General features: G+C 39.4%; 1 protein-coding gene and 1 long non-coding RNA gene across 3 annotated transcripts; both read left to right on the forward strand.

Moving 5' to 3' along the window:
- The first annotated feature begins 17252 nt into the window (after positions 1 to 17252).
- On the forward strand, positions 17253 to 28514 carry LOC133818971 (mitochondrial import receptor subunit TOM40-1-like). Of its 2 annotated transcripts, XM_062252107.1 has the most exons (12): positions 17253 to 17345; positions 17510 to 17686; positions 18108 to 18189; positions 18312 to 18411; positions 18506 to 18601; positions 18683 to 18733; positions 25617 to 25682; positions 26108 to 26209; positions 26505 to 26573; positions 26655 to 26738; positions 27899 to 27994; positions 28162 to 28514. In XM_062252107.1, exons 2-12 carry the CDS (start codon positions 17542 to 17544, stop codon positions 28216 to 28218), a joined length of 948 nt encoding a protein of 315 aa, XP_062108091.1. In that variant the 5' UTR covers positions 17253 to 17345; positions 17510 to 17541; the 3' UTR covers positions 28219 to 28514. The 2 variants fall into 2 exon arrangements, with proteins under 2 accessions (XP_062108091.1, XP_062108090.1); XM_062252106.1 differs by lacking the exon at positions 17253 to 17345 and having other exon boundaries at positions 17352 to 17686.
- A 3122-nt stretch (positions 28515 to 31636) lies between these two features.
- LOC133818972 (uncharacterized) lies at positions 31637 to 34092 on the forward strand. Its single transcript, XR_009886175.1, has 2 exons — positions 31637 to 32515; positions 33684 to 34092. It is a non-coding gene; the product is annotated as an uncharacterized LOC133818972 (long non-coding RNA).
- Positions 34093 to 72089: the final 37997 nt, after the last annotated feature.

The raw sequence follows: 72089 nt of genomic DNA on the forward strand, positions 1-72089 counted from the left end.
ATAATTCTTTCTTTCTTTTTTTTTTGTCAAAATACACTTATTTCCTGAAAATTGAACACAAATTAAATTAGAATTAATATTTTCAGATATATGATATATTACAATAAATCAATGAAAATATTAATTGAAACTTAATTAATTTTAAACTTTAAAACTAATAAAATGATATTTTTGAGCACTAATTACAACCTCCAACCAACTTATTGTTAGTCTCTAGCAATTCAAGCGAAATGATGAATGTCAACATAATATATTTCATGTCAAAAATTATAAAAGAACCTAAGTATTAACACAAAATGTTAATAACAAGTCAATAAGAGGTATCAAAATTACTTCGAATAAATCTAGAGTTGTGAGTGTGTGCACCAAACTTGAACCTTCTAACCGCAAACCATAACACATAAAGACTTTGAAAATTATGCCAAGTAAAAGTCTCAACTCCATTAACCTCTCATCTAATAGAAAATATTTAAAGTTAAGGATTTCACTCATAGAGTTGGAAATAAAGAAATGAGCACTCATCAAATGGATATATTTTTAGGACAAATTTTTTTAAATAACCATTGACACAAAGATAGAAAATAAATTATTTGGACAACCACTATAAAGAGTACCACAAAACAAATTTTTGGGGATTTCTAAGTTAAATAGACAATATTTACATTTATTATAAGAGCCATAAACAAATAAAACATGTAATTAATAAACACCTTTTTTTTTCTTGAACACAAGAAACATAATTGAAAATGATAGAACTATTGCTCATGTGCTCTTCCTTTTCTTTTTCTTTTTTTTCTTCATTTTTTTCATGAAGAACATAATAAAAATGCTCTCTAATAAGACTTATAGAAAATATCATCCCTAAAACATCATTCATTCATACCACAATACCTTGTCCAAATAATTATAACCATTTCTAAGAATCAATGAGAATTAAAAAGTTGTTTTCTCAGGTCTCACCTCTCACAACAAAGAATGAAATACTTAAAACATGGCAAATTTCTAAGAAAATATGTGCTAACAACCATCTTACCACAACGTTTGGCATGTGCATTATATAACTCTAGAGAAACTCTTAGTAATAAAGATAACAAAAATTGACTCAAAAGTAACATTTTGCAATAATGAATTGTCAAGTGGTGGAGTGTGAGGTGTTACCGGTCCTATCATTGAGGAGTACTTGGTTCAATCTCTTAGACACCAATGACTTTGATAAGGCTTTATATAATACTTTCACAAGGTAAAGTTAAAATCAAAAGACTTTATTTTATGCACCAAAATCGTTAAGCTAAGAAGAGAGGAATATATTTAACCAAGTGGGGGAATGTTGATATTGGTTAAATATAATGGTTAAGATGTTTACACATTGAGGGTGAAAAACACTTAACGATTTTCACTTAAGGAGAAGTAAAAACATAATATTGTGTAGAAGACATCTAAAAGTGACTTTTATGAGTCTAAAGTCATACATAGAGGTATTTCAACATTCCCAAAAAGTTTGGTAGCATTTTGAGCAATTTTAGGACTATTGGAGGGGTCCAAAGTCAAAGGAGGTGGCGATGCGTCGCCCTTTAAGTGGCGTAGCATCGCCAAATGCTAAGGGCTTCAAAAGCCCCAACAGGCAATGCATTGCCTGCTAGTAGGTGACATATCATCTGGCAGGTGATACATCGCTTGGGCGGTCTTTTAGGGTCGTACAGTAACATAAAATGCTCAAAATGATGTCTTTTAAATACTCTAATCCTATTGGTCAGACTAATGACTATGTCTACATTATAATATGGGTTATTAGAGTTGTAAAGTCTTGATCACACTTTCCAACTCTCTCTCTCTCTAGCTCTCAAAGACCAAAGTTTTCTCCAAGAAACTCATCAAGCTTTGCTTGACTTGCATGAGTTTTAAGGCTTGTTAAATCCCAAAACTCATTCTACTTAGTTGAAGCTTCAAGAAATAAGTATAGACTTGGAATAGAGATTTTGGACAACAATATTCTTATTGTGTATAAGCCTTAGAAGTTCCCCAAGTTTGAAGATTAAAGTTGCTCTAAATCAAAGGCTGTATCTATCTAACCCTAACTTTATTTTGTGTTACTCTATTGTGTTTTCATTGTTAGTATTGATGATTAAATGTTTTTAAGTTCATCGTATCATCATTTAATCACTTAGTTTCTTATATTCAAGATTGACATTCATATTATGAATATGTTTATTTGATTATCAAGGTTTGCATTCATACTTTGAATAAGGTTCTTGATTAGCATTTAGGGTTTCAAATATTAAACTATTTCCATTATTAATTGTTGATTTGCAAAGTGTAAAGCCATATATTCCCAACAATAACTCTTAAGTTCCCAACTAGATTTTTATTTCTATTGGGCGTACGATGATTGTTGTGACTAGGGTTTTGAAAGGCTTAAAAGGGGTTCGCACTCGAGGTCATCTCGTTTTGTCACCGGACTTGAGGTAAGAAAAGTTGACATATACACATAGAGCGGGCATTGGCCTTGTGTGGTTTGTGAATGGTTATGACCGTATAATTGAGCATTGGATTAGGGTTGTGTACCCTTATTGCTTATCTTAGTTTGTTATGCTTGTTTGTATTAAGCTTATTTGTAATTGATCGACATGGACTATATTCGGTTATGTTCATGTGGAATGTAGGTCGTGATGGCAGGGCCATTATGGGAGTGTAGTATGCACTCACTCGACATAGGTCATAATCATGGTGCTTAGAGATGCACATTATGTTGGTATTAAATAAAAAAAAATATCAAAATACGCAGCAGAATGTATAGGGAAGGATTTTCAAAAATCATTAATACCAACCAGGTTCATACATATATAGATATATTAAATAACACAAATAAGGAATAGAGATTACCTCTCGTAGCCTATCAAGTGTGCTTAAGTCTTTTAGTAAAAATCAAAGATCTTCCTATCCTTATGAAAGCTCACGCCTTAGCCTTCCAAGGCGTTCCTCTAACACACAAGGACGTGTGTGGGCTAGTAAGATTCACAAGTTGATTTAGGCTCTCTAGATGTACTCAGCACATGATATCTAGAGAGGTTTGAGAAGAGATAGGCTATAGAAACTTCTAGAATTTCAGGTTTAGAGAATTCTATCGTTTCATTTCTTTTGAGAGAATCTAATTGTGACAATCAAAATCCCGTGATCCGTATGGGGAAAGACTAGGTAAAAAGTTGTGCAATCCCACATCGCCTGGGAAAGGTCAAGTGTGATGATTCTAAGACTGTGTAGGTATGGGACTACACAGTTGAAGATGGCTTAAATGGATTGATGGGTACTACCTATGCCAACAAGATGCATCTTGTTTTTGGTAGCCCATCACTTGAGAACTCCAAAGTTAAGCGTGCTTGACCTAGAGTAGTCTCATGATGGGTGACCTCCTGGGAAGTTTTCCCATGAAGTGTGCGAGTGAGGACAAAGCACACTAGAAAGACTCGTGTTGGTTTGCAGGGCCAGTCGTCATTTTAGGAAGCAGCCATAGTGACATGGGGCGTTACAAATGGTATCAGAGCCTTGACCCACCTGGAAGTGTGGCTAACGGGGACGTTGGACCCCTAAGAGGGGGGTGATTGTGACAGTCATAATCTCGTGATCCGTAGGGGGAAAGACCGGGTAAAAAGTTATGCAATCCCACATCGCTTGGGGAAGGTCAAGTGTGATGATTCTAAGACTATGTAGGTATGTGTAATGCCCCAAAATCCCTAATGCAGTTTAATGGTTGGATTAGTAGGCCGGGAGGGCCATAATTGTTTTATTATGCCATTAAATTATTATATGCATGTGTTATGTGAATTATATTATAATATAATGTTAAATGCATGCATGTGGGTCCGCATTTCATCGCAGGGGTATTTTGGTAATTTGTCCAGTTGAGGGCGTAATTGTATGTTTGTATGCATGTTAGTGATCTATTATTGAGGCCACATTATAATGTGGATTTTTTCGAGTCATTCGGCATGAGACGATCGTTGAGTGCAGGTTAGCGGTTTAGTCATAACAAGATTAAGTTGAGTCTCAGGGTATTTTGGTGATTAGAGTATTGCCGAGAATAAAAGGGTAATGGGATATGAATTATTGGTATTTGAGAATTTTGAGAATAACGGGAATTGGAGGGTGTTAATTATGATTAACGAAATAGGCAGGAAATGACGATTTTACCCTTGGGAGTCTTTAGAAAACCTTAAATGACCTAGGGGCAAAAAGGTCTTTTCACCATATGATATATTTAAGCCATTGAAGGCTGTAAAAGGTTGGCAAAACAGATCATAAACACATTCCTCCCGTACCTCTTTTCTTCTCCTTTTTCTTTTGAATTTTTGAGTTGTTCTTAAGGATTCAAGCTAGGGAAGTGGATCTTGAGGGATTAGGATTGTATTCCACTATTGAAGAGGGTCCTAATCTAAGCTTGAGGTAAGTTTCTAGCCATTAAAACTCTAGCTTTGCTCTGTTTTTGCTATAGTTTTCAACTTGGTTTTCTTGATTGGTTTAGGGGAATTGATGGGAGTTTTTGGCTAGGGTTCTTGGGGTTGTGATGCCTAGGACATGTGGGGATGGTTGTTGGGTTCAGTTGGGACTTAAAATGAAGTTGGGAAGCTTTTGGTTCAGGTTAGAAATGGTGGAGTCAAAGGGAGAAGGTTCAGGGCATTTTTTGGTTAGGTGTAGCGCTACAGTGCCCACTAAGGGGCGCTACAGCACTACTCAGGGGTGTCTTTTTTGTCTTGAGCGTTGGGGCGTTACCCTATTCCATCAAATTCCAGTTTTGGCTGTTTTTAAGGGTTTTTGGCTCGGGGTTTCAATCCTTAAGACTCGGGATCGAATCTACTCACCGTTTGGGTACAATTCGGGGTCCCGAGAGTGAGGTTTAGGTGAAGACCCTATTATTATTGATTTTCATTCATGGAGGTTATAATTGGTTATGATTAGGTACCCGCTATGGAATCAAAAGGTCGATCGTTCTCAAGGGTCGTTCTTTTACTATTTTTCGCTCGAACAAGAGGTAAGAAAACCGCACCCTATATATATGACATGCATGGTTATTATTGAGGCATCGTGAGTGTTTAAATGTGGACATCGATTGCATATTTAATGCTTAGCAGATCTTGCTTACTTGTGAATGGCACTGACTTACTAGTCAGAATCGACAATGGTGTCAGATCCGTTTGTGAAGCTGTGACTTACTAGTCAAGTTCATCAATGTTACTGAGCACTGGTCGTGTGTTACTGACCTAAGAGTCAGGAGCAGCATAAGCATCATGAACGCAGAGCCGATGAAAGATTAGATCTAATCGACATCTGCATTGAATGACTCACTTTGAACATTAATGCCGGACTGACCCTAAGTTCGATGAAAACTAAATGCACTTGCCTAGTTCTATGACTAGTTACTCAGAGCTAGGGCCAGAAGGCCCAGGTGACCCTATCGTCACATGGCTAAGGGTACGGAACCCACAGTAATGACTCCATGGTCACTCCCTTGGTTTACATTGGTGACTCGCTCATCAGTCACATATCTTGTTAAAGCTAGTGATTCGATCACTCATTTGTAAGGGTGTGGAACCCACGTTAGTGACTTATACATCTGTCACTCATCATTTTAGGACTATAAGTCCTAGATGATTATCATGATCATTGTTTAATATTATATACATGCAGTATTGAGTTTTCTTATTGGGCTTTGGCTCATGGGTGCTATGTGGTGCAGGTAAAGGGAAAGAAAAGCTCACACAGCCTTGAGTGGAGAGCTTAGGCAGCGATGTGTACATATGCGGCCGCTTGACCACCACGGCCAAGGATTTTCTCAGAGGGACTAGGGGTTAACCCTATTTTTGTCGCTTAGGTCGGCGGGTTGTAAATTTACAATGTAATGACCATTTTGGGTTGTAAATAACTTGTAAACGCTTTTATGGGCCCATGAACAATTTTATGTTTTAAATAAAATATATCATTTCCTTTTGATTGGTTTTTCACCTTAACCTATTAATAACACTTAGATGCACGTTTATGACCATAGAACTCGATTAGCGAGTTAAGCACTGTTCAAAGTTCACTGTAACGGTCTTGGAGTAACCAGGGCATTACAACTTGGTATCAGAGCGTGCCAAGGTTTAGGATTCCTGTAGACTGGCTAGACATGTACACTCGTCACTGAAGTCAAGTTCGACTCATGGTTTGGTAATTATTTATGTAGTTATATATTTAACTACTTAAATATATTATAAATGCTTTACCTGTATACATGAGAAACCTTGATAAGGCTGTGCCTTGAATATTACATCATCAGTAAGAACGTGCTTATTAGTACTGATATTGCCAGACCATGCTTATTAGTATTGTTCATTGTGAACTATTATTTGATACATGTTAAATACTAAATTCTATGATCATATATCCATCTGTATACTTGTATAATTGTGGAATATGGTGGTTATCTGCTTGTTCTTGGACCGTGAGGCGGCAAGAGGTTTAGTTATTACTACTTGACTGGTCGCATTGACTGTTGCAGCACAGTATAAGCTGATAAGAATGATTCCAAGACAGACAAATTCCTCAGTTGGCCAGGGTGATTAAGGCTAAGAAAATAATCAAGGTCAAGAAAATGACCAGGGTCAGATTCCACAGCCAGCTCCTGAGAATTGGCAGCAATTATTTAATGAGCTGGAGGCTACAATATTGAGGCAGGGAGAAGAACTCCGTCTCCTGAGACAACAGCAGGTTCCTGCAGTAGCCAGTGTATCTGAGGCACCTCCTGTATCGGGCTAGCAGCGGATCAGTTGCCAGTGGTAACAAATGGGAGCCTTTTTATGAAAGGTTCAGAAAGCAACAACCTCCAGCTTTTGAAGACAGTGCAGATCCTGCCAAAGTTGAGCAGTGGATGAGCATGAATACTAGGGCTGAGCATAAAATCCGAAAAACCAAAAAAACCGTGTACACCGACCTACCGAACACCGAAAAAACCAAAACTGTTTAAACCGAAAACCGAAAAAACCGCCGATGGTGCAAACCGCCACTGTTCGGTCGGTTTGGAAATTTTGTGTGAACCGACCAATAAAACCGAAACCGACCGAACACAATAAAATAATAATATAATATTATATAATTATTAATTATTAAAAATTTTAATAAAAAAAAAAAAAACTTAGGGCACTTGTAAATGTAATTATGTTCTATATATTTATGTTTTAAAAACACACAAAAATGGATTCTAACAATCCAAAATTTTTAATTTTTTAACTAAAACTTTCAAAAAATAAATAAAAAATAAAAAAAATAATAATCAATTCGGTTTAGTCGGTTTAACCGACCAAACCGCGGTCCAAAAAGGTCGGTTTTTTTTTTAAACTGGTTTGGTTCGGTCAGTTTTTGGATTGCACCAATCCGAACCGAAAACCGAATTTTGGATTTTTTTTTTGTGAAAAAACCGCCCAAACCGACCGATGCTCACCCCTAATGAATACCACCATCCTGGACTTCATGAGGGTGACTGGTAATGAGAGGGTGGCTTATGCCACGTATATGTTTCAAGAGGATGCCCGAATTTGGTGGGAAGTTATATCCCAGACCAGAAACATTAATGCCTTGAGTTGGGAAGAGTTTCAGACTCTATTCAACGAGAAGTATTACAATGATGCCATCAGGGCAGCAAAAGCTGAAGAATTCATCAGGCCACTTCAGGGGAGTTTGTCAGTGACCGAGTATGCCCTGAAGTTTGATCGATTGGCAAAGTTTGCCATGGAGCTGGTACCCACTGATGGGACCAGGAGGGAGAGATTTCTCCAGGGGCTACAACCTAGATTAGCCCGAGATGTTCGCATCACCACTGTGGCTGGGGTTACTACCTATGCATGGGTGGTTGAGAAGGCACTCACAGCTGAGAGTGTAGAGAACAAGATCTGGCGAGATAATGCAGCCAGCAAGGAGTTTAGGAGAACAGGTTCTCCATTTTTGGGTTTTGGTAGGGGTGGAGGCCCTAGTGATCAGAAGAGGAAGGTTCCTGACACCTGTCCATTTTGGATTGTAAATTTACAATGTAATGACCATTTTGGATTGTAAATAACTTGTAAACGTTTTTATGGGCCCATGACCAGTTTTATGTTTTAAATAAAATATATCATTTCCTTTTGATTGGGTTTTCACCTTAACCTATTAATAACACTTAAATGCACGTTTATGACCAAAGAACTCGATTAGCGAGTTAAGCACTGTTCAAAGTTCACTGTAACAGACTTGGAGTAACCAAGGCGTTACAGTATGGGACTACACAGTTGAAGATAGCTTAAATGGGTTGATGGGTACTACCTATGCCAACAAGATGCATCTTGTTTTCTGTAGCCCATCACTTGAGAACTCCAAAGCTAAGCGTGCTTGACCTGGAATAGTCTCATGATGGGTGAGGGTAAAAAGTTGTGCAATCCCACATCACCTGGGGAAGGTCAAGTGTGATGATTCTAAGACTGTGTAGGTATGGGACTACACAGTTGAAGATGGCTTAAATGGATTGATGGGTACTAGCTATGCCAACAAGATGCATCTTCTTTTCGGTAGCCCATCACTTGAGAACTCCAAAGTTAAGCGTGCTTGACCTGGAGTAGTCTCATGATGGGTGACCTCCTGGGAAGTTTTCCCAGGAAGTGTGCGAGTGAGGATAGAGCATGCTGGAAAGACTTGTGTTGGTTTGCAGGGCCAGTCGTCGTTCCAAGAAGGTCACCCATCATGAGACTACTCCAGGTCAAGCACGCTTAACTTTGGAGTTCTTAAGTGATGGGCTACCGAAAAAAATGATGCATCTTCTTTTTGGCAGCCCATCACTTGAGAACTCCAAAGTTAAGCGTGCTTGACCTGGAGTAGTCTCATGATGGGTGACCTCCTGGGAAGTTTTCCCAGGAAGTGTGCGAGTGAGGATAGAGCATGCTGGAAAGACTTGTGTTGGTTTGCAGGGCCAGTCGTCGTTCCAAGAAGGTCACCCATCATGAGACTACTCCAGGTCAAGCACGCTTAACTTTGGAGTTCTTAAGTGATGGGCTACCGAAAAAAATGATGCATCTTCTTTTTGGCAGCCCATCACTTGAGAACTCCAAAGTTAAGCGTGCTTGACCTGGAGTAGTCTCATGATGGGTGACCTCCTGGGAAGTTTTCCCAGGAAGTGTGCGAGTGAGGATAGAGCATGCTGAAAAGACTTGTGTTGGTTTGCAGGGCCAGTCGTCGTTCCAAGAAGGTCACCCATCATGAGACTACTCCAGGTCAAGCACGCTTAACTTTGGAGTTCTTAAGTGATGGGCTACCGAAAAAAATGATGCATCTTCTTTTTGGCAGCCCATCACTTGAGAACTCCAAAGTTAAGCGTGCTTGACCTGGAGTAGTCTCATGATGGGTGACCTCCTGGGAAGTTTTCCCAAGAAGTGTGCGAGTGAGGACAGAACATGCTGGAAAGACCTGTATTGGTTTGCAGGACCAGTCGTCATTCCCGGAAGCAGCCATAGTGACGTGGGGCGTTACACTGATAACCTAGAAAAATTGACTTAGAAAAGATTCGCTTCTTTTCATGTTTATAAAGATAATTAAACTATTTTAATTAATCTTTATTTAATTAAAATGAAATTGATCAGTTACAACCTATTTTGAGTATTTAATTTAAATTATATTTAAAAAGAATAATTAAATAAATAAATTAATTTGAAATTCAAAATTCAAATCCCAAAGATACGATATACACACATGTGGCGCCACTCCTGACATAGTGAGTGGTGTGAGCCACATAGTGTGTATCCCTGATTTTCTCATTTGTTTGTTTAGTTAATTTTAAGACAATATATTTATCCAAAAATAAATATCAGTTAATTCAAAACTAACTTTATCTTAAAAAACTATCAGTTTTAAATAATTATCTTATAATAAGATAATAATTAAACTCTCCCAAATATTAATCCAAACACGTATGCTTATTAAATCGCACTAGTAACCATTCATTAAAGATTCCATACTTTAATATGTTACTGACTATTTTATTCATTGTATTGTTGGAAAAACTCATTACAGGATCTTTATTTATTTTCATGCAATTTATATATTATCAAAAAAACATGCAAATTCCTAGAACATGCTCCTATGAAATTGATATAAATACAGAGTAAAGTAAAAACTTACATTACGCAGCAGAACTAGAACAACTCCATCCTTCAATCTCTCTAACCCTTGATTCATTTCTGTAGCAGAGTATTATCAAGAGATTGAACAAGATCAGCAACACAGTCTTCCTCACCAAGCCTTTGATCAACCTAGAACTAGTGTGGGCTGGTTCTCAACACATGAGATAGAGATCTTGCAGAGAAGAAGAAGAGAGAGTGGCCAAGAAAGGTTAGACTGTCTAGTTTTTCACACTTACCCAAATCAACTGAGACTGACTTGCTTCTGAAAACCCTAGATATCATATTCCTTATATAGGCAACTTAATGGGATTTATTTAAATTTAAATTAATTAAAAATAATAAACAAAAATAAAAGCATTGGGCTGCCATAAATGGACTTGGGCCCAATCTCTTTGTTTTGAATTTAAATCCCAACTGGGCCTAAATTCAAAACCTTTTATTTATTTTATTTTTAATTAATTAATTAAATCCTTATTCAAATTAACTAATTATAATTTGAAACTTGATTTAATATTATTTATTTATATTGATACCAATTTATCAATATTAATAAATTTACCCAAAGATTCTCTTTTATTCTCTAAATCTCATATCTTTGTAAATTTTCCAAAATTGACCTAGTCAACTTTAAAAATCCTAATTGATAATTAAATCAATTAATTGAGACATTCTAGATGATTTACTCAAAGGTGATGCGGGGACCATGGATCCATGAAATCAAGCTCCAACAAGTTACCGTGAATTTATTTACGAATAATTTCACTACCTTATTAATTCCTCGTGACTCCACTATAGACTCGGAATTGAGTTCTTGAATTCATAGAACGTATTTTCAAAACCATAAATACGTTATCCATTGTTATAACCATTACAATCAGTCAATCCTCTATCGATGACTTACTAACGAGCTGGGTACAAATTACCGTTTTACCCCTCATTAGTATTTTATCCTTAACTCCCACTAAGTTCCTTATAAATAATATTTCCGTGAACTTAATCACAGAAATGAGATCTCAATCATTTAACCTTTTGAACAAAGCAATTAAGGAAATCATCTTTTCACTTCTCATACAGAAGTTATAGATTTCGTATCTATGAATAATACTCCCACTCAATTACACTAATAAATCTCCAAGATATAAGTATGGGTTAGACCGTAGGGTAAGCTGGTAACGAACAAGTCAAAAGATTTAAATAATATAATTAGCAGAATATTATCACTCAGAATTAAGATCGACTTAATATATGGTCAACGTTGTGACATTGATTAGATTTGATAACAACGATACTTATTTATCAATCAATAATCAATATCGGTCCTAGTCTGATGTAACTAAATACATCCGATCTTATCTACTTGGTCGATACCTTGGACAAGATATCACACCCTGAATGTGTAAGTAGATCATATCGTAGATTGCTTAATCAGTGAAAATCCAATGCACTGATCTAATCTTAGGACTCGTTCTTTTGAACATATAATTACAACTATAATCCACTGTGACCTAGTCACTATAATTGTAACTATCCATATGTTCGGGATTTTATAAATGTTTGTATTATTTCAATAATCATGTAATAAAACAAGCAAGCAACACAGTTGTCAAACTAAATGATTTCTACTACTTTTATTGATAATATGAAATCGTGCTACATGTCCGACATGGTTTTATAAGGGCATAAAACCCAACATGTATATGATCTTAATTCTCTCGTACTAATACAAGATCATATCCTCATAAATGAATATGGAATTTTCTGATATTTATACAAATTATTCAAATAATAATTATAACATTCAACTATAATAAAATTAGACTTTTATTTAAATCAATAAAATGTCTTTTTACATGCTTTTAGGGCATAAACCCTAACACCTTACGGGGCATCGGTCGTGCTAAATGTTATATACTTGAAATGAATGTGTTTATGATGTGTGAACCATGTGAGTTGATATATATGTTTATTGTGATTATTATTTACGCCATGTGGGACTATTCTTGTTGGGCCTTGGCTCATAGGTGTTCTATGGTGCAAGTAAGGATAAGGGAAAAGTAGATCAACCATGAGTTGGAGAGCTCGACGTTGAAGAGTACATATTCAACCTTCTCAACCTGCAGGGTTGAGACATCTGATGGACTTGAGTCAAAAATCTGAATTTTGTCGTTTAGGTCGACCTCTTTTGAGAACAATGATTGTAAATAAGTTTTGTTTAAACAATATTGGATCCCATGTAAACTTTTATAAACTTAATGAAGTTGTTTATACCTTTTTATCAATTTTGGCATTTTTACTTCCTATTTAGTTTTAAATCACACTTTTGAGTCCAAACCTATTGCTTAACAATTTAAGCACTATTTAAACACATGTGGTGGCGGCCCTGGAATAGTAGGGAGTCACACCTCCCGTCATGCCCCATTCAATAATGTTCGAATAGCTCTCGTCACGATCCAAGGACTCCCATACATGCATGGTCCAATCCTCAAGGCATCATGCCTTCACGCATGTTGGTAGGCCCTTAAGACTAGCTGCCAGACTGGTAGTACACACTTGACCTCCATCCTTCTCAAGCATAGTGCATCCTCCAATGCATGTATGCTATCAAGTCTCATGAATGACTACCCGTGCCATCTCGAGTCAAGGCTCGTGGACATGGCGCACTGTTAGGAGTGTGTCCTAAAAGCATGTAAAGACATTTGTTTTTTCTGTTAATAAATAAATACAATGGTTTATTATTATTGTCATATTTAGATTGTTAAATTATTGTTTGAATAATTTTGTAAATATCAGAAAAATTCCATATTCATTATTGAGGATGTGATCTTGTATTAGTACGAGAGAATTAAGGTCACATGAATGAATAAAAATAGTCAACAACAACAAATTAAAGTTATGGAATTCTTTAATTGGAGTTGTAAGTACGGTTTACTGAGTATCATAATGATACAAATAATCTAGATTCAGATTATTGATGTGGTAAGACATCTCGGTAAAGGTGCTTTATATAATATGATTATATATGACATGGACCGATATGAATTAGAGTCTTTATCCAAAAACCATTTAATAATAAAGACTTGTAATTTATATCATAACTGATGATCATTTATAGATCAACCTAAATCATGAGCGTTCATGAACTCCTGTTCATGTTTATTAAATCTTTTGATTCATTTGTTAAGGTCTCTTCAAAGAATGAGGCTAATGACTTTTGTTTTGGAGATTTAATATCATGGATGGCTGGGAACATGTATCAACAATACATAATCTAATCTTTCCTAACGGATCGTATATTAGTTCCCTTAAGGGTTAATTTTGGAACTGAATGATTTTGAGCTCAAATCTATAATTAGATTATAGATTAATTATTCACTAGTGAATTAATGGTACTTAAGGAATAAGAAGTAAATTAGAAAGGTAAAATGGTAATTCTTCCATTCTAATTTATGAACTAATTAATTAGAGGGTTGAACTATTGTAAGATGGTTATATCAATGGACAACTTAAGAAAAGATTTCTGTAAAAGTATATCTATAACATAAAGAGTGCAATTCTGAATTTATAGTGGAGTAATATCAGAATTAATAAATTAACTATTATAATTAAAGAGTTTAATTATTTAGTTTCAATTTATTGGAGCTTAATGTTATAGGTCCATGGTCCCCGAAATGGCTCAAACAATCACTGTCAAAGGCAAATGCAAAAATGGGCAAAAAGGACTTATGTGATAAGTAAAATATTTTTCTATGTATCAAACATAATTATTGTTTAATTATGTGTAATTAATTAATTATTTGATTTAAGAAAAATATAATTAATTTTGAATTAATTTATTTTTGAGATTTTTGGTATTTAAATAATAATAAAAATTGGGAAAAATCACATGCCTGCACAGGCATGTGGTACACGTGTGGCACAGTGCACAGGCACTGTGCTACACGCATAAGAGATGGACTTAGTCTCTTGATTCCACAATTTTAGTTATTTAAATATTAAATAAATAATGAGATATTTTAATATGATTAAAATATTATTATTTAAAAAAAATCTGATAACTGATCAGTTATTTTGAATTTGTTTAAAATAACAAATATTTTAATATATTGGATATTATTAAATATTGGATATCAGTTTTCACAGAACGTAACTTTTCAGGGATAGAAAAATATCTAGGATTCTCTCAGAGAAAAGAGAACAGTGACAAAAACAAAGGTCATTGTTCTTCACAAAACCTAGGTCCAAACTTTATCAGATCTCATGTGTTGAGAACATCTGATAAATAGTTATTGCCTATTATTTGTATAGCGAGCCCACACTCGTTCTTTGTGTGCCTGAGAACATTTTGGAAGATCTTGGTGTGAGATCTCGAGGATTCAGCCATACGAAAGGATAGCAGCAAGGAAGGACCTGAGGTAATTTTTCTATTCTTGTCCTTGATTCAATATATATATGAGTGTGAAGAATTAGATCTAGAAATCTTATGGGATTAATCTGACAATTTGATTGTTGTTCTACTGCGCATAATCTCTGATTTGATCAATAAAAACCAACACGCACCACAACATCTCTCGGAGGTTAGAGCCACGTTCCATGCAAGCGGCATGCCAGCAAGCCAAGGGAACAATGCCCATAAACCTCTGGCAGCACACTTCAACGCTCTACCATGGCGGCCCGACAATGTCCATGAGTACTTCTACTCATGGAGACATATGAGTCCCCTCGTGGGCCCAGCCTAATAGTTCTTCTAACTAGTAGTAGCTCACTTAGGCAGGGGGTGGTGGAGAGCTGACACTAGGTGCTCCCTCTTCAAAGAACCTTCTGGCTTTTAGCCTTCTACCAGGAACATATATGCTTTTTCATTGGGAGACATATTTGGCTCTCATCTCATCAATTCTCTGAATCTCCCAAATCCGATTGCACCATAGTGTCCATTGACCCTCCGATATGGGAATTACCAAGTCTCGTCCATTTTTAGGTAATATTGAAGATATTTACAAAAATACCACTACCGTACAAACTAGGCAATAACATCCCACCAACTTGAACCCTCACATACACATCTGGCCGAGCACCAACCTAGCTTGTAACATGCCTTCAAGGTCGACATGTTACACTAAGTATCAAAGGAATAAGTCTTTTATGGAGACTGAGTAAAAAATGTATGACTCTTAGTTCACGAAGGCAATCATCTAAACCAAACCCATTGTTTTGTCATATGCTTGTTGAGTTCTAGGAAATTGTCAAAGCATTATCTTAGCCAAGAACCCATGGGTTCCTTTCTTACTTGGTTTTAGACCATCCTCTTATGTAATGTTGATGGAATGAAAGTTTGTGATCTTTTCATTAATGCAATTACTCAGGATTATGCAAACTAAGACTCTTCTTTGATGAGGAAGAGGTTGGAGCCATATTGAAAATTGATATTTCATCCTTGTCCACTGCTAATTGATGGGTTTGGACCTTTTTGTTTTGTTTTGTAAAATTAGCTTATTGGAATCATACTCAACATCATGTACCCACCATCTCCATTAATGTTCAGAAGATGTGGAAGCACTTTTGAAAGGCCAATATATGAGTGACACAAAATACTTTGGTAGTGCATCTTCTTGCAAGTCTTGCCTAGTCGAACTAGACTCAATCAATTCTTCCTTAACCATAACAAATTCTGCCTATTATGTAGTTTTAGCAAAGAGTCTTATGACTATTTATTCCTCCATTGTGATTTTGCTCAATGCATTTGGCTAGCCTCCCCTTGAGCTGCAGTCCGAATCAACCTTTCTTCTATGTAGATTAAATCTCGACCATTTTGTCTATTAATTCACGTGACATTGATCCTGATAAAGTCCTTCTCAATGCCTCAATTGCTATGGATGCTGTTTGGAAGGCGCGCAACAAAGCTCTGCACAAAAGTTCCATTCCTAATCCTCAAGCTTGCCTCCTCCTAAGATTGGATCGAGATCAATTTTAAATATTTCCATTGGAAACTATTCTACCCTATGGTGGGATGGGATAGTTGTGGGACCATTCTTTTTGCCTTATTCAAGCCTCTCACTTATGTTCTTTCCAATTTTTGGATAAGGCAAATGAGCTCTTTTGTCTGTTTGTGAAGCGAAGCAAATAGGCTAGTCCAATTGCATTATTGAAGGAGAAAATCTTAATGTCATAGATTGCCTTAACAAGCACAAGCATCATTAGCAAAACCTTTTTATGTTGTAATTTTGTCCATGTTAATCGTTCATGTAATACTTTGGCGCATAATGTAGCCAAGTGGGCTTGTATTTGTAACTTTTTGGGAGACATGTCGGTTGATACAATCCCACCAGGGATGCAGGGTGTGGTTGGCATAACTTTTAAAAAATACTTTTATGTTTATTAAGCTTTAAAAGCTCTTTTGAGAGCTTGATTAGATATTTTAGTCAAATTGACTTTTAACTTTAATAAGCTATTTCTAGAGAAGATACAAAATGTAACTTCTTATAAAAGTATTTTTTTTAATAGAGATTTTTTCTTAAATACACATTTTTTTTTACTTTTTTACGATTGTTTTTTTCTTAAAAAATACGCACTCAAGTTTTCAAAAATATAATTTTCAAAGTTTCATAATTACAAAAATACAGTTTTTAGGAAATACAAGTTGAAAACAACTCATTAGACTAACTAAACATCAACAAAAAAAAAAACCATAAAAACAACGTGAAAATACAAAACAACATGAAAATACAAAAAAAAAAAAACCTAAAAACAACGTTAAAATAATACAAAAAAAGACAAAAGACAAAATTGTAAAATATAAAAATTTATTTAAAACTGTAAAATTGAAAAAGAAAAAAAATAACTATAATTTTTTTAGCAAAATTTAATATTTTATGTAATTTTTCTTTTTTAATAAGCCAAAGCTAACAACACAAATTTGGCCAAAGAAGCCCATAATCTCCCTTTCAATGAAGTATCATTTTCTAAAAAAAAAAAGAAAAAAGTAGAAATAGAATATGATGTAAATTCTTTGTGAATATTTTGTAAAAGAAAATTCTTTGTGCATATATTGGGCTGGACTTTGAATCTTGGACTGTAGTAAGGAGGAGTGGGCCTCACGGCAAAGAATCCCCAATAAGAGACCAACTGAGCTCGACACCAGTTTTCCTTCCACAACCCAAAACTGTCTCTAGGGTTTTAGAGGTTAGCTCTCTGTCTTTGATTGTTTTGGGGTTTAGAGAGAGAGATAACCTAACATTCTTTCTCTTTCCCTTTCTCTCTCTCTCTCTCCATTTTCATATTCACAGAACAACTGTGAGTTTTGTTTTTTCTCCTTTTCAATTTTTATTATTGTTGTTATTCAATAGAAGAAGCAACTCAGTGAGCAATTACCAAAACAATGGCGGCTCTTGCTCCCCCAACTACCGCTACTGCAATTCTTCCCGAGCCTGCCGTTCCCGAGAAGACCAAAGCAGATGAGAAGGCCGATTACTTCAATCTTCCATGCCCCATTCCCTATGAAGAGATCCATCGTGAAGCTCTCAGTAAGTTTTTTTTTGGTAAAAATAAAACGAACGATTTCAGTGTTTTCTACTTTGATTTAATTTGCACTATTCTGGGTATCTGTTGTTTTTCCGAGTATTGGATATTTTAAGCGCTTGTTATCATATGGTCAAAAGATTTAGGTTACAAGCATTAGAAATATGTGATCTTTTTTTCCCTTCTTCCGGAGAGCTTGTATTGTAGGTGGAACTAGGAGAATATATAATCAAAGGGAATTACTAGTTTTCTAATGTTACCAATTGTTATTGTTCTTTCCTATGGTGGAACTAGGAGAACATAGAATTAGAGGGAATTACTAATTCTCTTATGTTGTCAATTGTTTTTTTTTCATCTGATAGTGGCAGACAACTAAAGAGAGTGGTGAGTATGTGGTACTAATTTTGTGCGTTTGGGTGTCAATAGTGTCTTTAAAGCCAGAACTTTTTGAGGGGATGCGCTTTGATTTTACTAAAGGGCTCAATCAGAAGTTCTCACTCAGTCACAGGTCGTACCAGGCTCTCCTCTGCACCTATATATATATATATATATATTTTTTTTTTAAAAAAAAGAAATCTATTTTAAAGTGTTAATACCATTATTAACTGTATTTTGTCAACCCAAAACTAGTGTGTTCATGGGGCCCACTGAGGTTCCTTCCCAGTCGGCGGAAACTATCAAAATCCCTACTGCTCACTATGAGTTTGGAGCCAATTTTATAGACCCAAAGGTGAGTTACCCTTTTACTTAAATATCTTCTTAGATTTTGTTATTTTCATAAAAGAGTTCATCCTAAATTTTTAATTTGGATTGGTGTAATGCAGTTGATGCTTTTTGGAAGAATACTAACTGATGGGAGGTTAAATGCAAGAGTGAAGTGTGATTTGACCGAAAATCTCATTTTGAAGGCTAATGCACAGGTACTATTATAAAGAATAAAGCATTTCTGCGAGTAACATTTTTCATGCCTTGGCTAATTGGCCTTTTTTCTTTTTACTCAGCTCACAAATGAACCACATATGTCACACGGCATGCTCAATTTTGATTACAAGGTTAGATGCTGGTATTTTGGAACTATCTTTGTACTTCTAGTTTTTCTTTTACGAGAGGGTTGCCCTTTTCTGTTTTCAATTTCATTACAAAGAGGTTATTGTCTACTTATAAAAGAAATTGGGCTGATGATTGCTCAAATGCACATGCTCTATATCTTTAACCGTAGTAAAAACAAGGACAATCAGGTTAAGCAACATAACTTTACAAATTGATGGCATCGTTGATTCTAAATATACCTATAGTTTAATTTTCATGAATGATTGTGAAGAACTTTCTAGTATTACCAAATAATTGTTTATTGCATTTATTATGGTATTTGGAAATATTAGGAATTGCATAGGGGAAATCTTGGTTCAGCTTCATTTAATTGCATCATTTTACTTGTATAATTAGCTTAAATTACAGTAATAATTCTGGGAAAACAAACTATTGCATCAACCTTTTAATACAAACTAATGTGGTTGGTGAGTTGTCATTTTTCTCATGGGTAATTATCTATCGAAAATAGCATCTTACCGATTGCATCTAGCATTAGTTGTATTGAACATTTGTATAATTGTTGGTATACCTAGCATCATCCAAAATTAGGATAGAAATAAAAGAGTTTGTGTTGCTTTATTCTCTCCCCCGTATACTTTGAGAGTGGTGGTGCCATTTTAATCTCTTTGAACTTCTAATTTTATGCAATTATCAACCCCATGAGTATTTTATAGGTCTCCTAGAATTCTATTATGTTGGAATCATTTGTGTAAATTTGAATCATTTGAGGGACTCCTTTCTTGATCTTAGCAGGGATTGGGAAAGTTTTCTGTCATAATAGTTCTTAGCTGGTGTTTAATGATTTGCTGTTTTATTTAAATTCGAAAGTAGCTGTGTCTGTGGCTATTTCGAAGATCGATTCTGATCTTCTGTCTTTGTATTCATTATTATATTTGTTGTGATTTCTTACAACACAGACTCAGTTTTGCTATAGCAATATCACAGCAATTCAAACAATCAATATGATTAAACGAGAAATGAAATCAATTATAAAACAGAGAAAAAATTAAAGAGACAAGACAAAGAAATTTATCCTGGTTCGGATCTCAATGTGAGTCCTAATCCAGCTCTCCCTCAAGGAGTTTCTCCACTATCAAAAGATTGATTACAAACACCAATTCAAGCTATGTAATGTTACAACTGAACACCACTAATCTGACTTTCTTCTTGCTTGTCAATCCACCATGAATGCCATGGTTAAGTAGCACCTTTCTTCTTGAATCTTGGTCAGCTTCTCTCTCTATCTTTCTATCAATCTCTAGTCTCAGATATTTCTCTATCTCACATACAGTTTATAATGACTTAATAGCACAGCTTATATAGCTTTACAAAACTTAGCCAACCGACTTATGACTTCAACTAACAACTAACATATAACAACCTTTTTAACTAACTATTAAAACATAGTAACAGTAGTTCTATTTCAGATTTTCATATGGATTACACTTTACAAATTCCACCTTAATCCATGAAAATTAGAAGTATCTTCGTCCTTGAGGGAGTGAACCTGATTGCTCAAACAGGTCCAAGGTTGAGCAAGTCCAAACAGTGATTGAACTTGCTCACAGGCAGCACTTTGGTTCCTGCATCAGCAGGGTTCTCTTCAGTAGGCACCTTTTCCAAATTGATTTCACCAGCTTCTATCTTGTCTCTAATCCAAAACATCCTTATGTCAATGTGTTTGGATCTTTCATGGTAGACAGGATTTTTACTCAAATGAATTGCTGACTGACTATCTGAGAAAACACAAACACTTCCTTTCAGCATGCATATTTCTTGTAAGATTCCCTTGATCCATGTTGCTTCTTTGAAAGCTTCAGTAATAGCCATGAATTCTGCTTCAGTAGTGGATAAAGCAACAACATGTTGCTGCTGGGATTTCCAGTTTATGCAACATGAATTTAACATAAAACAGTAACTGGTCATTGACTTTCTGGTGTCTCTGTTGGAGGCATAGTCAGCATCTACATATCCTTCTAAGTTTAGATCATTTCCTCCCTTTTCGAATTTCAAACCATAATCTGAAGTTGTCTTCAGATATCTCAATAGCCATTTTAAACCTGTCCAGTGGTCTTCACCAGGGTTTGACATAAACCTGCTCAGAATGCTTACTGAATATGCAATGTCTGGCCTGGTGCTTATCATAGCATACATAACACTGCCAATTGCTTTGGCATAAGGGATTTCTTCCATTTTCTTCTTTGACTGATCATCCTTTGGTGATTGTTCTGTAGACAGAATAAAATGGCCAGCTAAGGGAATCTGAGTTTCCTTTCCACCTTGCATGTTGAATTTCTTTATTACCTTTTCAATGTATGATCTCTGAGTTAGCATCAGGCTTCTTTCTTTTCTGTTTCTTAAAATTTTGATGCCAAGTATTTTCCTTGCTGCCCCCATGTCTTTTATTTCAAATTCACTGTTCAGAACATGCTTGAGCTTGTTTATCTGATTTTGATCCTTTCCCATGATTAACAAATCATCGACATAGATTAGTAAGAAAGTAGCAGCTTGTGACTTCAAATTTGTGAAGTATAGACAAGTGTCAAAGTTGGATCTGACATAACCAAACTTAGTGATTACTGAATCGATTTTCTTATACCATTGCCTTGGGGACTGTTTAAGTCCATATAGAGATCTCTTCAATAGGCATACCAGCTCTCCTTCCTTTGATTTCACCTTGAATCCATCAGGCTGATCCATGTAGACTGTTTCTTCAAGTTTACCATTCAAAAATGCTGTTTTCACATCCATTTGCTGTATGTCCCAATCCAATTGAACAGCTATTGCAATCATCATTCTGATGGTCTTCATTTTAACAACTGGTGAGAATATTTCTTGGTAGTCCACCCCTTCAACTTGGTTGAATCCCTTTGCAACTAGTCTGGCCTTGTAAATTTTTGGTTCAGCTTCTGTTATACCATCTTTAACTCTGAAAAGCCATCTGCATCCAATAATCTTTTGCCTTTCTGGTTTCAAGACTAATGACCATGTTTCATTCTTCTTTAATGAGGCAATTTCTTCATTCATAGCTGATTTCCACTTCACTGAGTGCCTGCATTTTAAAGCTTCCTGATAGTTGTTTGGCACAGCTTCTTTTGATTCCTTTGCTATAGCAAAAGCATAAGCAATAATGTCAGCTTCACCATATCTGGCAGGAGGTCTTATTTCCCTTCTTGTTCTGTCTCTTGCTAACTGGTAGCCTTCTAAGTCCTCAGATTGACCTTCTTCTTCAATTTCTTGATCTACATCAGTGTGATCATTTGAATCTAAATTTGCATGCTGCAGTGGTTCCACCTCAATCTGAACTCCACTTTGAGAATTTGTACCTGAAACATCAGACAAGATACCTTTCTCATTTCTTTTAAAAGGGAAATCATTTTCATTAAACACAACATCTCTACTGACTATTACTTTGTAATTTTCAGTTGATAACAGTCTATATCCCTTGACACCAATTTGGTATCCTAGTAAGACACACTTAACAGATCTTTTGTCTAATTTATCTCCTACAACATGAGCATATGCAGCACAACCAAATGTCCTTAGATGCATTAATGAAGGAGGTTTATTATTCCATAATTCTTCTGGTGTTTTAAGATCAATTACTCTACTTGGGCTTCTGTTTATTAGATAACAGGAAGTATACAAAGCTTCACCCCAATATCTTTTTGGCAAACCAGAATTTAGTAAAATGCATCTAACCTTGTTAAGCAGTGTTCGATTCATTCTTTCTGCAACTCCATTCTGTTGTGGATTCTTTGCAACAGTTCTATGTCTCCTGATACCTGTTTCTATACACAGCTTATCGAATTCTTCATTAACAAACTCAAGCCCATTATCAGTTCTTAAAGTTTTAACTTTTCTGTCAGTTTGGTTTTCAACAAATATTTTCCAGTTTCTAAACTTTTCAAGGCATTCATTTTTGTGTCTCAATAAGAAAACCCATACCTTTCTGCTATAGTCATCTATAACAGATAAAAAATATTGATTTCCACCTGGAGTTTTGACCCTGCTAGCTCCCCAAAGGTCAGCATGTAGGTATTCCAGAATTTGCTTAGCTCTATAGTTGCTCCTGGAAAATTTAATCTTGTGTTGCTTGCCCTGCACACAGATCTCACAGAAAGGTAAGTTAGCATGTGTATAGTTTAGAAGCAAACCTTGTTTTGATAGCTCTACCAGTCCTTGCTCACTTATGTGGCCTAATCTTGCATGCCACATTTTCGAGTCTGTTTTGCATTTAGTAACAGCTGCAGCTTGTGCTGGAGTTATGGTTTTTCCATCTAGAAAATATAACCCATTTCTTTTGATGCCCCTCATTACCAGTAGTGATCCCTTAGTGATTCTCATTGTGCCTTTTCCTGTTCTGTATTCTAAGCCTTCATCATCTAATGTACCAAGTGATATTAAGTTTCTTTTCAACTCTGGAATGTGTCTAACATTGCTAAGAGTTTTAATGGTGCCATCATAGCTTCTGATGGATATCGAACCAATACCAATGACCTGACATTTATGGTCATTTCCCATCATGACCTTTCCACCATTAATCTTGGTATAATCACTAAACCAGTCTTTGTTTGGACTCATGTGGTAAGTACAACCACTATCCAGAATCCATTCCTCATTGTCTTTGTAATCTGAACTGGTACAAGCCTCTCCAAGATCTGAAGATTCTTTCTGATCTTTTATGGCTACAAAGACATCACCATCTGAGCTGTAGTTGTCATCAACTGCAGCATTAGAATCACTTCCTTTTTCTTCCTCATCTTTATTCTGCTTTCTTTTGTCTCTAAGTTCCCAGCAGTATCGAATTAGGTGACCTGTTTTGCCACAGTGATGGCATTTTCGAGTTTCTCTTGGTCTAGACTTTGATCTGCTATTCCCTCTTGTTCTTGAATTGTATCTTGGTTTAGAGTTGTCTCTGAATCTTGAATTTCCTCTTCTTGTTTGTCTTCCTCGAATTGTTAGTGCCTCCTCAGTTCTGGCTTCTTGTCTTGCTGCCTTTTGCCAATTCAATTCTGCATCCCTTGATCTCAGTGTGCTCATGATATCTTCGAGGGTGAGGGTGTCTCTGCTGTACATTATCACAGTTCTCATTTCTTTGAACTGATCTGGTAGAGCATTCAGTATGATCACAGCTTGGTCTTCTTCTTTGATTGTTTCTCCCATGTTGGTTAGAGATAAAACAATCTTGTTGAGGTCATCCAAATTCTGCTCTAATGAGATGGTGGCATTCATCTTGAAGCCATAGAATTTTCCTTTTAAGAATATTTTGGTGGCTGTCGACTTAGCCATGTACAATTGCTGCAACTTGTTCCATATCCCCAAAGCTGTTTTCTCTCCAATGACTTGCCTCAATACATTATCTGCAAGATTCATTATTATGGCTGATCTTGCTTGCTTCATGATTGTTTCTGTTTCACTTTTCTTTGTTGCATCAAGTTCCTTTTCTGTCTTTTCAATCTTTTCCTCTAATGCACAATCTAACTTTTGGTAGATTAGGATTGCCATCATCTTTTCTCTCCAAAGACTGAAATCCCCCGATCCATCAAACCTCTCTAAATCGAATCTGGTTGATGATGAGGCCATTGATCAACTCTTTCTTGATTCTTGGTTGTGTTGCAACTTGAGTCTCGGATTCTTCAAACCTGGCTCTGGTACCACTGTTGTGATTTCTTACAACACAGACTCAGTTTTGCTATAGCAATATCACAGCAATTCAAACAATCAATATGATTAAACGAGAAATGAAATCAATTATAAAACAGAGAAAAAATTAAAGAGACAAGACAAAGAAATTTATCCTGGTTCGGATCTCAATGTGAGTCCTAATCCAGCTCTCCCTCAAGGAGTTTCTCCACTATCAAAAGATTGATTACAAACACCAATTCAAGCTATGTAATGTTACAACTGAACACCACTAATCTGACTTTCTTCTTGCTTGTCAATCCACCATGAATGCCATGGTTAAGTAGCACCTTTCTTCTTGAATCTTGGTCAGCTTCTCTCTCTATCTTTCTATCAATCTCTAGTCTCAGATATTTCTCTATCTCACATACAGTTTATAATGACTTAATAGCACAGCTTATATAGCTTTACAAAACTTAGCCAACCGACTTATGACCTCAACTAACAACTAACATATAACAACCTTTTTAACTAACTATTAAAACATAGTAACAGTAGTTCTATTTCAGATTTTCATATGGATTACACTTCACAATATTAATACAAAGAAGTTTCTTTTTTAAAAAAAAAATGTATTATAGGGGGAGAGAATAATCTTTTTTAGGTGTTCACTAGTATTCTGTTTCTTCAGATTTCGAAAAATGCCTGGCTGACCACAAGTACTTTTGGTTAGGGAATTGGGAAGTTGGAATTTGACGAGTCAATCCGCTTCATGCACCTTTTGATAGTGTCTCCTTTTTATTAATTGGATAACGGATTGTTATGTCACAAAGACCAATACAATTGTTTCTCCACCAAATGTTCGTTTCATTTGAATCTATTACTATTTTTTTCCCTTGTTTATCTAGAATAAAATATTCTTAAGGTTGGTTGCTGCAGTTGAAAGTTATAGGGTTTATCAGTAGTACTTAGAGTGCATGGAATTACTGTCTAACAAAATTCAAATTCAAACTGTGGAGTCAAATGTTTGAGTGAGTGTTATAGTAGTCATTCTTGAGGTTTTTCTTTGGTTCTTTGAGTTTTAAAAAATACTAGTTAAAATTTAGTTTTGGAGCATTTCAGTGTGTTTCTCTCTTAATTCAAGTTCTTTTGTCTATTTTATTGTTTGGATGTGAATTATGGTTCTCTTCTTGATTTTGATTCCATTTTCTCGTGCAGGGTAGTGACTTCAGGACACAGTTTCAGCTAGGGAATGGGGCATTATTTGGGGCAAGTTACATTCAGGTACATTGTCTTTAAACCTATACCTAAGTTAACTTTAAACCTGTCTGTTCCCAACAACCTGAAATTTTCTAAAATCAGTTTCTTCTGCCTGGAGTGTTATTTCACAAGATTTTTTGAAACCACCGCCTGTTTTCTCATACCCTGACATTTCCAATGGTAATTGGGCCAACAACACCTGTACTTGATCTTTCCCAGGCCTTTAAACCATAAGTTAAGATTACACACCACTGAAGAATACACAGTTTTTGACTATAATCTGTCCTATTTAAGGCAGGAGTGGACCAATTTTCAGTTGAATAGTTCTAGTTTATTATTTGCACCAAAATCATTATTTTCAGGTTTCTTGACATTGGTCTTATTAAAGGCCTCTCTCCTCTATTAGCCCTTCGTTTTCTCCCTAACAGAACATTCCTGTTGTTTTTCAGAGTGTGACCCCACATTTTTCTCTCGGTGGTGAAGTATTTTGGGCTGGTCAGCATCGGAAGTCTGGTATTGGTTATGCTGCTAGATACAACACAGACAAGATGGTTGGTCTCTTGAATTTTTATATGATCATCCTTTTTATACTTGCTCATTTCTTTTTTAAAATTTCTCCTGAAGAAAAATTGTTTCTTATTAGTATTGAAATGAACTTCCTTGTAATTTTATATATTTTTTGTTCTCCAGAGTTTACACCTCCTAAATGTTCCTGGAGAATATGTTTTTCAATTCTGTTTTCAAATACATGTTCTGCTTTTTTCTTGACTATGATATGTTGCAGTAATTAAGTTACTAAATAAGTTTAAAGTTGAACTAGTCAGGAGTCTAACATCTACTCTGCAGGTTGCCACAGGGCAGGTTGCTAGCACAGGAATGGTTGCTCTGAGCTATGTTCAGAAGGTATCTGAGAAGGTGAGTAAACTTATCGGATTTTGAAAATTTTGCTATTGTTTATGTTGTGTGGCTGCTTATACTATTTTATCCCATGTATAGGTTTCTCTAGCATCAGACTTCATGTACAACTACATGTCACGGGATGTCACAGCAAGTTTTGGTTACGATTATATTCTTCGACAGGTGCTTTCATTTTTGTGAATACTTTCATTTTGTGAACGCGCTTTTCAATTTTTTTGTGTGCGTTTTGTTGCAGCAAAGGTTCAAGTAATGATTTTTGTTTTGCGCAAATTGTAGCCTGTTGCTGTTAGATGATGTAACCATCTATTTAGGTCACACCTCACAGGACATGAAATATTTTCTAATCAGATGTGGCATAACTATTATTGATGATGTAGTTACACTGATCTAGTGTTTTGTTTGATATGGAATAAAGTTTTCTGCTCCAAGTCATTGCTTGCATTGTACTCAATTCATTTACCAATCTAATGAAATCCTCCCTCTAACCCTCGGGTATATTAAATTAAGCAGCTGAAATCGTATTCATTAGAATGCATTTTCTTGGTTTGTATGCTGGTTTTTTGTTGTATACTGGCCTCCTATCTATGATGCTAAGGTTATGCAGCTCTTCCTATTTCCCTTTGCCTATCTATATTGTTGTAGGTCATTTACAAGTTGGAGTAGACTTCTCCCTTTCCACAATTGTTTGCTGGAGAATTTTATCCTTTTTACAAGGCAATGGTTACATTTCAAGTGATTGGTTGGGTAGGTGAGTGTGTGAGTGGACCTGGTTCAAGGTCCTGTAAGCAAACTAGTAACTAATGCCTCATCAATACATTACTGACTTGGAGCCTAATTAATGAGACATTGGCCAGTTCAGTTTATATTGTCTTCTGTTTATTTAGGAATTAAGAGTAATGATTGTGATACACAAAGTTTACACTCAAAACTTACACCCAATAATGTGGCTTAATGTTTCACTGATATTTTTTAAAAATGGCATCATAGATGGTTAGAATGATATGCCATGTTGTTAATTGAGTTTTGAATGTAAATTTTGTGTTCCTAGTGTAAGGTTTGAGTTTAAATTGTGTTTTTGACATTATGATTTATTCAAAGTTAAACCAAGTTGCTACAAGCCAACTGTTTGGTTTATTTCATGGTATTTTGGATATTACTTTCGTTCTTGTTCTGGTTATCATTGTAGAAAAATGGAGTCAGTGGTGTACAATTTGTTTTATTTATTTAATGTTGCTGAATATTTTGCTTTACTGTTGACTGTTGTAGCATCAGAACTAGATCTTTGAAGCTATCAGTATTTGATTGATCTATCATTATTACAGTGTCGCCTTAGAGGAAAGATAGATTCAAATGGCTGCGCAGCTGCTTTTCTGGAAGAGCGATTAAATATGGGTCTTAATTTTATTCTTTCTGCCGAGGTGAGGATAATCGAATATTTTCTGTGTACCTTCAAATTGGCAAACATTATTTTCAAGGTCTCCTAAGACTTGTAGATTTTAATAACATTTCTATATCAACCAGGGCTGGCAATTAGTGGTTAGATAATTCCATTAACAAAGTTTTGTGGGTTTATTATGCTTTGCAGCTAGATCACAAAAAGAAAGACTACAAATTTGGGTTTGGATTGACTGTTGGAGAATAGATTGGCTGGACCTAAAGGTGTTCTTTTTTCTATATTTTTTACCTGCCTTTTGCTGTCGCCGGCAACTTCCGCAAGTTCTTCTGCCTGATTTTTCTTGTGTTGAGTAGATTCAAAGTTTGTACTTGTGTAATTTTGGCAACATTGTTTCTGGGCAGCATTTGCTGCAGCCTCTCTGCTAGCAGCAGTAATTCATGGATTTTGCGTATACAGTTACAGAAGTTTATTTTAGAATAATGCAAATTGGATTGTTTAGCGGCAATATGTAGTCTACTTATTAATAGAAGAGATTTTTATTCCGTTTTGTGGCCTTCCAACTTTCAACATACTTATCTCAACCCAAAAATAAGAAAGGTTGTGTTTTTGTAGTTGAAACAAATTTATGGTTATTTATTTTTATTATTGCCTTTAAATTATCACCTTAATTTCGTCGTCCTTTTTGTATTAAATTGATAGCATTTAGAAAGCCATATTGTCGCATAAATCATTTTGATGGTGTGAGAAAATTTAACCCTTTAGTTTGAAATTCAGATTTTAGGGAGGAAAAAAATTATTCTGAAGGATTTCATTTTATTGTGTTTGGATCCAAATAAGAAATGAGATACATTTTTATAAAAAGTAAGTTCAAGTTAGTGAAATTTTATAAAATTTATGAGGGATATTTGCATATAAAGTATTAAAATTTTCATTTATTTTACATTTAAATACCAATTTTTTAATTTTTAATTTTATGGTGGTGGAAGTACTATAGCATTACTTTTTCTTATATTTTCATACCAATCGTTAAGTTATATTTTTGACTAGTTAATAGTCATGTGTTAGTGTTTGTTATTTAGTATTTATCCGTACCTAACCACAAAGTTTGAATATTTATTTTTAAAGGACAAAAATAAGTTTTATAATTTATGTTTATTTAATACTACTAATTTATTTTTTATTTTAATTAAAATAGATTTTTAATATATTTTTTCATTTTTTAAATATTTTTATATTTTAAAATGAGCAATTCTTTAGTCCTCTCGGATTTGAAAGATTAAGTCCCTCGTGGGATATGTGCATTTGGATTATATGATATGCATTCTAAGATGAGAATCTTTTTACAAAATCATGTTAAAATACTATATCACCCTTAGCATGTAAAAGACAACATGCACTGATGCACATAAGGCAGGAAATTGGCGGAGAGTGCTCCCCCCTTCCCCATTCCCATTTATAATTTTAATTCCCATCCCATCCCCCTTATTCTCTGTCGTGAATGGAGTGGGGAATCCCATATTGGGGCGGGGAATCCTCACGAGGAACATATTTATTTAAAAAAATTAATTTTTTTTAAATAAAAATAATAAATTATATGTAAATTAAAATATTACACAATACTTATGATTTAAAATACTAACATTATCTCAAATAAAATTTAAAATATTAAAAACGCTACTAATATACTACAATATCACATAAATAAAGATATAAAATACATATAAAATATTACCAAAATATATAACAATTTGGCCCCGTCGGGGCGGGGAGTGTCATCCAGACCCCCATTCCATTTAACATTAAGGGATTAAAAATTATCCCCGTCCTCGCTCTATTTCCTATTTAGATGGGAATTCCCCATCTCATTAGGGGCGGGTCTCCGCGGGTTGTTCCCATGGGGAAAATATGCATCTGTGCCTGCAACCGGTTACTTTTTTTTTTGGAATTTTAAAAAAATATGACTTTTATACCATCAATGTGAAAAATATATGGGAATTATACTTATTTTAATTTGTAACTTGTATAAGAAAATTTATTAAAGAAAAAATTAAAATATGAGAACACAATTAGTAGCTAACAAAAATTTGGAAATGCCACATTTTTTTTATCATAGTTGTATTTTATTTGATTTTGAAGGTAATATTATTTTATTTTATTTTTTTTTTAATTTTTCAATTAGTTTTTCAGTTACTTTTTCTTTCTTTTTTTTCCATATTTTTTCTTTCATTTTTCATTTCTTTTCCTACCAATTTTTTCCATCATCCTTTTTTTTCTTTCCATTTTTCCATTTTTTTTTGGAGTTCCCTGTTAAAGGCCCATCTCTTCCTTGACCCTGTATTCCCTATGAAGCTCCCTGACAAGCCCTTCAATCCATCTTCATCTTGGCTGGCCGCAAGCCCTTCAGAAAGACAAAAAAAAAGGCTTGGTTGCGGGAACCGACGGTGACGAAGGTTACCGCCAGCATGCCGGGAATGTCCCTAGCCTTTTTTATGGATATCCCTATCAAATGGATTTCCCTACAAATGGTTGTCTCCTTTTGGTTGCGATAATTTATTTGATGTGAAGCCACTTTCCGTTTCAGAAAACGGTTCCAATAAGACATCGATGTCTAATGGATCTTTAGGTCCCCTTTTTTCTTGTGCTTTCTGTTTGCCTCGCCTTCAGCAAGACCCGAGAAAGGAATGGTTGAGGCCAGCGTAAGAAAGGGTGTCGCTTGATGTTCAAATGTCTTTTTTCCTAGTTTTGCTAGCCGGGCTAGTGGGGGCCTATCTGGAGACATACTGAAAACCATGCCTTTCGAACCGAACGCAACGCCCGTCTTCGACTGGATCAGAGTAAAAGCCAATGTCGAATCAGGCCGCCCCTTGCCTTGAAAGAATTCACACGTGGCCACCAGCTTTCCCAATGAACGTTCCAAGTGCATCCAGCAGGAATCGAACCTACGAATTTACCCGGTTCATTTATCTATTTTATTTATTTATTTCATTTGTATTGTTTTGTTTTTTTTGTTCATATTTTTTCAGTTTTCTTTACTTTTGTTTGTTTTTTTTTTCTTCATTTTTATATTTATTATTTTCTCCTTCGATTTTTTTTTCTTTTTTCACACATATAAGCTTTTTTTCTTTTTTTTTCTTCTTCCATTTTTTCTTTTTTTTTTCTACCAATTTTTTTATTCATATTCTTTTTCTTTCCATTTTTCGATTATTATTATTCTTCTTCTTTTCATTTTTATTCATTCATCTGTTTTTTTTCCTTCATCATTTCCTTTGTTTTGTTTTTTTTTTTCATATTTTTTTAGTTTTCTTTCTTAAGTTTTTTTTTCCTTCTTTTTTCTTCATTTTTTATACTTATTATTTTCTCATTCCATTTTTTTCCTTTTTTCACACATTTTAATATTACATAATTATTTTAATATTTTTCTATTTATTATCTTTTATTATTGTAATTTTTTTTTATAGTTTTTTCCACTATATGTAAAAAAATTCAAATAAAATTTTTCAGCATTTTCTTTTTACTGTAACCCTTGTAGGAACACCAAAATTTGGAAATAAAACTAATAAAAATATAAAAATGTGAATGAGTAACCAGTTACCCTGATGTGAGCATTCAAATCTAGAAAAAAAATTATATGAAGAAGATGGGAGAGAAGGGAAATGGGGTGGATCTGATTTTTTTTCTATCTTCAGATTTGTGGTAACTGGTTACTTTCCCGTTCTTTGTGTATATTTCTGGGGGTAACTGGTTACCTTCACGTTCTTTGTATGTATATTTATGGGCTCTTTATGGTAACTGGTTACCTATGTTACTAAATCATAATTACTTCTTATTTCTTTTTTAATGAAGTGTTCTTCCTCTTTTTCCTTTAAATTTGATGTTTATTTTCATATTTAATATGAGTAACTCGTCACCCTTCTTATGGTAACTTGTTACCCTTCTTATGGCAGAAAGTTACTTATCTCAGGATAACTGGTTACCCCTCCTGGTACATATTATTTAACCTAGCTCTATGATTTTTTTACATAATTGTCAAAGATCAATCAAGTAACTGGTTACCTTATCCAAATTTTGAAAAAAGAAACGTACAATTTAAAAAAAGGAAAAAAATGTTTATAATAAATAAAAAATAAATTTAAACACAATTCGTATTAAAAAAAAATTGCAAAACAACCAAAAAAAATTTAATATAAAAAAATAAATAAGCTAAAAAAATAATAATCAAATTACAAACACAAAAATATGGGAGAATTTAAAAGTGAAATCTTAAAAAAAGTCATAAATTAACTTTTTTTTTTTTTGTTGAAAAAAACTATATCTTGGCAAACTCTATTAAAAATCCCATATGCATATGAAATGTAATTTTCTCTCTCTCTCTCTCTCTCTCTCTCTTTTTTATTTATTTTTTATTTATTTTTTATTTGGAGGGATCTACGCAAGTTTTCCTTCTCTCCTCTCCTTTCACCCCCTTGCACTATGTTGTATGCCAATTTCCTCTTGTTGCCGATACTCTCACATGTACGCTAATTCAATCTAAAATCTTATTCAGGTAACTCAACCCTCCATTGAAGTTTTTTTATCTCTCTCTCATTTTGGCGAAACTTTGTTAGACACAATGATCGTAATGCCTTTGATTAATTCTATCTTTACTTTCTGGGTTTAGTTTGTTTAAGATTGTCTTCTTCACCCCTTGTAGTTTCATAATCAGTTTCACTAATTAAAGAAAACCAGATGAAATTTTGTTTGGCGAGGGACATTGTGTTAGTTTCTGATTGATTTTGTGGGTTAGCGTTGCATGTTGGTATCAATGTTTTGTCTTCATTTTTGATATTGTAGTTTGCTATATAGCAACTGGTAAAAAAAATGGAAATGTGGTTTGTCATTATTTGCTTTGGTTTCCTCTGTTTTTGTCTATTTGGGTATTCATTATTTGCATATTTTGCATGCTTGTAGGTTGAAGTTGAAGATCAGCCTGTGAGATTTTATAGGGTTATTTTATTTCGGCTGTGCCATTCTTTCTTTGTCTTCTCTAATGTATGGTTTTTGTACTTGTTTTGTCAGAAATGTTATGGAATAGTATGCGTACTAATTAAGTCATGAAACTAAGATAAATTTACTATTGTAATGGAGTTTATAATAATGAATGTACCATTTTTTTTTTAAATGTCCGAAGATAATTTAAATTGAAGATTTTTTTTTTACTTGGGAACCATATTTTATTTAGGGATAGTTTCTTCGTTAGCTAGGGATAGTTCACCAATAACCCTATACTTCATTGTAGAAGAGTTGCAGGTTCTTTATGATTATGAGAATTTATCGTTTTTTTTTCTTTTTCAATAACCATATACTTATGTTTTGTTTGGAAATTATATTACAGAGCATTGTGTTTATGTGTTTGTTGTTTGGAACCTATTTGAGTAATTATTAAGATCTAGATTTGATTGACATAATGCATTTATTTATAGGTTTTAACTTGTTTGTGTGTGTGTTTATGACTTTATATAAAAAGTAATAACATCATGGAATGGAAAAGGTTATGCATTTTTAAGATGAAAAAGATAAACTGAGTTTGCTAATAGAAGAATCCAACAACACCAACAAGACTGCAAAATCATTGGTGTTATTTTAGTGGTAACTGATCTCTTCCTTTCCAACCCTTATCCCCTTAACATATTTCTCAGCTTTCTATCTTAACCCTTCCTTGTTTCCTTCATCAGCTGAAGCTATATCAGCTAATGAGCTTAATGAAGATGAAGATGACGAAGAAGGTAGTTGAGTAACAACAGCTGATATGGTTATTAGTGAGAATACTGGTCCAAATTATTGGTCTGCGAGCAGGCAAAGTTGAAAGCAATGCATAATCATATTGCTCTCATCATAGCAAAGCAACAAAGAGACGCTTGGATGGTGTGATGATACAGAGCAAAGTGTAGTAAAACATTACTAGGTGTTGATAGTGTTAACAGTTAACACTTGAAAGGATAGATGTTGATACTCCTTTCTATAATTGTAAACAATTTTTTTTAATTGAAAGGTGCTTTGCTTCTGTTTTGTTTGTGTGATTGTGTTTATCCAATTATAGGCAAGAGCCAATGATTTATATATAGTTTGCTTTTTTATTTTTAAGTGACTTGGATGATTTGCTTAATTTGCTTTTTATATTTAAGTGACGTCACTGGGCGTAATTATAAAATACTCACATATTTGGTTTATATGATGCTGCTGTATAACCATATTACTTGATGTTTGTTTTCAATGCATATAATCATTGATTTAAGGTGTATGATGCTCTCTCATAGAAATATTTAAGTATACAACAAAATGGCATGACATCAACTTCAAGTTATGAAATAAGAAAATACAATAATGTGGAGTGATGCATTAACCATTTATACACTATATAAAACTTGTAATTTGTGATGGTAGATATCAATCTTATATTTTTTATTAATTCATTTTAAAATTTATTAAATTATATGCATACATAATGGTAAGCATTAAAACTAATATTACTAGTTTAAGTAGTTTAGTTTTAAATTTGTAGTTCCTCAATTTTTACAGATAAAAAATTAATTAAATATAATTTTGTAGTTCTAAATCAAACTCACATAAAGGAATACACCAAGATGTTGATTAGAAAAATTAACTTACTTGTTCGGACAGTTGTCATTGCAATAGATCCTCAATCATTGCAAAAAGGGATTAGAAAAGTTTTAAATGAATAAAATGATTATAAAAAAATATATTATTGAAATCAGATTTTTATTATTTATGTTTTAATTTTAGATTTTAAGTTTTAATTTCAGAATTGAAGTGATACATTTAAAACAATTCAATTTAATCTAAATTATAGGTTGTTATTATTTAGGTCAAAAGTTTATGATTGACGCTAACCCGATGTAGTAGCTTACAACAACCTTAGCTAATTGTTAAATATTTTAGGCCTAATCAACGGTCGAATTACCATGTTCTAAGATTATCATACATATAAAGAGTGTTCCCATTGATTTAGTGGTCAAAAAGCTCTGATCGATATCAACCAACTTTGATGACACCCCCATTTAGTAGTTAGTGGCAACCTTAGCTAATTATATGGTATTTTGGACCTAAACAACGATCAGATTGCCACCAACAGTATTCCAAGATAAAAATCGTACTAATAAAGAGTGTTTATGTTAATTTAAGAGGTTAAAATGCTCATTTGACGGTGAGAACTCGTCAACGATGTTAGGTCGGAAAACTCAAAGCTTAGTAAGAAGAAAACTAAGTAAGAACTTAGAATAGACTTGAGGAAAAATAAGTGCAGACCAACAATGGAGTAAACATTCGTATATTGCTTTATAGCCTGAGTATACAATAAATTTTCCAACCTCCTTCAATGATGAAGTGAGGCCTTATTTAGGTGAGCTCTAATGGCTCTCGGTACATTGTGGTCCTGAAGAGACAAGGGCTGCATATCCAGGCTGTAGGTGGTAGTGGTGATGGAGGAGTGGTGGTCGGCTCCAGTATATGTCAGTGGTCTGCAAAAGTACTCCTGCCTTAGTACCGTGTCATACCTCCACTACTTGTTGGGTATGAACTTCATAGGCGTACTTGGGAATTCCTTACTATGCACCATTCTAGCACTGCCGCTACTTGTCTAGCATGGACACCATATCCGTGCTTTGTCTTCTTTTGGTTGATACATATGTTCCGTACCATTACGTGTTCCACGTGCCCCGTAAATGTTTCCACCTTTCCAAGATGTGCTTATGCCTCAAGCCACTCTATATTCTGCTAAGCATCAAACTACTTGTGGCCTTCGTGGATATATATTTGCGAAACGCGAGGGGCGCCCCGCGAGATCTTGGGCGCAAGGGGTGTATGTTGTGCGAGGCGTTGGTCAGGTGTGTGCCATGCAGACCCAGGTAGCTAGAGCCTTCGTGCGAGGCGCGAGGTGAGGTGGCCTCGTGGAGGCATTGGGCGAGACAGCCTCGCAGAGGCATGGGGCACGATGGCCTCACGGAGGCATGAGGTGAGGCGCGACGCAGCTGGGTGCATGCAAGATGGAGGGTCTCGCGAGGCTGGGGCCTTGACTCTGCGCAGGCGCGATGCAGCTGGGTGCATGTGCGAGACGGAGGGTCTCGTGAGGCTAGGGCCTTGACTCTGCGCAGGCGTGACACAGTTGGGTGCATGCAAGACGGAGGGTCTCGCGAGGCTGGGGCCTTGAATCCGCGCAGGTGTGACGCAGCTGGGTGCATGCGCAAGACAGAGGGACTCGTGAGGCTGGGGCCTTGGCTTTGTGCAGGCGCGATGCAGCTGGGTGCATGCGAGACAGAGGGTCTCTTGAGGCTGGGGCCTTGACTCCACGCAGGCGTGATGCAGCTGAGTGCACATGCACGAGATGGAGGGTCTTGCGAGGCGAGGGTCGTGAATCCGTGAGGCGCGATGCAGCTGGGTGCACACGCGCGAGATGGAAGCATCTCACGAGGGGCACGATTAGGAGCCATGCACGCGAGACGGAGGCATCTCGTGAGGGGATGCGGCTTGGAGGCATGTGCGTGAGACGGGGGCATCTCGCATTTGCCTCCCATGGGCATGGAATGACCTTGTGAGGCCTGGGGCCTCGCAAATGTGTGGCCTCTTTTGCCTCTATCACGTACTTGACGCCTTCGGTGCCCCTTAGCCGTTTACTTTAATAAGGGACCAGACCTTTTTTCCTTGGTGAATTTTTGGCATCCACACTTGCCCCCCAGTCTATAGGGAGGCCTTTAGGCGTTCTTGTAGACTCTTCTCTTTCTTTCTCTCTCTCTCTCTCTTTTCTTCTCTTTTTCTCTTTTTTTTGTGTGTGCCACATTTGTGACATTCATGGTGTGAGTGCATTTCTCCATTTACAAGATATGGAAAAACATATTTCATGAGTGGTGATACTTAGGACTCCTTTGAAGTTAAATCAATGCCAATCCTTCTTTTATATAGATCCCAAGGGTGTCATTGTTGTACAAATGTCAGGCCGCAGGAAGAAGCTTGAGGCACTCTACCCGAAGAGCCAAATAAGCATCATTTGGATAGGGTTCGCTCTCGTGTGGTGCTCTTAAGCTATTACCTTGGGTGATTTACGCGTGTCTAGCGCTTGTTAGATTTCAGAGTGAAGAATGCTTTAGCCATTCTTCCTTGTAGCCCCTTCGTCTGGTTGACTTCTTCTTTATTACCAACAGGTCGACTCGTCTAGGAAGTCTATCAGTACTTGCCATTGATTGATACCCTTGAAGTATAAGTGATGTCGATAAAAGATCTACCTTTGGTCGGGACAGATAATTATCGGTTTATTGCCAAGATTTGGGGACTTGAGAAACAGTTTGTCGAGGCCATACACAAGGTATGAGCGGTTGTAGAGAAGACTTCATCTCCGTCTAAGATTAAGAGAAGAGCGGAAGCTAAAGTTCTTATATGGAATAGAATCTTGGCTCCGACTTCTCCTCATTCGGTGAACGCAATGTTGCTAAGGTTGCCGAGTGGAGTGCTCGCGACGGGGAACCATGAAATTTTCTCGCCCCATCTTTCGATCCCATGTGTGGGCAACTTCTTTATTTTTACTTTGATTTGGTTGTCACGAATTATTTTACTTAAGAGGTTTTTTTGGATTTCATGTTTTCCTCATGAGGAACTTTTAACGAGTCTCGCTACGTCTTATGCTTATCTTGTGACAGAGCATTATGTGCCTTTATGCACGCATGTCTCTTACTAGCACCCCTTTATTTTGGAATAGGTTCCCTTTGAGACCTCTCTACTGCGTGTGATTCGTGTCTGTTGATGCACCTTGACTACTTGTAAGGATATGTTGGTCCCTTGGGCTCTTGCTATCCTTTTATATATTTTTACGCGCGAGTTTTATTTTTTGCGAGAAGCGTCCTTCTCGTCATTAGGCATAGTACTATTTTTGCAAGAGTCTTTTTTGAGGCCCTTTTCATAACTGTCTTCTTTGAGACCCTTTTTTGGTTTTTGAGGTGATCTCCCCTCGAGTTGTGACCCTTATAGGGAGATGGTCCTTGTGATACCTTGCGAACACCTATTTTCAAGGCCATTTTTCCCTTGGTAAGGCGACTCAGTCGATCTAGACTTGGGGATCTCTTTGGGCTCCCCTTTTGTCTTCTACGACGTGGTCTCTTTTCATGATGGGTTTGTCCATGAAGATGTCACTTTTGAGGGACCTTTTGACTTTTTTTAGATTTTATAAGGGTAGTTAGTCCTTATAGATTCAAATGTTGTCTCATAAGGTTCACCACTCTCACATATATGTATTATAAGTACTTTTATATATATATATGTGTGTCACAAGGCTAGACGCCTACTTCGCACTTGGCCAAGCACCTATTGAGGGTCGTGAGGCTAAGTGCCTACTTTGCACATGGCTAGGTATCTGTTGAGGCTCGCGAGGCTAGACACCTATTTTGCACATGGCTAGATGCTTGTTGAGGTTTGCGAGACTAGGCGCCTATTTTGCACATGACTAGGTGCCTGTTGAGGTTCGTGAGACTATGCACCTATTTTGCACATGGCTAGGTGCCAGTTGAGGTTCGCGAGGCTAGGCACCTATTTTGCACATGGCTAGGTGCCTGTTGAGGTTCGTGAGGCTAAGCACCTATTTTGCACATGGCTAGGTACCTATTGAGGTTCGGGAGGCTAGGCACCTTATTTGGATCTTTATGGGGGCTGATCGTGATGATTTGATGAATCTTACTAGCTTCTTATTTGGAGCCTTTTTGTAGTCCTCTTCCAATTTTCAACTTGATCAGCGACTCCTCTATCACGACATTCTCTTCTACATAGAATCTTCAGATGTATTGGTAGAAGGGTGATTGGAGGAAGGTTTGCTTCCCTCAACATACAAGTTCTTATGGCCCTCTTCCACATGTATATACTTCTGTGCTCTTTTGAAGAAGTCTTCTAAGTTTGTAACCTCTCTCTTGAGCATGTTATGTAACGCCCTGGGTAGTGAAGACCGTTACACTGTATGTTTATAAAGGTGCAAGACTTGTTAATCAAGTCATTTAATTAGAAACATGTTACTGGAACTACAATTGATCTAGGGTTAAAAGATTTTGGTCATAAAAGATACATTTCATTTAATTAAACATTTCGTACATGGGATCCCAAAAGAAATAGAGTTTAAAAGACAGTTTACAAAATTCCAGGTTGTAAACAACTACTGGCCACTCTAAGGGCAAAATAGACATTTAGGCTTCTCCCGTCCTGTACCACCCCTCGGCCGTGGCGGCCGATCAGCTAACTATGTACATTCAGTGTAACACCCTAAACTCCAGGGACCGTTACGGTGTGCCTTGTAAACAGTGCTAAACTCGCTAATCGAGTCATTTGGCCAAAATCGTGTAACTAAGCATGATTAGCGGTTTAGGGATTAAATTTTTTGGTTAAGATATAACGTTTGATTAGAACATTTATTGTATACATTGGGATCCCAAAAATATAATTTAAAGGTCTATTACAAGAAAATATTTACAACAGGCCGATCTAAGCGGCAAAATAAGGTTTAACCCTAGTTCCTCTTCCAACCCTCGGCCGTGGCGGTCGAGCAGCCGCATATGTACACGTCATCACTTGAGCTCTCCAACTCAAGGATGGTCCAGTTTTCTTTTGCCTTTACCTGCACCACATAGCACCCGTGAGCCGAAGCCCAGCAAGAAAACTCAACATGCTCATGAACAATAATAACATGTCATCGAATCATAATGTGCATGCCTAGCAATAATAGCTTCCTTCATGCATGTAAATAAGTTCAAATAAATGATTATGGGGTCCTGCATCTGAATAGAAGACTAATGAGTCATTCTCTGAGTACCTGCTTCTTGGATAGATGACTAATAAGTTGATCTCTGAGTGGGTGACTAATGAGTCACACCCTGCATAGGTGACTAATGAGTCACACTCTGTATAGATGACTAATAAGTCATGCCCTGCATAGATGAGTAATGAGTCCATCTCTGTCTAGGTGACTAATGAGTCACACTCTATATAGGTGACTTATAAGCCACACTCTGTATAGATGACTAATAAGTCTATCTCTATGTGGAAGACTAATGAGTCATACCCTGTATAGGTGACTAATGAGTCACACTCTGTATTGGTGACTAATAAGTCACACTTGGTATAGATGACTAATAAGTCAACCTCAGTGTGGATGACTAATGAGTCATACCCTGTATAGGTGACTAATGAGTCACGCTCTGGAGGTCCCATACCCTCCTAGCCACGTGACATGTAGGTCACCTTAGCCATTCTGGCTCTGACTCTAATTAACTAGCCCATAGACTAGACAAGCGCTTTTAATTTTCATCGACCTTGAGGTCGGTCCGGCAATAATGCTCATTTGAGTCATTCAATGTAGATGTCGATTAGATCTAATCTTTTATCGGCTTGCGTTAAACACGCTAAGGCCGTACTTGAATTATAAGTCAATCCCATGTGACCAGTGCTCAATACCACTACCAAACCTGACTAATAAGTCACAGCTTCACAGTTGATATTGACACCATTGCCAATCCCTGACTAATAAGTCAGTGCTTCCTCATTTAGGTAATACAAACAGACATATATCATATGCCAAATATTCAGATAGAAGGCATTTGGCATGCTCACTCAGTAATCAAAAGCATAATTATAATCATGCACAATTACAGAGACTCCAGCTTTGATCAATCTCATAATCAATATTCATAGCATGCCCTAATCACATGTTTCTCATGCATCACATGCATCGCATTTAATCACTCGACATGCCTCAACAATAACCATGCATGTCACATTTAACCATCCAGCATGCATCAAGAATAACCATGCATGTCATATATACACAGGGTGCAGTTTTCTTACCTTTGATTCGAGCGAGAATTAATATAAGAACGACCCTTGAGAACGATCAACCTTTAAGCCTTTAGCGGTCACCTAGTCATAACCAAATATGGGACACCATCAATAAAATGAACATCAAAGGTTCCCAAACCAAGATCTAGCCTCCGGGACATCAATCCCCACTAATTCGGGTAGTAGGAACAATCCCGAGGCCTAAAACCAAGTTCCCGGGGCCAAAACACTCAAACGGGCTCAAACCTGCCCAAGGGCTGCGGCCCTAACACCTTGGGCCGTGGCCCCCAGCCACTCCAGGAGCAAGGGCCGCAGCGCCCAGCAAGGCCAAACTTGCTCCACCAGCTTCTTCGAGCTAGGGCCGCGGCCCCCAACCCAGAACCAGCAATAAACCCGTTTTCCATCATCCCAAACACCCCAAAAACATACCTAAACACTTCCAAATCATCAAATCAAAGTTCCCAAGCTTCCCAATGATCCAAAACCATCAAATCCCGAGGCTCAAACGAACCAAAAACTCAACGATTCACAAAGTCCAATTCTAAGCTTAAAAACTTAAAAAACTTAAAACTTAAAACTTGAATTACCTCCAATTGAGTTGTTTCCAACTAAATCTTTCGGCTAATAAGCTTCTAATATTCCCTAGGATTGCTATGCCTCGATCCTCGCTTGATTCCGACTCCTAGAACTCGAGATTTCTTCAAAAATGCTTCAAACGGTAAAACGAACTAACGGAAAGAGAACGAGAGGTTTTCTAACGTATGGTTCTATCTGACAAGCTACTTCAAGCTTAAGTAACCTCAAATAAAACCTAGTGCTCGGGGTCCTAAAAACACCCCCAGGGACATTATAGTCAAAACTCCCGGAATTTCCTCCTGATCTCAATAACTCTAAATTTATCATCAAATAACATCCTCGTAACTCAATATCCCAATAAAAGACCCCCGTTATGACAAAACCGCTAATCAATAATATAAGACCGTCTCATGCCGAATAGCTCGAATATATCTCCATAATAGTGGGATCTCATTCACAAATCACAATATGCACCCAAATATACAAATATGCCCTTAATGGGCCAAAATATGAAAATCACCCAATTACTCATAAATGAGTTCACATGCATATTTAATACACCTAAACATGCATATTATCATTTAATAACACAATAAATCAATTATGGCCCTCCCGGCCTCCTAATCAAGGTCCTAAACCTTATTAAGAAATTCGGGGCATTACATTCAGCCTCAAAGCTCTCCAACTCAGGTCTGGTCCACCTTGCCCTTGCCTTTACCTGCACCACGTAGAACTCGTGAGCCAAGGCCCAGCAAGAAAGCCATAATACAGAGTATAAACAATAAACGACAGTCAGATATTTCACAAATCACCCATCAAATATACAACAAGTCATACAGCTCACATAACACAGTGATATCAATCTACAAGCCAATAATCAGTTACTCATATAAAAAACTCGTCACAATCATCAATTTAAACAACATTAAACATATCACGCCAAAATCCAGGGTCGGCGCCCTTAGGCCGCACCCTCTGATTATCCCACTGACTCTGGCTCACTTAGGCTGAGTTCAGTGATTATGTACTTAACCTCAGCTACTAGTGGGCGAGTCGCGCCCTGTGCAAAAATATTGATTCCGACACTCTTAGGTCGTTTATCACATGTCCCCATGGTCTAATACCATCTCATGACATCACATACAAATATAGGGAACTCTTAGTCCCGACATATTCACATAACCAGGTGCAGTTTCTTACCTTTGATTATGATAGCTTTGATTAGTGAAATCGACCTTCAAGCACGATCCCGCCCGAGCCCTAGCGTACACCTAGTCACAGCCATAAATTAGAACCATCACTAAACTTCAATTCCGTAACCTAACCTCGGGACCAATCCCGAGCCCTCGGGAAGCCCTAATTCCACCAAACAGGGTAGTGGAATCAAACCCCGAACCCCCGGGCAAAAACCCTAAGAACATACCCAAAAATCCACTTCTGAAGGTAGGGTAGCCTACAACTCCACAAGGTGGGCGCTACAGCGCTACAAGCAGAGGAAAAATCCCCCAGACAATCCAGGCATAGCGCTGTAGCGCTCTATAGCTAGCGCTACAACGCTACAGACAACACCTTCAGCACTCTGAGTTTTCTCCTTCAATTTTCCTCGAGCCAAAACTCCCTAAAACCCCTCCAAAACTCAACCACACACCAAATTGAACCTACCACTCACTACATCTCACCCCACATGGCCCAACACATCAAATTTGGCCACATGCACCAACAAACACAAAAAAAAAACAAGATTGAGCTTGAAGCTCAAGAACTTAACCAGAAACTCATAAATTCAAAACTTCAAAGCCAAAAATGGTTACCTTTAATGGGAGAATTCGACCTTAGGTTATTTCTATGCCCCTCTAGCCTTTAGCTCCTTAGCCCCCAAAGCTTAATTCCTTTAACTTCCATCCAAAACCCAAGTTTAGAAATCAATTCCAAAAAAACTCAGAAACTCAAGAACAACCTTTAAACTTTACCTTAATTGGGTGGCTAATTCCTGTTAAATCCTATAGCTTCACCAAGGACGCTAGCCCAAAGATCCAGCCTAAGCTTCCTCTGAGTTACAACTTCATAAATGCTCAAGAAATGGTGAAGAATGGGAAAACCGAGTGGAGGAGAAGGAGGTAAGCTAAAGTGTTATGTTTTCTCTTCTTTCCTTCTTCTTCTTCTTCTCTTTTCTTTCAGCTTCTACTACTTTCTACAAATCCTACTAAATCTATAAAGGAAAAATGACCCTTATCCCTTTTTAAATCAAATGACCATTTTTCCCTCCCATTAAAAGCTAAGCCTTTTGTTACACCCAGATTTCGAGCTATGTTAAATATGACCTCGAAATTTGGATTCGCAAACAAGTGGACTCATAAGGTTGGAAATATGCTCCAGGATTAAATATCGAGCCTGCAAGATTCGATATGACCTCGAATGTGATGACCTCAAAACGTTCACGATCCCGAAAGGTAGCTCCCTTAACACATCTATCTTCAGGAATGACCTCGGATCAGGGGGTCCGAGCTCGACGCACATACGATCTCGAAAGCCATGTGACCTCGGGAGATGTCTCTAGTTCGAAAGATGGCGGGAAACCTGGGAAGTTAAAGCCTTGGAGATACCTGATAACCACCTTGAATATATATAAGTGATGTCTATACGAAATGTAATCCTCATTTATTATTGTAAATCCCCTAGAATCGTGGGATATTATTTGGTCAGTTATACGTCCCCTAGTCTTCAGGGGACGTTTCCTTTTATATCTGATTATAGGCATTTAAAGCCATTTATTTGATTTACACAAAAAGAGTAACTACCCAAAATATGTGGGATAGTATTCTTCGGTCTTCTCTATAAATAGAGAGGCCATGCACCATTGTAAAGGACCGAAATTCTGAACCTGGAGAGAAAACTCTGAAGAATTCATTCCTTAAGAATTTTCAGAGATAATCTTGAGTTTAATAACAGAGACTTGTGGACTAGGCAGATTTAACTGCTGAACCATGTAAAAATCGTGTGTTTGTATTGTCTTATTTCAACTGGCCATTATCAGTTATTGTTTATGTGCTCTTCTTTCATTGTTTGACGAAAAACGGCGTCAACAGTTTGGTGCTTTCATTGAGAGCCTTAAGCATTCATCCCTGAGAGAGTCATGGCCACTAACAATCAGAACACACCTGAAGAAAATTACCCAAGACGTCCTGGAAAACAACCAATGGAGAACCCGGATGTTGAGGAGAGGAGTGGGTCTTCTGATTCCCGGGGACCACCGCCTCCACCAAGGGATGAGGATATGTACTACAATCCGGAGCGGTACGTTCCCATTGTGGAACTAGAAAACCGAAAGTTGAAGCAGCTGTTGGCAGAGGCCAACAAACGGAATGAGGAGTTGACAAGGATAGCCGCAGAGGCGCAGGTGGCTCAGCCCCCGCCTCCGCGCGAAAACTAAGTCCCTCCTCCAAGGGACGTGCATGTTCCACCCCGGAGACCTCGTGGGCGTCCACAGAAAGATGCTGCCACAAGGAGGCCGGCTCAACCTCCGGCACCAGCAGAGCCATCCGCTCCTCCTAGGCCACAGAGGAGTACTCGAGCTCGGGTCCCGCCTAACCCGCCTGTGGAAGTGCCTGCAGGAACTGAGAATAACCAAACCCCTGCAGAGGCTCGGACTCAGGTACCTGGGAGCGCACCGAATGCGACTGACCCATCTCGGGCAAATTCTGGACCCTCTAGGCCGCGACAAGGGTGGCAGCCACCGTCGCCTATACGGTTCCCTCCGTCACCCATAAGATATCCTTCGCCCCCACACAGAAACGCTCAACCTGTTCGAGATCAAGATCAAGGGCGTGCGAGGGAAAGACAAGGAAACCGAGAGACTTTCCAGGAGCGGAGAGGCGCTCCATCTGAGAGAAGTCAGACGTCTCGGTCTCGCACTGCGGAGACAAGGCGACGTGGAAAGAATTCATCGCGAAATAACCGAGCAATGAGTTTCACCAGTGATGAGTCCGGAGAGACCAGGTCCGTCAGTAAACACGACCGAGGTCGTAAGAATACTGGAAGTCGCAAGAATCGTCCCGACCTACGAAATCATCTGAATCAGAGTCGGGGGAATGGAGATCAAACAAATCCAGACCTGAGGGATCGCTTGAATAAACGTAGAGATCCCTTGCAGAGACGCGAGCCTGGAATCACTATCAATGACAGTCAATTCCAGACAGCACCTCCTACTGACCCAGTCCAAGAAAGAATCGATCAGCTCGAAAGAGCCTTTAGGCTTTTAAAGAATGAACGAGGAAATGGTCGATATGAGGACTCTGACGAGGAGCTCGAGCCGTTTGCTCCCCATATTTCTGACACTCAATTTCCTCAAGGGTTTCGGATTCCTCACGTCCCTACATTTGAAGGAAAGACCGACCCGTGTAGTCACCTGAGCACGTTCAACACTATCATGAGAGCCAGTAACGTGGGTTACGAGCTCAGGTGCATGTTGTTTCCAACATCATTGGCAGGACCTGCCAAAAGTTGGTTCGAAAAGTATAAGAGACACTCAATAACCTCATGGGAGCAGTTGTCTAAAGACTTTAAGAAGCAGTTCAGAGCAATGGTAGGGGTCAGACCAGAAGCATCCACCTTAACTAACGTCCGGCAGCAACCGGGCGAAACATTGAAGAGTTACTTAACAAGATTTAATCTGGAAGTAGCCCGAGCTCGGGATGTGGATGACAGTGGAAACCTCATGGCTATCCGAGCTGGCGTATTACCGGGAAGTGCCCTTTGGGACGACATGCAAGGGAAACTGGTAAGGTCAATAACCGAGTTTAACAGACGAGCGCAGATGTTTGTCAATGTAGAGGAAGCGAGGTCGACGCTCAAAGCGACCTCCCAGTCCGAAACTACAACGATAAACATCAACTCTGCCTCAACCTCGGCGGACCCAGCAGCTCCAAAGCCTGCCACGGAGAATCCTTCCAAGAGGAAAAAGAATGAAGGAAGTAACCTCGAAGCTGAGGGAGGAAAGAAAAAGAAAGGGGAAAGGTATTTCTCTGTGTATAAGGTATACACTGAGCTCAATGAGTCTCGGGAAAACATATACCTGGCTAATGAAAACCAGGTCCCCTTTAGACGTCCGGACCCGATGAGGAATCAAAAATCCAAGAGGGATTCCAGTAAGTATTGCCGGTTCCACAGAGACACCGGGCACACAACTGATGAATGTCGACAACTGAAGGACGAGATCGAAGGGTTGATCTTGAGAGGTTATTTCCGAAATTATGTCAAAAACCAGAGTACTGGACAGACGGCCGCGAGCTAGAGAGTAGCCGCGCCTCCGACGACACAAAATAATAACTCCCGATCTCGAGAAGAGGACAGGCCCCCCCCCCCCGATAGATGGAGAGGATGTAATAACCACCTCGGGAGGGCCTCATCTCGCAGGAGGGGGCAGAAATGCCCAAAAGAGATATGTTAACGAGCTGAAGACAGGGGACGGGTCTCCTTATGAACCCGAACCTAGGGCACCAAAAAGCCAGAGGATTGAAACACAACCAATAACCTTCATTGAGGAGGACGCCTCCCATGTTCAGTTCCCTCATCATGATCCCCTGGTTATTACTCTTCAGCTTGCCAACAAAAGAGTCCACCGAGTTCTCATAGATAATGGGAGCTCAGTCAACATTCTTTACAAAGCAACTCTCGAGAAAATGGGACTCTCCCTTCGCGACCTGAAGGCATGTGCAACTACTTTGTACAGCTTTTCAAGAGAAGGAACTGCCTGTATGGGATCCATTGAGCTCCCTGTGACCTTGGGAGACTATCCAGTCTCGGTGACCAAGATAATGGAGTTCGTGGTGGTAGACTTACCATCTGCCTACAATGTGCTGCTCGGGAGACCCGCCCTGGTCGGGCTGGGGGCAGTTTCATCAGTAAGGCATCTGGCTCTTAAGTTCCCGACCCCTAGCGGAGTCGGGACATTAAAAGGGGACCAACTGGCAGGGAGGGAATGCTATAGCATCTCCTTGAGGGGAAAGAAGCAAACGAGCGCTCAAACACTCGTTATCATACAAAATAAAGATGGAACGGTCTTAGAAATCGACGAGGAGATTGATCCGAGGATTGAGGAGAAAGTTGACCTCGAACCTCTAGAGGAGCTCGAAGAAATTCAGCTCGAGGAAGCTGAACCCTCGAAAAAAGTGAAGGTCGGGAAACACCTCCCAGATGAGACAAAATAGCAATTAATTTACTTTCTGAAGAAAAACTAGGATGTCTTCGCATGGTCACACTCAGATATGGTGGGGATAAGCCCGAATGTAGCGAGCCACGCACTAAACATAGACAAAAGCTTTCCTCCGAAGCAACAAAAGCGAAGACAACTGGACGAAGATAGAAAGAAGGCGTTAAAGGAAGAGGTTGACAGGTTAAAGGCAAACCAATTCATTAGGGATGCCTTTTACCCTGACTGGGTAGCCAATCCGGTGTTGGTCCCAAGGCCCAATGGGACGTGGAGAACCTGTATTGACTACTCAGATCTCAACAAAGCTTGCCCAAAAGACTGTTTTCCGTTACCAAGGATTGACCAGCTCGTAGATGCCACAGCGGGGCATGGCCTGATGTCGTTCATGGACGCCTATTCTGGATATAACCAGATTCCCATGCATGCCCCTGACCAAGAACATATGAGCTTCATCACGGATAAAGGGCTATACTGCTATAATGTCATGCCATTCGGGCTCAAGAACGCTAGAGCCACATATCAGCGGCTCGTAAACATGATGTTTTCAGAGCAAATAGGGAACAACATGGAGGTTTATGTTGATGACATGCTTGTAAAGTTTCAACTCAACAAGAACCATGTTGATGACCTCGAAGAGTGCTTCGGCGTGCTCAGGAAGTATAACATGAAGCTGAATCCTCAAAAGTGCACTTTTGGGGTATCTTCGGGAAAATTTCTGGGCTTTATTGTGAACTCCCGTGGAATCGAGGCTAACCCCAACAAAATAAAGGCCCTGATTGACATGCCTTCACCTCGGAAGCACAAAGATGTCCAAAGCTTGACTGGCAGGATGGCAGCCCTAAGCAGATTCATCTCGAAGTCAACGGATCGTGGTCTTCCATTCTTCAACTTATTAAGAGGAGGTAAGAAGTTTGAATGGACAGAGGAATGCGAGCTGGCCTTTCAGGAGCTCAAAAAGAACCTTGCGGAACCACCCATCTTGTCAAACCCTGAAACGGGAGAAATACTGTACCTATACCTTTCAACTACCGAACACGCGATAAGTGCGGTGCTCGTCCGAGAAGAAGAGAGGGTGCAAAGACCCGTTTATTACATCAGTAAAAGATTACTGGGGGTAGAGTCAAGGTACCCATTGATGGAGAAACTCGCGCTCAGTCTAATTCATTCATCCCATAAGCTCCGCCCCTACTTTCAGGCACATCCCATCCATGTACTGACTGATCAACCACTTAGGCAAGTCCTGTCTAAACCAGAAGCTTCAGGTCGACTTCTTAAATGGGCTGTTGAGCTCAGACAGTTCGAGATCACCTACCACCCGAGAATGACCATTAAGGCACAGGCATTGGCGGACTTTATAGTGGAATGTACTGGTATAGCCGACGACGAGGTAATAACCACGGCCCACGAGCTGTGGAAACTTTACGTCAATGGCTCGTCAAATGAAAATGGAGCGGGGGCAGGGATCATTTTAGTTACCCCCGCGGGAAGCAGATTTCATTCTGCCCTAAGATTTGACTTCAAAGCGTCAAATAATGAGGCCGAATACGAGGCTTTACTCGCGGGACTTTGTATAGCTAAGGAGCTCAAAGCTAAAGCTATACATTGCTACAGTGACTCCCAGCTAGTGGTTAATCAAATCTTGGGTGAATACCAGGCTCGCGGCACGAGAATGGCAGATTATTTGGAGAAGGCAAAATCAGCGTTAGAGTGTTTCGAATTCTATACAATCGAACATGTTCCCCGCGAGCAGAATTCAAACGCAGATGCCTTAGCTCGACTCGCTACGTCCGCCGAAAATGAAGAGCTGAATGTCGTACCCATAGAACACCTATCAGCGCCTAGCATTAACGAGCCAGGAGAGGAAGATGTGTGTATGATCGAAACAGAGCCGACCTGGATGACCCCGATAGTTGATTATCTCGAAAATGGAGTTCTTCCAAAAGATCGGAACCAAGCTCGAAAGTTGATGTATCAACTTCCCCGTTACACAATCTTGGATGGAAGGCTGTACCGAAGGGGATATTCCATGCCGTTACTCAGGTGCGTAACCTCTCCCGAAGCTAAGAAAGTCATTGAAGAAATTCATGAAGGGTTCTGCGGAGATCACACTGGGGGGCACAGCCTGTCCAAAAAGATCATACGCCAGGGATATTTCTGGCCAACCATTAAAGCGGATTCTTTCGAGTATGTGAAGAAATGTGACAAATGCCAGAGATTCGCCACGATACCTCGAGCCCCACCATCCGAGCTGACCATGTTGACATCCCCATGGCCTTTCGCGGTATGGGGCATCGACCTCATAGGCTCTCTCCCGACCGGCAAAGGCGGAGTGAAATATGCTGTAGTCGCCGTGGATTACTTCACAAAATGGACGGAGGATGAACCGTTGGCAACTATAACCTCAAAGAAGATCCTTGATTTCGTTGTAAAGATCATCATGTGCCGATACGGAGTGCCGAGGAAGATCGTATCCGACAACGGAACCCAGTTCAATTGCGACCTATTCACCAATATTTGTGAAAAGAACGGTATAATAAAGAGTTTTTCATCAGTGGCTCACCCTCAAGCGAATGGCCAGGTCGAAGCTGTGAACAAAACTCTCAAGAGTTCTCTAAAGAAAAAGTTGGAGGAAGCAAAGGGACGGTGGCCCGAAGAATTTCCCCAAGTCCTTTGGGGATACAGGACAACGGCTCGAACCTCGACAGGACATACCCCGTTCTCTCTAGCATACGGCTGCGAGGCAATGTTGCCCATAGAAGTCGAAATCCCAATGATCCGAACTCAGATTTACGATCAAAGTTCAAACCACACTCAGCTCGAAGAAACCTTAGACTTGATTGAAGAAAAAAGAGAAGAGGCTCAGCTGAGAAACACCGCCTACCAACAACGAACTACAAGATATTTCAACAAGAGGGTTCGAGATCGAAAGTTCGGAATGGGAGACCTGGTGTTGAGACGCGTATTCTTAGCAACTCGAGATCCAGCAGCTGGAGTGCTCGGACCGAACTGGGAAGGACCGTATCAGATAGAGTCGGTCATTCGACCTGGTGTGTACAAACTTGCGAGATTGGACGGGAGTCTAGTACCGCGAGCATGGAATGGCGAACACCTTAGACCTTACTATCAGTAGTGTAGGAAAAGTGTTGCCTATAACCATGAGTTTCTATTTGTATTAGCTTATTTGTTTTTGAATGTCATCAAATAAAAGATCCATTTCGTTCAAATATGTTATTTCTTTTTGCAATCTCTCTTAATTTAATAACCTATGGTCACACTCATAGGATATTAAGGGGGCATCATTGGTACATATACCATCAGCTTAAAAAATAAAATAACATATGCAAAAAAAAATATATAAAGTATTTGGATGTAACCAAATACGCGAGCCTAGATAGTTCGGATATAACCGAATTATCAAAAATATATAAAGTACTTGGATATAACCAAATACGCGAGCTGAGATAGTTCAGACATAACCGAATTATCAAAAACCGAAAACGTTTGGAGTTAACCAGATGTGCAAACTTAACAGGTTTGGAACAAACCAGCCAAAAGAAAAAAAAACTAATCAATGGTAAGTAGGAACCTAAACCTATTTCGAAATCGAGGCTGGAATATCTTAAAGAAAATAGTTTCGAACTCTTAACCTTGGAGCAAAAACCGAGGATGAGAAAAAGTGACTAAGCAAAAAAGATATAACCAAATCATCCACATTACATATCATATAAGTACTTTTGGGTTCATGGTTGAAGTAATATCCGACTTTGAAGAATAACGAGGTCGGAAGCGGATAATTTGAACAAACTGTGCATGAATGCATTGAGCTTCGAACCTAAATCCACAATATGTTTGTATGACTAAATAAACATAACTGATTCATCAATATAAAATGTGCCAAATATTTCGAGCCAAGAAATGTAAAGCATATATAAGTAATATTTAAAGAAATTGTATCAACCCCGAGGGCATAAATTAAAATAATTATAGAAATAAGGGGACGCAGCCCCAATAGATGGTTTCCCCGAGATCAGACTTGAGGAAGAGGAGTCTCCTTGGCCTTCTCAGCACCAGCAGCACCAGAGTCATCAGGACGAATAGCATGAATATCCTCCTGGGCTCCCTCCGAAACGGCGTCCCGAGCAGCCTTTTCCTTCTCGAGCTGATCAGCCTTCTCCTTCTCGAGCTGCTCAGCCTCTTCCTTCTCGAGCTGCGCATTCCACCTTTCAAGAAGCGGCGCCTCGTGAGGACCTAAGAAGCTAGTGTCCAGATCTTCATTGTAGGCCCACATTCGGTACATAGCAGAGTCAACGGCTTGATCCTTCTTCTCTTTGTACTCAGCAAGGAGGCGAGCTTTTTCATCCTCCATGATGTCGAAGGTAGCAGCCTTTTCCTCTTCAAGCTTCTTGTTGGTCTCCTGAAGCTGGGTGATCTCCTTCTTATGCTCCTTGAGCTCAGCTTTCAGCTTCCCGAGCTCGGTGGCCATGTCCTCACGTTCCTTGGCTCCTGCCTCAAGCTTCGCATTCGCCGCCTTCAGATCATCGCATGCTTTGAGCTGGAGATCCTTCGCCTCCTGAGCATGAGACTTACTCGAGTGGATCTCATTGTTCAGCTTATAGTTGAGCTGGGCAGTAAAGGCAAGAGCCTGAAAAAGGAAGAGACCACCATTAGCTCCAGGTCAGTGTGATTATAAGCAAAAAAGGAAGGACTATAGAAGGATACTCACCGCGGCAGTATGCTCGATACTCTTCTCGTAGAGACAGTGCAGTCTCGGGTGTCATTTAAGCACTGCCATTGGGGAGCTTTGAGACTGCCATAGCTCTGGCCGATCCGGGACATAACATCCGAGACCAGCGTAGATCCGTGGGACCCAGCGGCATTATCGACCACATATGCATCCATGTGGGTGGAAATTGATAGCTTCTGAGCTCGAGAAGCAGAAGGCCTTCTAGAAGGCTGACCTAAGGATGACTGACCTACCACAGGAGGTTGGGACTCAGCCATAATGGAGGGACCAACCAGCGAAGTCGGCGCCACAGCAGAGGCGACGACCTGTGAGGACGGTGCCGTTGTGGAAGCGCCGGCCTGGGAAGTCTCCGCAGCGATGGAGCTCGAAACCGGCGGAGCAAGGGGAGGTGTTTTCTTGGACCTCTTGGGGCCTTTGCCCGGCTGGTCAGTCTTAAATGACCCTGCTCTGGGACGCTTGCTCCTCTTGGCGCCTGCACCATCGATGATGTTGTCGAGGTCAGAGTCCATCTTGCCTGCACAAGTGACAACACATAGTGAGCCAGTAAAAGAGAAGCATACAAGTTGTTTCAGTATCACATACATATAAAGTGATGATAGAAGAAACCTAACTGGAACTCTCCCCCGAGCTCGAGCTTGGGGACCATGAAATTCCCCCGTCTTCAGAGGAGGCGGGGGGAGTACCTTCCCTATATGTAGGTGATAACCTCGAAAGGCCCCTATAATCGTTGGTCCCATACTGAACAGCTATCCCGTTCCACACCTCGTTCGTGGTATACATGGTGTCGTATTTCCCGAGCCCACTATCAAACCTATGGACACAGTCATCTACCCAACTCCATATGTAGAAGTGGTATCTATCCTGTGGGCACGAGACTAACCTATTGGGCCTGTGTTTTAGTAAGGTGGGGGACCACATTCTCGAGGTAGGGAGGACTTTACCTTCATCCGAATCCGAGCTCGAGGCTTCATCACTAGCCTCATTCCCAGACGGCGGACTCCTCTGGCGAACTGGAAGTGGTGGCCTCGTTTCTCTCCTCGGAGGGAGGGCGCTTGTGGGCAGGGGCACCTGCTCCCAGTGTTCATATTTTATATTGGACCAGTCAAAGGTGGATTGGCCCTCCTCCAAAAATCCACACTTTCAGAGCTTATCCTCGTGTAAAAGGTATAGGAGAGACCTCCTGCCACGGGGGAGTTGGAGCAGGGTTTCTCTATGCTCCTTCATTGTATCGTCAGGAGTGGGACGCTGAAAATTGGCTGAAAGATAACATATTTCTACTAAGTACGGATCTAAGAGCTAAAATCTCGAGCACAGAAATAAAGATAACAAGAATACTTACGAATCCGCCTGAACGAGTAGTGTCGAGACGGGGACAGACTGTCTGTCCAGAAGAAGGCCCTCTTGAAATCAGGCGGATGATTAGGAAGATCTCCAAAGACCTTCTTCTCCTTGGGATAGCTCGAGAGGTAATAAAAGCCATCCCTTCCCGAGCTCGGGAGGGGTTACTTTTCAGACAAAAGAGATACAAGATCTCTTGAGGCGAAGGTCCTTTCCACCCCATCTCGTGGTATAAGGACCTCAGGGCAGACAGTACCCTGTAAGAGTTGGTGTTGAGTTGGAACGGGGCCAACCCAACGAAATTTGTGAAGTCCTTGAAAAAAGACTTCAAAGGCAACAGAGCTCCTGCCCTCATATGTTCCTGGCTCCAGGCCGCGTATTTCACACTGGCGTCGCGGCCCCCAGGGGCGAAGCAGCTTCGTTCATGGTCGACCGGAGGTCGACACTTCAAGGAGCCTGACAGGCTAAGGCCGTGGAAAGCCAGGATGTCAGTTATCTGACTAGTTGTGGTAACCGAGCTCCAGTAGTGCTCGGCCTCAAACATTTCTCTCCTCGGCTGCGAGGAAGAAGGTTCCCCCATTAGTGAAAATTTGAGCTCTCCTGGATAGTACGCGACAGTAACCTTTAATGCAGGATCGAGAGGAATCGGCCTAGGTCCTGAATAGGATTCCGGATAGAGGGCCTCCTGAAGAACTCTCCTCTTCCCCTCTATGACTTCGTCTATCTGGCGGTGGTAGTGAGCCCGAATGTCCTCTTGCTCGCGCGCAAGCTCGTATTCTCTTATTCGACGTTGATTCCGGGCGAACAACGATTCTGGCCTCGGAGATTTTGGCTCGTAAGGGATTGCCAGCAACGACCCCCACCGTCTTTCCAGATTCTGTGACATCTAGCGAGAAAGAAAAAATGGTGAGGGCCATGCATGCAAGAGTTCCGAGTTCGAACTTACGAGCTCGGGGTTAAAGAGCAAAACAAGCTATATATTAAGACCCTTATTAAAGAGTCAGGACGTGCGTTCCACGGGAAAGGAAGGAGAGTGGAAATTTTTTTGAAAATCCCAAAAATCAAGGGAAAAGAGAGTGGCGGTTAACCAGGAAAGGCAGCCTTGGGTTTCGTGCATTTGTCAAGGCCCATGTTTTTTACCCGAAAACTTAGTGTACAAGAAACGTCGCCTACAAAATTTCAAAACCCAGAAAATAGGAACCTCACTCAAATATGAAAACTGGGTATAAGCCAGTGATGTAAATCCAGTATGGAAGTCTAAAAAGCATAAGAGCCTATCGGATCAAAACCTCCTGTCATATTATGCTAAGGATGTAAACTAATATATACACATACACAGCAAGAACAGCATGAATAAAAACTGACAAAATGGAAAACAAAGATTGCATACTTACACAATAATGGCGATTGCAGAGAGATTGTCGATTGAAGAAGAGGTTGCAAATAAGAACTCACGGACTCGAACAGACCAGGGTTTCTTTGTTTCTTTGGCCGAGAAAACATGCACAGAATAGAAACTTTATAAAGAGGTCTCTGGTTTCGTTTTTCTTCTTTTCTTGCTTTTGGTGAACGAAGGTAAAAATGAAGATGAAGAGTAGGGTCTCGTATATATAGACGGAAAAAGGGGGATTAATCCGGGGCATTGAATGAAATCCTTGCTAGATCAGACGGATGGGAATCAATGACAAGATGGCGCCGAAAAGGTGGCAGACGGATGATCGTGGGCATGTTTCCAAGGTACTCAAGTACCAAAAATGAGCAATACCCAGCTGACGCGTGTCCATTTTCAAAAGTGTGACGGTACAGTTCTCAAAGAAAGTAGTTCAAAAGTTTCCTTCTCTTAGGATTCGAACAAATACTTTTGAGGGGGCAAGATGTTACACCCAGATTTCGAGCTATGTTAAATATGACCTCGAAATTTGGATTCGCAAACAAGTGGACTCATAAGGTTGGAAATATGCTCCAGGATTAAATATCGAGCCTGCAAGATTCGATATGACCTCGAATGTGATGACCTCGAAACGTTCACGATCCCGAAAGGTAGCTCCCTTAACACATCTATCTTCAGGAATGACCTCGGATCAGGGGGTCCGAGCTCGACGCACATACGATCTCGAAAGCCATGTGACCTCGGGAGATGTCTCTAGTTCGAAAGATGGCGGGAAACCTGGGAAGTTAAAGCCTTGGAGATACCTGATAACCACCTTGAATATATATAAGTGATGTCTATACGAAATGTAATCCTCATTTATTATTGTAAATCCCCTAGAATCATGGGATATTATTTGGTCAGTTATACGTCCCCTGGTCTTCAGGGGACGTTTCCTTTTATATCTAATTATTGGCATTTAAAGCCATTTATTTGATTTACACAAAAAGAGTAACTACCCAAAATATGTGGGATAGTATTCTTCGGTCTTCTCTATAAATAGAGAGGCCATGCACCATTGTAAAGGACCGAAATTCTGAACCTGGAGAGAAAACTCTGAAGAATTCATTCCTTAAGAATTTTCAGAGATAATCTTGAGTTTAATAACAGAGACTCGTGGACTAGGCAGATTTAACTGCTGAACCACGTAAAAATCGTGTGTTTGTATTGTCTTATGTCAACTGGCCATTATCAGTTATTGTTTATGTGCTCTTCTTTCATTGTTTGACGAAAAACGGCGTCAACACCTTTAAACATACTAAGGGCATTTTGGTCATTTGCTCCCAATTCCCGCTAATTCCTCGAGTGTCCCTAATAATTACCACTTAAACCCCATAACCTAATTAATTACCAATTATTTTCCTCAATGTCAAATGGTCTCCATTATATTTCCCAGATTCCCAGAAATACCCACAGGCTCCCCCGAGCCGGGTATAAATCCCCACCATGAATTTTTCGCTAAACCGCTCACTAGGATCGCCTCGAGTCACAAGCTGCAAATATATCCACATAATAATGTGGTCTCAACAATTAATCACAAATATTTACATTTATGCCCTCAATGGGCCAAAATTACGAATATGCCCTTTTAATCTAATCAGGGCCTACATGCATACTAATACTCATAATCATGCATCTCATATATCCAAATAATCATATAAGCATGCTTATCACATAATCATGCATTTAATCATTTAAATCACACATAATCCAGTTATGCCCTCTTGGCACATTAATCGAGGCCTTTAAGCCTTATTAGTGATTTTGGGTCGTTACATGTTACCCCATAACTTGCTTCTTGGACAAACTCCGGCTGTAATAGCCATCTTGAGCTCCGCTTTAGTTGAACTTCCCAACTTTGTTGCTTCCATATTGAACCTATGGATATAGCTCTTCAGACTTTCGTTCTCGCCTTGTTTTATGTTAGCGAGGCTGGTAATTGGCAAAGCGTAATCACAGATTGCATGGTGTTGCTGAAGAAATTCACTAGAGAATTGCTGCCACGACTTGATTTTTCCTGGCCTTAACCTCTTGAACCACTTGTACGCAACTCCTTTAAGTGTAACGACAAAAGCAATGTCACTTTGCTTTGCTGTTGACCCCCTTAACCTCATCAAGTTATTGAAGGAGTCTAAGTGATACTTTGGATCCGTAGTACCCTCGTACATAGTCATGCGAGGCTCTTTGAAGCCGGTGGGGAGTTGTTCAACCTGGATCTCCCTTGTGAAGGGCGAATCATGGTCAAATTCCTCGTCATCTCTATGCCCCCCAGGTGCAGTGATAATCTTGCCTCGAGGGCTTTACATTCTGATGTCTGGTTCCCTCCTCTTTTTTCTTAAGGAGTCTTGTGGGTTCTCAGACTGAACCCTTGATTTGGTTGTGTCCCTCGGGGGAGTTGCGGGGGGTGTGGTTTTTACCTCGGACCCTCTTGAATTAAATTTCTCCCTCAAGTCAGGTGAAGCTCTTGTGGGGGTAGTCTTGGGCTCGCACTTCCAGTAGGTGGGGTTCGCGCCAGGTTTCGCCACTGGTGTACAATCTTCCTTGCATTCTGGGCGAGGGGTACAATAAGTGGAGAGCTGCGTTTTGTCATCATCCATTGGTATGGTGGTTTCTCCTTGTGCATGATTTTTTCTCCTATGCTGGGGAAGGGACATGCTTGACCTTCCTTGTAGCAGGTCATTCAACACCTCCTGCATGTTCTCTATTGTGGCTTTTAGCCTTTGATTTTTTATGCGCAACTCGCGTATCTCATTCTCGTAAAAGCGAGTTTTGGAGCTGGGACTCACGGAGTGCACCCAAAAACTATTGTCGCGCTTGTGCAAAGAGGGGCATGGATCCCGCTGGCTGGAGCGTGGTGCAATCGGTGGTTGAGGAGAAGGGTGTGCACTCAGGCCACCTACATGGGTCATAGATGGTTCACGATGACCTCCCCTAGGTTGGACTACCGGGAGTGTTACCTCCTTCTCCTCTCCAGGGGTTGAATGTTCCGCCAGCATGCCTCCATTCTCAGGTGGCAGAGGGTCTCTTTTGGAGGCTTTTAGTTAGCCTCCGTCAAGGTGGATCTCAGCATCCTGCGATTCTTGTAGGCGCTTTGAACGCTTGGCATTTTTTCTTGTCAAAATTGATGGAAGAACAACGACTTGATAGCCGTCCTTCCCACAGACGGTGCCAAGCTGTTGACAGTGAGAACTCATCAATGCTGTTAGGTCGGAAAACTTAAAGCTTAGTAAGAAGATAACTAAGTAAGAACTTAGAATAGACTTGAGGAAAAATAAGGGCAAATCAACAATGGAGTAAACATTCGTATATTGCTTAATAGCCTGAGTATACAATAAATTTTCCAACCCCCTTCAATGATGAAGTGAGACCCTATTTATAGGTGAGCTTTAATGACTCTTGGTACATTGTGGTCTCGAAGAGACACGGGCTGCATATCCAGGCTGCAGGTGGTAATGGTGATGGAGGAGTGGTGGTCGGCTCCAGTATATGTCAGTGGTCTGCAAAAGTACTCCTGCCTTGGTACCGTGTCGTACCTCCACTACTTGTCGGGTACGAATGTCATAGGCGTGCTTGGGGATTCCTTCCTATGTACCATTCTAGCACTACCACTACTTGTCTAGCATGGACACCATATATGTGCTTTGTCTTCTTTTGGTTGATACGTATGTTCCGTACCCTTATGTGTTCCACGTGCCCCGTAAATGTTTCCACCTTTCCAAGATGTGCCTATGCCTCAAGCCACTCTATATTCTGCTAAGCATCAGACTACTTGTGGCCTTCGTGGATATATATTTGCGAAGCGCGAGGGGCACCCCGCAAGATCTTGGGTGCAAGGGGTGTATGTTGTGCGAGGCGTTGGTCAAGCGTGTGCCATGCGGACCCAGGCAGTTGGAGCCTCCGTGCGAGGCGCGAGGCGAGGTGGCCTCGCAGAGGCATTGAGTGAGACAGCCTCGCGGAGGCATGGGGCACGATGGCCTCATGGAGGCGCGAGGCGAGGCGCGACATAATTGGGTGCATGCGAGATGGAGGGTCTCGCGAGGCTGGGGCCTTGACTCCACGCAGGCGCGACGCAGTTGGGTGCATGCGAGATGGAGGGTTTCGTGAGGCTGGGGCCTTGACTCCGCACAGGCGCGATGCAGCTGGGTGCATGCGCGAGGTCTTGCGAGGCTGGGGCCTTGGCTCTGCGTAGGCGTGACACAGTTGGGTGCATGCGAGACAGAGGATCTCGCGAGGCTGGGGCCTTGACTTCGCGCAGGCGCGATGCAGCTGGGTGCACATGCACGAGACAGAGGGTCTCGCGAGGCGAGGGCCATGAATCCGTGAGGCGCGACGTAGCTGGGTGCACACGCATGAGAAAGAGGCGTCTCGCGAGGGGCACGACTAGGAGCCATGCATGCGAGATGGAGGTGTCTCGTGAGGGGATTCGGCTTGGAGGCATGTGCGTGAGACGGGGGCATCTCGCATTTGCCTCCCATGGGCATGGAATGACCTCGTGAGGCCTGGGGCCTCACAAATGTGTGGCCTCTTTTGCCTCTATCACGTACTTGACGCCTTCGGTGCCCCTTAGCCGTTTACTTTAATAAGGGACCAGACCTTTTTTGCTTGGTGGATTTTTGACATCCACATGCTCCAATCAATGTTGATCATTGCCGATCTTATTTAAGGTAGTAGTTTATGGTAACCTTGGCTAATTATATGATATATTGGATCAATTCTACTATCCGTTCGCCACACATGATGTTCCAAGATCCACAATTGTAGTTATAAAGAGTATCCTATTAACTTTAGTGGTCAATAGTCTTATGATAAATGCTCAAAAATGTACATTTATTATTCTAAAAATTCAAAGTTAATTAAATTTTAACTAATATTTAATGAAATTAATGAGATATATTTTTATATTGAAAATATTAGTTTGGAATTAATTTGATATATTTTTGTAGGAATTATAGAACATTGTGGCAGATTTAAAATAGAAATTAAAAAGGAGCAAAACTTGGGCCATAAAAAATTGGTATTTTTGTAAACAAAACAATATCCAAAGTGCATTAGGCCCACAAAGCCCAAGGAGCAACCCAAATAGGCAAGCATGCTTTTTGCCTCCTTCTCTCAAGCTGCTTGGCATGTGTCAAGTTGCCCACTTCAACAAATAACATTTTGACATGTGTCAAGGCTGCCCAATTCAGCCAATCCAAGCGTGCCACATGCCAAGTTTGATTTTTTTTACTATTTTTAATTACAAAATTACTCTATATAATTTGTAATAAATTTTATTTCACTTTATTCATTTTATCTTTCTATAAACAAGTAATTATGTAATTAGAAAAATATACTGTTTGCACAGTATATGAGAATCAATTATAATCAAGCAACCATCTCATTATTATATCCTCATACTTAATTAGAGTACATTTAATAGTATTATTATTGTACTCTAATTATGTTACAAAATACTTGATTAAAAAATTACTTATCGAAATGCAAAGTCTTACGTACCTAATATCATATAATGGCCAAAATTCATACAAAATTAACGATAGAACCCTAAGCTACCTAATCAATGATAATTCATTCATCCAAGCACTAAAAAAATAAAACAAATTTCAAACATTTCATAAGACAATTCATTTGTTGTGAAAAAAAATTACTTCATGTTTTTTTATTTTTCGCTATAACAATATTACTTACCACTTAATTAAAAAATACTTATCAGCAACAAAAGGTTACTTACCCAATATCGTAAATAAGTTTGAATTCCATACAAATTTTACCATATTTCCCTAAACTGTAATTTTTTTGGACTTCAAATTACGATATTGTCATTTCTTTTCACAGCCACATCACTACTTCTTTTTCCATCCAGTTTAGATAACCGGTTCATTAGGTACAAACTTTAGAAATTAAAAATACCAAAAATGTTAATAACTTGACACTTGGAAAAATATTTGGGCTTCACATGTTGGACTAAGTCCTACGAGGGACTAAAGAATTCTCCTTTCAAAATATAATTTAATTATGCTATGAAAAACAAAATAGAAAAAAACAAACAAACAATAACTATAATCACGTTTTGAACCCCCAATTTATACTACAACCACCGTTATTGGATGTCAAGTTTTGAGCGTAATCAAGCATCATTTTTTTTTATTTTGGCTTCTCCATTTTTTAAATCCTATAGTAATTTTAAAATGAAGGGATATTTGCGGCAAAAATACCCAATGTTTACAGAATGTAGCATTTAAATACCCAAACTTTTTTTTTACGGGAAAAGTAATATAATTTTAATGATTTTTTATAACTTCAAATACATTTGTAATAATTTTTTTAATTGTTTGGGTAGTAAAAGTGCAATGTTTTAGCAATTTTGAATATTTTTGTCGCAAAAAAAAAGTTTGGGTATTTAAATGCTACATTTTAGCAACTTTGGGTACTTTTCGCGTCATAAAAAAGTTTGGATCTTTAATAAATGCTACATTTTGTAAACAATGGGTATTTTTACCACAAATATCCCTAAAATTAAAATAATAAAATATAGTTTAAAATTATAAAAACTATATGTTAATTGATTTTAAAATTAAAAAATATATTAGAAATCTATTTTATTTAAAATAAAAAATAATATGTATTAAAAATAAAAAAATTAAATCCTAAAACTTATTTTTGTCTTCTAGAAAATAAATAAGAGAAATTTGCAGCTAAAATACCTAAACTTTGTGTTTACTTACTGACAAATACGAAATATTTATTCGTTTGGTAGTGAAAGTACCAAAATGTGGACCAATCTTTAGTTGACACATGGCTGTTAACTGGTTAAAAGTCAGATTTAACGGTTGGTACAAAAATGCAAGAAAAAGTAACGTTTCGATACTTTAGACACAAAAAAAGTTTTGGTATTTAAGTGTAAAAAAGTAAAAAAAATTCGTATTTAGTAGCAAATATCCCAATTTAGAACAATTGCAAATGTATTCAAGAAGAGAAAGGATTAAAAAAAAAATTGTTTATAAAATTTTAGGAAAATATTTTCTCTTCTCTTCTTTTCATTGTTTTCCCTTACAAAATTTTTCTTTCCTAAAATATGAGATCCAAACATAACTACATAAATTAGTATTAGAGGATTTGAAAGAATCCAAATATATTCTTCTTCTAATGAGTGGCTACCATTTCTTATCTTTGTTGGAATTTTCTTAAAAAAAAAGAAAAACTAATGATTCTTGAAGAATTCAACCCTTCACACTTGTTATTTTCTACAATAGAGTGCTTGAAACTTCTTTTTTTTTTTGGAAATTACACTTCTTATAACTTTTTTTTGTCATTTAATTATTTTTAAGAGAATTTCAATTTATTAATGTTTTTCTTTAAGTTTTCAAATATATAACTTTTAAATTCTCATATAAATATAGAAGTTAACAAATAAACCACAATTTTTTAAAATATAATTTAGTTGTAAATTCTTAAACTTAATTGTTTAAAATGACATATTATATGTGTTATACCCAAAATTCGGCACTTCCACGTGGCAGCTCGCAAAGTGATGATGTGTCAAGACAAAGTGGCAAGACATAACAGTCGTCATCGGTCGCCGTGAAGAGTGGCCCTTGCCACTCTCACAACACTTACGAAGAGGCCGGACTCGTAAGAACTGACCTACCTCTCCCATCGCGTGAAGCCAAATGATCCTCAGATGGCTACGCTGACACCGATCGTAAGAAGAAAAGGGCTCTAGCCGATCACACTAAGTTGAACAAATACACACCACAAGCCCTAGCTAAGTCGCCAGGAGCCATTGCTGGTCTCTAGAGACCCTTGCCAGTCACCCGAGGGTGCTCGCCAGTCACCGGGGGGCACTCACCGCTCACTGGTGGCCCTCGCCACCGGAGCCTTCTTCCGCATCAGAGTGTGCCTTCAACCTTTAAATGAACACGTCAGATTACCATTTTTGCTGATCGGGAAACAAGTTGCCACTGTTAGCTCTTCCCATCTCCGCGACTAAAAATAATGCAAATCTAAATGTAACAAGGGTCTAAAAACAAGTCAGCAACTGTTCATTTTCTAAGAGAGCTCATACTCTCCATTACTGTAACTGCCCCAAGAACAAGATCAAACTCAATGTACTTGTTCTTGAGGGTTCAAAGTTCATCACAAATAATACTGACTAAAGTGGACATAGGTCATCTTTTTGGGCCGAACCACTTGAAATCTTTGTCTCTTTCATTTATTACTGCATTTATTTCTCTTTTCTATGGCTCACTGTTCATCATTAAGTTCCAATTTGAGATTTTACACACAAAACAACCCTTCATAAATTGCCATGTGCAAGTTGATGAAAAAATGAGTCAACAATATAAATTAGTTTTAAGAAAACCATATTTTAAAAAATTTCTCTTTTTTTTTTCCAGGTTTGATGAATATTCTGGAAATATATTCATCCAGGTATGATTTAACAACAAAAATTTGGAGCATGAGGCATGTTTTGATTTTCTAATTAATATCTTAATGATAAATTTTTAAGGCTTGATTGGTAGTGAATTCAGATTCAATTTATCATTTTGAAAACTTAAAATTTGTGGGATCTACGTAAATAAGTGATTGATAAACTGTTTTTGAAAATAAAATCCAGACCAGTATCCTAAATCTCTGTTGTAAAATAAAAAACAATAAAATCATGTTTTCTCCATTTGTTGATTTTTTCCCCAAATACCCTAAAACGATAAAAACTCTCTCCACTTCCTTTTATCCTCTTTCATGTAGCAGCTGACCACACTCCACCACCTCCAATTCGTCATTGCAATCTATACTTTTGCTCTCACTTTTCATCATTTGAGGTGAGTTCTCTCTCTTTATCTCTCTCTTGAATAATAAAAAAAAACTTACAATAGTCCCCGACAACGGCGCCAAAAACGTAATGTGTGTCGTAAACCACAAAAAATTTAACAATTATTTTTCTTTTAATACTTCTGTAATGACCCGAATTTTCTAATAGGGCTTAGGGCCTTGATTAGTGTGCCTGGAAGGCAATAAATGAATTATTATGTTAATATATGAATTAATGTGAATATGTGATAATGATGCATGTTTAGTTGAGTTAAACGTGCATGTGGGCCCCGAATGGATATTAGGGGTATAAATGTGATAAATGCTATATATATGTGATATGTCTGTGCAGCACGATCCGAGACAGTCCTGGGGAGCAGTTAGCCAGAAAGTCACAACAGGGTTGAGATTCCGACTCGGGGCGAGTCGAGGGGTAATTTGGGTATTAGATGTGTTATGGGGTTATCGGGTTGTGAAAATAAATATTTGGAGATATATTTGAGGATAGAATGTCTAGGAGGGAATATTGGGGAAATTTACCATTTTGCCCTCGGGGACGTTTTGGTACCCCGAGCCTTGAGGTAACCACATAGACTAAGTTAAATAAAACAAAGGGAAGAATCATTTAGAAGCTTGTAGGAACCGACACTTATTTTCCTTCCAGCTGAAGATAGTTCTCATCTTCCTCTCTCTTTCACTCTCTAAGACAAACTCAAGGAAAATTCTGGTGGAAGCTAGTTAAAACAAGGAATTGGGCTGGGAAATTTTAGGAGCTAAAAGCTTGAGGATTAAGGATCAAACTCAGAGACTAAACTCAGCAAAGGTAAGCTCTAACCATGGGAATTAAGCTTGAATTTATGTAGTGTTTTTAGGTTATGCATGTGGGTAGAATTTGATTTGCTCTTGGGAGTTTAGTTGGGTTTTTGGAGCAGGTTTTGATGGGTTTTGATGCTGAAAGTGGGATAGAATATTTGTGTTGATTATCTGGAACTGTTAGCTTGACCATAGAATGAGTTGGTCTGAAGAAAATGCAAGAAAGAGATGAAGAATTCTGGGTTTGGAGGAGAGGGCCGCGACCCTAGGAGGGCATGCCGCGGCCCGTGTGCGCGCACGACCATGGGAGTCCGAGAAGCTTGAGGCGTGCCGCGGCGCTTGGTACGTGCGCCGCGGCCCGTGTGTGCTGCAGGGAAGTGCTAGCCTCTATTTCGAGGCTAGCCGCAGAGCTTGTGGCTAGGGCCGCGACTCTTAGTGCCAGTTTGTGTTTTAAAGGGTGTTTAGGTTTGGGAATTCAATGGTTAAGGCTCGGGATGGATTTTATCACCCGGATTGATAGAATTCAAGGTCCCGGAGGTTAGAGATATGGCTCAAAGTTATTTAATGGATTAGAACCTGATGGATGGATATTGTTAATGTGTTGTGACTAGGGTTTCAGCGAGGCTCAAGTTAGGGGACTGTGCTCGGGACATCGGTGCTCGGAGAGCTCGGGACTCAGGTAAGAAAACCCTTGTTCCCATAGAGCTTGTATGCAGGGCTGAGCCCAATGTGTTTGAATTGCAGGGCGTAGCCTTTGATTGTATTTGCTAGTATTCTGTACTTGTTTATTATGCCATGAGTGCAATTATGTGAATGATCGACAAGAGCCGCGAATGGTGTAGGCCGAGGTCAGCAGGGGCCGGAAACAGCAAAGGGCTGGGAACGGCGTTGGGCATGTTGAGTGCAAGGTCGAGTACGGCAAGGGGCCGGGAGCAGCGTTGAGCACGTGGAGTGTGAGTTGCCAGGGCGTGTCCCTAAAGGATACCTGGGATATCCTCACGGTGTGGACCACGAACCCAGGGCCTGGTAAAGCGCCTGGGACGGCTAGGCCGTATGTGTTTAGCCTATTGATGGCCAGTTTGTATACTTGGTGTATGTTTTGCATATGTTATCTGTTATGGGTTTTCTTGCTGGGCTTCGGCTCACAGATGCTCTGTGGTGCAGGTAAGGGCAAGGAGAAAGCCAACCAACCATGAGTGTAGCAGGCATGAAGCGGCGTGTACATGTTTGGCCAGCCTGGCTGCCACAGCCAATGGATTTTGGGAGATGTTTGTAAATAAACCTTGATTTTTTCGTTTAGTCGACTTGGTTCAATTTATATGTTGTAAATGTTTCTAAATTGTGTTTTGGGATCCCAGGTGTTAAACTTTTATGATTTTCAATGAAATGGAATTATTTCTAAAGTTTTTCGTCTGTTTATGGCTTAATTACACTATTTGACCTAAAACCTCGATTAGCGAGTTGAATGCACATTTTTAAACTCACTTAGTAACGACTCTAAGGAAGTAGGGCATTACAACTTGGTATTAGAGCGAGCCAAGGTTATTGGTTCTGGAGATTGACCGAACATGTACACTCGCTGTCAATGACAGGCTTGACTCAGGGTTGGTTGGTGAGATTGACTAATATGTTTGAATATGTGTTTGAATGCCCTGTTTGCCTGCTTATCTTATTTAGAGCACGATGAATGAGTTAACATATGCATGATGCTAGGGCATGGCCCGTTGTGTGTTATATGCTACATGAGTTATTGCTTGTGGATGGCTAATGTGTTTGGGAGGTGGTTTTTGGAAGTTGTTATCATGCCTGATGAGCGGCGTCATTGGTTGCAGGCATATTTGTTGAGATGCCTCGACAATCAGCTAGACTCCGTGGCAGTAGGGCCGAGGATGACAACCAGGGTCAGGACCCTCCACCTGCCCCACAGAATTGGCAGGAGATGTTTGCCGAGATGGAAGCAAGAATGCAGCGAACAGAGGAAGAGTTGCGACAGTTGAGGCAGCTCAGGTTACTGGGCTACCAGTGCAGCAGGTTGCAGCGCCAGTGCCAGTGCAGTCTGCTATGGAGAATAAGTGGGAACCTTTGTATGAGAGGTTCAGGAAGCAGCATCCTCCCACCTTCGAGGGTGGATCAGACCCACTGCGGGCAGAGCAGTGGATGAATATGACTTCCTCAATTATGGATTTTATGAGAGTTCAAGGGAATGAGAGGGTAGCTTGTAGCTACATGTTTAGAGAGGATGCCCGCATTTGGTGGGACGTGGTGGTTCAGAGAAGGGATGTATCAGTTATGACCTGAGAAGAATTCAGAAACTTGTTTAATGAGAAATATTACAGTGTGGCAGTTCGAGCTGTGAAGGTTGATGAGTTTATCAACCTAACTCAGAACCGATCGACAGTGACAGAGTATGCTATAAAGTTTGACAGATTGGCGAAGTTTGCGCCAGATTTAGTGCCGACTGATGCGGCAAGAAGGGACAGGTTTGTGCGGGAGTTGAATGTTATGATTGCCCGCGATGTGAATATTACCTTGGATCCAGAGACTACTACTTATGGCCAGGTTGTGGATAAGGCCCTTACAGCTGAGAGGGCCAAAGATCAGATTTGGAAGGAAAGCGCTGTTAGGCGCGATACCAGGAGGACAATGCCTCCTTTTGTTGGGTCCAGTCATGGTGGTGGCTTTAGTGAGCAGAAGAGGAAGGCCCCAGATTCCTTTGTTCCTCCCAGTTCAGATAGGAGGGCACGGGGTGCTTCCACTGGCCGTCAGGGTGGCAGTGACAACTGGAGGAGTTTTCTAATGTGTCCACGGTGTAGGCGACGACACCAGGGTGAGTGCAGGATCAGGGCCTGCTTTGTTTGTGGGAGTGCCAGTCATCTGAAGAGTGATTGCCCTCAACTTAAGAAGGAGGAGCAGAAGCAGAGTGGCAGTCTTGCTCCTGCCAGGGTATTCACTTTGACACAGACTGAGGCGGAGGCTAGCCCCTCAGTTGTGACAGGTCAGATCTCTAGTGCTGGTTCTTTGTATACTGCATTGTTTGATTCAGGGGCTACCCATTCATTTGTGTCTGCTAGAGTGATAGATCAGCTTTGTAGACCTAGTGGTGTGTATGCTAGGGGATTTCAGACTTTGTTGCCAACAGGAGAATTGGTAGTCTCTAGGAAGTGGATTAGAGCATTGCCAGTAGAGGTAGATGGTAGGGAACTGTCTGTTGATTTGATTGAGTTAGAGATGGATGATTTTGATATGATTTTAGGAATGGATTGGTTATCAAAGTATGGGGCAACGATTGACTACAGGCGCAGGATGGTGACTTTTGAACTAGAAGGGGAGGTACCCTTTGTGTTTGTGGGGACAGTTAGTGGACCGCGAGTACCAATGATTTCAGCATTGAAGGCTAGAGACCTGATGCAGGAAGGTTACATAGGATTCCTAGCGAGCGTTGTGGATACCTCTAGGGTGGTTGCGGTTGGACCAGGTGAGACTAGATTGGTGTGTGAGTTTCCGGATTTGTTTCCAGTAGATTTTCCAGGGTTACCGCCGCAGCGGGAGATTGACTTTGTTATAGAGTTGATACTAGGAGCAGAGCTAGTATCTAGGACACCTTATAGAATGGCTCCAGCGGAGTTAAAGGAGTTGAAGATTCAGTTGCAGGAGTTACTTGATTTGGGGATTATCAGACCGAGTTTCTCGCCATGGGGTGCTCCAGTGTTGTTCGTTAAGAAGAAGGATGGATCCCTTAGGATGTGTATTGATTACAGGGAGCTAAACAAGTTAACCATTAAGAACAAGTATCCACTGCCTAGGATCGACGATTTATTTGATCAGCTACAGGGAAGAACGGTGTTTTCCAAGATAGATCTCCGATCAGGTTACCATCAGTTAAGGATTAAAGAGGAGGACATACCAAAGACTGCTTTTCGAACGAGGTATGGACATTATGAATTCCTGGTTATGTCCTTTGGATTAACCAATGCCCCAGCAGCCTTCATGGACATGATGAATAGGGTTTTCAAGGATTATCTGGATAAGTTTGTAATTGTGTTCATCGACGACATCTTGGTGTATTCTCAGTCAGAGGCAGAGCATGAGCAGCATCTGCGGTTGGTGTTACAGCGGTTGAGGGAGCATAAGTTATATGCTAAGTTTAGTAAGTGTGAGTTCTGGTTGCTACAAGTTACATTTCTGGGCCATATTGTCAGTAAGGAGGGGATTCTGGTTGACTTAAGTAAGATTGAGGCGGTCAGAGATTGGCCTAGACCGAGCAATGTTCCTGAAGTGAGAAGCTTTCTTGGTTTAGCAGGGTATTATCGGCAGTTTGTTGAGGGGTTTTCCAGAATAGCTACGCCATTGACAGAACTGACAAAGAAGAAGACAAGGTATGTCTGGACGGACAGATGTGAGAACAGTTTTAAGGAGTTGAAGCGGCGACTGATCACTACGCCAGTGTTAAGCTTGCCGACAGAGAATGAAAAGTTTGTGGTTTACTGTGATGCATCCAGATATGGTTTAGGGTGCATGCTGATGCAAGCTGGTAAGGTAATAGCCTATGCATTGAGGCAGCTAAAGGAGTATGAGCAGAGATATCCCACGCATGATTTGGAATTGTCAGCGGTGGTGTTTGCACTTAAGATTTGGAGACATTATCTTTATGGTGAGAAGTGAGAGATATACACCGACCATAAGAGCTTAAAGTATTTCTTTACTCAAAAGGACCTGAATATGCGCCAGAGGCGGTGGCTGGAGTTGGTTAAGGATTATGATTGCGATATCCTATACCATCCTGGGAAGGCTAATGTAGTGGCTGATGCATTGAGTCAGAAAGGCCCAGAACAATTGTTTAGTTCGAGGCAGATATGTGACAAGTTAGCTGAGGAGATGACCAGAGCAAGTATAGAGTTGGTGGTTGGTCAGTTGGCCAACATCACTCTTCAGTCTACACTCCTTTCGAGGATCAAGGAGGCGCAGGGGAAAGATTCCCAGTTGAGAGGTCATAGGGAGAGTGTCTTAGTCGGAGCGACTAAGGACTTTTCTATATCAGAGATGGGATTACTGAAGTACAAGGGTCGGATCTGCGTTCCAATGGATTCTGATATCCGGCGAGAGATCTTAGATGAATCGCATACCACTCCCTACTCTTTGCATCCGGGTACGACGAAGATGTACTAGGACTTGAGAGCTCTGTATTGGTGGTCGGGCATGAAGAGGGATGTGGTGGATTATGTGGCCAAGTGCTTAACTTGCCAGCAGGTTAAGGCTGAGCATCAGAGGCCAGCAGGGTTGCTGCAGCCTCTGGGGATCCCATAATGGAAGTGGGAAGATATCACTATGGATTTTGTGGTTGGTTTGCCGAAGACTGTAGGACAACATGACTTGGTGTGGGTGATTGTGGATAGGTATACCAAGTCCGCCCACTTTTTTCCTGTTAGGACAACTTATACTGTGGAGCAGTATGCTGAGTTGTATGTGAAAGAGATTGTTCGACTCCATGGGGCTCCGAGGTCAATAGTATCCGACAGAGACCCCACCTTCACTTCCAAGTTTTGGGAGAGTCTACAGAAGGCTATGGGCACGTAGTTACAGTTTAGTACTGCTTATCATCCTCAGACGGATGGACAGTCTGAGAGGACGATTCAGATATTGGAGGATATGCTACGAGCCTGTGTGCTAGATTTTGGGGGATTGTGGAGTAAGTATCTCCCTTTGATCGAGTTCTTGTACAACAACAGTTATCAGGCGACCATCAGAGTGGCTCCGTACGAGTTGCTTTATGGAAGGAAGTGTAGATCACCTATTCAATGGGATGAGACAGGTGAGAGGAGATATTTGGGGTCCAGAGATGGTTCAGAGGACCAATGAGGCGATTGAGAAGATTAGAGCGCGTATGCTCGCCTCCCAAAGTCGACAAAAAAGTTATTCAGACCTGAAACGCATGAGCGTGGAATTTCAGGTTGGTGACCATGTGTTCCTTAGGGTTTCACCCATGAGGGGTGTGAAACAGTTTGGTGTTCTGGGCAAGCTGAGCCCTAGGTTTGTTGGCCCCTTCGAGATTCTGGAACGAGTTGGTGAGGTAGCTTACAAACTAGCGATGCCTCCAGCTTTATCAGGGGTTCATGATGTTTTCCATGTATCCATGCTCCGGAAGTATATGTCAGATTCGACGCATGTTTTAAGTTTTGAGAATCTGGAGCTTGATCAGGATTTTTCCTATGAGGAGAAGCCGGTTCAGGTTCTTAACCGGAAAGATAAAGTCTTGCGGAGCAAGACCATCGCCTTGGTGAAAGTGTTGTGGAGAAATAGCAAGGTTGAGGAGGCGACATGGGAACTTGAGTCAGACATGAGGGAGCGGTATCCCGAGTTGTTCAGGTAATTTCGAGGATAAAATTTCTATAAGGAGGGGATAGTTGTAACGACCCAAATTTGCTAATAGGGCTTAGTGCCTTGATTAGTGTGCCTGGAAGGCAATAAATGAATTATTATGTTAATATATGAATTAATGTGAATATGTGATAATGATGCATGTTTAGTTGAGTTAAACGTGCATGTGGGCCCCGAATGGATATTAGGGGTATAAATGTGATAAATGCTATATATGTGATATGTCTGTGCAGCACGATCCGAGACAGTCCTGGGGAGCAGTTAGCCAGAAAGTCACAATAGGGTTGAGATTCCGACTCGGGGCGAGTCGAGGGGTAATTTGGGTATTAGATGTGTTATGGGGTTATCGGGTTGTGAAAATAAATATTTGGAGATATATTTGAGGATAGAATGTCTAGGAGGGAATATTGGGGAAATTTACCATTTTGCCCTCGGGGACGTTTTGGTACCCCGAGCCTTGAGGTAACCACATAGACTAAGTTAAATAAAACAAAGGGAAGAATCATTTAGAAGCTTGTAGGAACCGACACTTATTTTCCTTCCAGCTGAAGATAGTTCTCATCTTCCTCTCTCTTTCACTCTCTAAGACAAACTCAAGGAAAATTCTGGTGGAAGCTAGTTAAAACAAGGAATTGGGCTGGGAAATTTTAGGAGCTAAAAACTTGAGGATTAAGGATCAAACTCAGAGACTAAACTCAGCAAATGTAAGCTCTAACCATGGGAATTAAGCTTGAATTTATGTAGTGTTTTTAGGTTATGCATGTGGGTAGAATTTGATTTGCTCTTGGGAGTTTAGTTGGGTTTTTGGAGCAGGTTTTGATGGGTTTTGATGATGAAAGTGGGCTAGAATATTTGTGTTGATTATCTTGACTATAGGATGAGTTGGTCTGAAGAAAATGCAAGAAAAAGATGAAGAATTCTAGGTTTGGAGGAGAGGACCGCGGCCCGTGTGCGCGCGCGACCATGGG

Source organism: Humulus lupulus, chromosome 2 (assembly GCF_963169125.1).
Source record: "Humulus lupulus chromosome 2, drHumLupu1.1, whole genome shotgun sequence".
Taxonomy (NCBI): domain Eukaryota; kingdom Viridiplantae; phylum Streptophyta; class Magnoliopsida; order Rosales; family Cannabaceae; genus Humulus; species Humulus lupulus.

Excerpts from the sequence above, each read along its gene's own strand:
- LOC133818971 (XM_062252107.1), top strand. The coding sequence starts at position 17,542 with ATGGCGGCTCTTGCTCCCCCAACTACCGCTACTGCAATTCTTCCCGAG. Across the intron at positions 18,734-25,616 it reads TGCTCAATTTTGATTACAAG|GGTAGTGACTTCAGGACACA; the intron begins GTTAGATGCTGG and ends TTTCTCGTGCAG. Across the intron at positions 26,210-26,504 it reads GATACAACACAGACAAGATG|GTTGCCACAGGGCAGGTTGC; the intron begins GTTGGTCTCTTG and ends TCTACTCTGCAG.